At 39.6% G+C, this 72,089-nt stretch overlaps 3 protein-coding genes across 4 annotated transcripts; 2 read left to right on the forward strand and 1 right to left on the reverse strand.

Moving 5' to 3' along the window:
- Positions 1-5,934: 5,934 nt before the first annotated feature.
- On the forward strand, positions 5,935-30,726 carry rheb (Ras homolog, mTORC1 binding). The gene is made up of 8 exons (XM_079806154.1): positions 5,935-6,210; positions 14,154-14,225; positions 17,081-17,148; positions 17,606-17,688; positions 19,245-19,301; positions 19,571-19,618; positions 24,090-24,171; positions 29,952-30,726. The coding sequence occupies exons 1-8, from the start codon at positions 6,159-6,161 to the stop codon at positions 30,042-30,044; spliced, it is 555 nt and encodes a 184-aa protein (XP_079662280.1). The 5' UTR covers positions 5,935-6,158; the 3' UTR covers positions 30,045-30,726.
- A 3,938-nt stretch (positions 30,727-34,664) lies between these two features.
- crygn2 (crystallin, gamma N2) lies at positions 34,665-38,051 on the forward strand (the record flags this gene model as incomplete). Its single annotated transcript, XM_079805862.1, has 4 exons — positions 34,665-34,685; positions 36,102-36,350; positions 37,686-37,831; positions 37,916-38,051. The coding sequence occupies 4 exons, from the start codon at positions 34,665-34,667 to the stop codon at positions 38,049-38,051; spliced, it is 552 nt and encodes a 183-aa protein (XP_079661988.1).
- A 159-nt stretch (positions 38,052-38,210) lies between these two features.
- nub1 (negative regulator of ubiquitin-like proteins 1) lies at positions 38,211-56,205 on the reverse strand. 2 transcript variants are annotated; one of them, XM_079805713.1, is made up of 15 exons: positions 56,141-56,205; positions 55,792-55,990; positions 54,539-54,709; positions 52,922-52,986; positions 51,773-51,837; positions 51,523-51,690; positions 48,208-48,296; positions 47,988-48,094; positions 45,835-46,021; positions 44,801-44,908; positions 42,829-42,981; positions 42,608-42,754; positions 41,522-41,602; positions 41,255-41,435; positions 38,211-39,690 (listed from the first exon to the last, which is right to left on the reverse strand). In XM_079805713.1, the coding sequence occupies exons 2-15, from the start codon at positions 55,906-55,908 to the stop codon at positions 39,530-39,532; spliced, it is 1,800 nt and encodes a 599-aa protein (XP_079661839.1). In that variant the 5' UTR covers positions 55,909-55,990; positions 56,141-56,205; the 3' UTR covers positions 38,211-39,529. The 2 variants fall into 2 exon arrangements, with proteins under 2 accessions (XP_079661839.1, XP_079661840.1); XM_079805714.1 differs by having other exon boundaries at positions 55,792-56,177.
- Positions 56,206-72,089: the final 15,884 nt, after the last annotated feature.

The following is a 72,089-nucleotide window of genomic DNA, read 5'->3' on the forward strand; positions in this document are numbered from 1 at the left end:
CCAGATCTGCAACACTATTCGAGGGTGCAAGTGCCACTCTCTGACCTGTGGTCCCCCTCTGGAAAGTAGGTCTGCTCCAACATTCAGACGGCCCGGGACATGCACTGCCCAGAGCGACGCTAAATGCCCATATCAAGAGTGTCTGTGTCAGTTGTAACAGAGGAAGCAAGTGAGTACCTCCCTGTCTGTTTATATAGATCAATACTGTCTATTGTTGTCCGTTCTGACCAACACATGTTTGCCCTGCAAGTGCTGAGCAAAGTGTTTCAGTGCCAGATGAACCGCCTGCAACTCCAGATAATTTTTATGACGCTCTTTTTGCACTGCTGACCATTCTCCTCTCACAGAGTTCCCCTGGCACAGAGCTCCCCATCTAAGCAGTGACACATCTGTCCACTATATGTGACATAGCTCTCCCCAGGGGAATCCCCTCTGTCAACAGACCCGGGGATCCCCAGGGGATCAGAGCTCGAACGCATGACGGCGTTATCGTCACTTGCCTGTTTAAAAGACCAGCAGTCTCAACACTGTCCGAAAACTCACTCGCATGCCCCGCCGAAACCGACTTAGGCAGCCGTGAAATTTTTTTACCCTCCGTACTGGCAGCATAGCTGTGTTCTGTACTGAATCTATTTCCGAGATATGAAATCCACTGACACGGAACCAGGGAACTCTTTTTGAGATTTATTAAAAACCCCAGAGCTTGTAGATGGGAGACAAGTACCTGTGTCTGTAACACCGCTTGTTCCCTGGTGTCTGCGGCCAGGAGTAGGTCGTCCAAATAAGCGAACATGCCCTGGAGCCAACGCTGCCTCCGCACATTTCGTGAATATGCGGGGCGCGAGGGACAACCCGAACGGCAGGACCTGGAATCCTGCAATCCCACTATTTTGCATTGGTGCTAGATACGCAGCAAGCGAATGCTCCATCGGGGGAGCCGACACTAACCCTGCTTCCCCCGCTCCTTCGAATTCTGTGAACTTATTTGCCCCCGGCACCGGAGTAGGAGGAGACATGGGTTTCGGCCATGAAGCTCCGCCATACAATCCGGGTAAAGCGGCAGACGTGTTCTGACCACTGTTTGCACTGGAGACAAATAGAACCCCCCGAAGCGCGAGCTTTTCTGAATCGGGGGAGAGACTGGCCATTCTACGGACAGCTTTCCTGCCACTCTCTGACACAGCTCAATGAAAGAATCCCCCATTACCTCACTCCCATCCGACGCCTCGATGGGCGAGGAGAAAGTGATGATCTGCTCCGCTTGAAAACTTTTGTCTGAGAATTCCTCGCCCGCTTCAAGCGAGACAGTCGTCATCCTCAAACCCCTGATTAACTTCCAAAGCAACTAGAGAACCAATGCCGAATGCACCCAGACCATCATTAGCCTCCATGCGCTCAGCCCAGGATCCTGTGGCCTCCTCAAAAATGGCTATAGCCGCATCCGGATCAGCCCCAGAGGACAGAAGTGGACCATCTCTAGCCATTGCCCCACTGAGCACACGCTCAACAAACGCTACGCGCCGCTCGTGTGTCGAGGGACGGAGCTGCCGGCAGTGCACACATGCCCCGGGGTTGTAGAGAGCCAGCTTGGCATGAACAATCCCCAGACACAACGGACAGTGCTCGTGAGTATCTCTTTCTGACAGCATATACCCACATGTCATTGGACAGGGGCGAGCACCTTTGCTGTGCTTAGACATTCTCTCTCTTTAATTTTTTTTCTCTGAGAAAAGTTTTAGCTTCTGTTAGCAATGCTAAACTTGTGCTTAAAAACTTTCTCTTTTCTGCCTTTCCACAAGATTCACCACCGTGGGCTACCTTTTTGCGATAAAACTGGTGTGATGGCGTTCTAGCAGCACGGTGAAGAGCTGAAGAACAAAGGGAATGACGCATACGACTGCATTTATATGCTGTGGACGAGTGACCCCGCCCACGTCGTCATGCGTCATTGGCCTTTCAGGTGTGAATAAAGGTGTCTTCAGCAGATGGCGCTAGAGCGCGATATCCCATAGTCATGTGTTGTACCGAGTTGACCGACTGAATGGGAACGACTGCCTCATTCGTGAACGAATCAGCCGTTTGAACGAATCGACTCAATGATTCACTCATTAATACCTGCCGCCACCTACTGGCAGTTTAGTTTCATGTTAAACATTCTTTCCAACATTTCTTATTTGTATTAAAAAAATATTTAAAACAATCCAATAACATCATTTAATGCAGTTGTAATTTTTCAGTGTAAATTATTTAATTTGATTGGTAACAGCCCTATATTGTCGTATTCTAATTTAATGTAGGCTATTGATAAAATTTAAGAATATAAAAGGAACGGATACCCTATATTTAATAAGATTAGTGGGAAAATGTCCATTATAAAAGGTAAAAATATCATAAATATGCAGATTTAAATACGTCAAAGCTGTTCTCTGAACACTATAGTGAGAATATTGCTTCAGAATAATGATATTTAACTCTGCAGATCACCCGATAACCACAATTGTAAGACAGAATGTAAACTGGGCCACAGATGGTAAGTACAATTAAATTAACCCAAAACTAACTTAGTTAAAATGCCACAGCCCATAATGTTTTTATTTTATTTTGTTTTTTTAATTAGAATTTAGACATTAAGATAATAAATTGTTATGCAAGTACTTTTACTTAAAATACTTAAAATACATTTAAAATCAGGTACTTTTTACTTAAGTAGGGTTGTCATTGTGGTACTTCTACTTTTACTAAAGTAAATATATCTCGGGGTATTTGTACTTTTACTTAAGAACTGAGATTCAGTACTTCCTCCACCGCTGAATACAGGACGGGACGCGTCATTTTGCTTGTAAATACGGGACGGGTGGCAACCCTAATTGTGAAACTGCAGCTTCATGCTAACACAAGATAAATATGATCTCACATTTCTGTGTATTCAGTGCATGTATCCTGCTCATCATCATCTTCATCCTCCTCATCAGGCCATGGTATTAGTTTGTATTCTTAATGATGCTGAAAGTAGGCCTAGTATCTGCTCTAGGCTACTACATGCATCGCTTCACCTGTCTACTGATTAGGGGCGATTCCAGAATTACAATTATTAATATTATTATTTTGCTAAAATTTGTTATAATAAAAAAAAAAATCTTCCCTTTAACATATATTTAAAAGGGCATCTCTTATGCACCACTTATCATCTGCAATGCATCACTTAACCTCTAGATGGCTGTGTATATATATATATATATAATATTGGTGAAGTGAATTACACTGATGATCTCTTCATCTCCTGTTAGTGGGTGCGATATATTAGGCAGCAAGTGAACATTTTGTCCGCAGAGTTGATGTGTTAGAAGCAGGAAAAATGTGCAAGCGTAAGGATTTGAGCGAGTTTGACAAGGGCCAGATTGTGTTTGGTCAGAGCATCTCCAAAACTGCAGCTCTTGTGGGGTGTTCCCGGTCTGCAGTGGTCAGTCTCTATCAAAAGTGCTCCAAGGAAGGACCAGTGGAGAACCGGTGACAGGGTCATGGGCGGCACAGCCGCTGACCAATCAGGGTGCCCATGCTGACCCCTGTCCACCGCCCAAAGCACCAACAGTGGCACGTGAGCATCAGAACTGGACCACGGAGCAATGGAAGAAAAGGGGGACCAACACAATATTAGGTAATGTTGATCAGTGCATATCAGCTTCATTGTGTATGCCTAGTTGCTGGGTTTTGATTCAGACATAATTAGTTATTTTGCATTTGATTTGGATACGTATATTTAGACATGAAGTATCAGTTTTGCATTACAGTCAAATCTGGACACAGAGAAAGCATTTTGTTATTCATATCTACATAATAGCCTGATCAGTCACACAAATGTAATCAGAATCAATATTAACAGTGTGACCCGGATGATATTTCAAAATATATAATTGAGTGTTAAAAGAGATGAGTCTGAAAACTCTGAATCATATTACACAGAAATAATTAAACCTATACATAAATGTAACTAAAATCTTAACCATTAGCTTGCAATAGCATGCATGAATAACAGTAATCATTGCATTATAGTCTCTAATACACATGTTCACTTTGTCTAGAACAAAACTGGATGGAAACCTGGCTATAAAAAAGAATGCTATTGAATCATTTCCCCCATATTCCCTGTCTCAAATGGTGTGTGTGTGTGTGTGTGTGTGTGTGTGTGTGTGTGTGTGTGTGTGTGTGTGTGTGTGTGTGTGTGTGTGTGTGTGTGTGTGTGTGTGTGTGTGTGTGTGTGTGGACTGGTAATCATCACGTTATGGGGACAAAATGTCCCCACAAAGATAGCAATATCCGAAATCCTCATCCTTGTGGGGACATTTTTAGGTCCCCATGAGGAAAACATCTTATAAATCAGACTAAGTGATGTTTTTTGAAAATGTAAAATTGCAGAATGTCTCCTGTGAGGGTTAGGTTTAGGGGCAGGGGCAGTGTAGGGGGATAGAATATACGGTATGTACGGTATAAAAACCATTACGCCTATGGAAAGTCCCCATAAAACATGAAAACCCAACATGTGTGTGTGTGTGTGTGTGTGTGTGTGTGTGTGTGTGTGTGTGTGTGTGTGCGCGCGCGTGTGTGTGTGTGTGTGTGTGTGTGTGTGTGTGTGTGTGTGTGTGTGTGTGTGTGAAATGGTGATTGATTATCAGTCATTGCGTTTCTCTCAATTTTGGAATATAAATATATATATTGACTGACCAGCAGAGGGCAGCAGAGACTGGCATTTCACACAAAGTCAAAATATTGTAAATTATATTAATTTTATCAAAATCTTAAAAAAAAAAAAATAACATGGAGATTAATTTGATGCTGACCTTTTGAAATTACGAACAGGCTCATAACTTGGAAAAACTGAATTAAGTTTGTGTTGTCATTTTAAGACATCTTTGCATTAGTATATATACAGTATATCAGACTTCAGACAAAACTGCTCTGGTCATGGTCATTAATTAGGCTATTTAATTCACATGTAAGGGACGTATTTAATGACAAGAATTGAACTGTATGTCCATAAAGAGTTATAATGAGTCTCAGTGAAGTACAGTTATCCTATTTGAGGACGTCAACCTGAAGAACCACTAAAAACTAAATTCATCCATTGATAACACTGATCCTTACTGGTGTTTGTGCTGTTGTTTTCCCGCCAAAAATGCCGTCCATATACCTCCTGCGGGATGATGTCATCACGAAACTGGATTTTTCTAAAGGGAATGAAGGATGCAAAGTACATTAATTGCCAGTTAAAATGATATTGCCCTCTGTTAAAGCAACAATATGTAATTTTTCACCTCTAGATGCATTTCTACTAAATAAAACCGGAAATCAAAGGTAATGCGTGTATGATGTCATTGATAGGTGACCAGTGATTGGTTAAAATCACTTATTTCACTGAACTTAAACATTGTTGGAAACATTTGGGATAATGCAAGTACACAAGTCAACAAAATATATAACACTGTTCTAGTGGTTTTTGGATATTTTATTCTAAAAATCTTACATATTGTGCCTTTAAAAGAGAGCAAGAAATTGAAATAGTCATAAATCATGTTAGAAATGCAGATAAAAACTAACATCAACTCAAAGTAAAAAATTATTAAGCGCTATGTTCAGTTAATTTCGATATTGTAGTGATTTCCATCTTTTAAAAAAAAGTTTTATCATTTATCCTATATATTCAGATATTTAATGGCACGTAAAGTTCTTCTAATATCCTTTGAAAGTAGTTCTGCACTTCTTTTCAAGTATGAAAATTGTAAAACGCAAGTCTGTGGCGTCTCATCGTTGACATCTGTAGCCATCCAATCACATTCCCAGTTATGGAACCGTTCAGCCAATGGTTGTGCTATTAACAGCGACACGTCCCTCCTCTCAGGGCGGGCTCAACCAATCCAGCGCGCTCATCCTTGCATAATTAACACAGGCTTGCGGTGGGCAGTGACGCAGAGTCTGAGACTTTCCTCGTAATTTATCACACAAAAAAATCGCTTCATTCGCCGGAACGGAGTAATTACTTTATTCCCCTTCCAGCTCCACATCTCTGTAACGCAGTACCGGACCAAACCCATGTGATTTCGTTTGTTCCAGACAGGACAAGCCCTCTTACATGTGGATATTGATGTGGTAGGGAATAAATAAAGATGCCGCAGCCGAAATCGCGCAAGATCGCCGTCCTGGGCTACAGATCCGTCGGTAAGTGGCTCGTTGCGTCTTATGTATCATTTGCATCCGCTTTTGATGTTTCCCCGCATGCATGAGATTGGTGCGCGCTCGCGTGAGCTGAATGTCACCCCATGCGCGAGATGCATCCTCATGCATTAAAGCACGAGCTGAAGCAAGCATGCATTGTGACATTATAATAACATAATACAACACCGCCTCATGCATCCAATCCCAAACTTAATTCGCCTGGTCTTTACGACTAGCGCAGTGTGAATGATGCTCTGCAGATGCATACAGGCCTCAGTCCAGTGTCAAAGTGCTTTATATTCATTATGCTTCATGCATTTTCACTCTTCATATCATAAATAAATATATCAGGCATGCATTCATTTATAGTAGCTTCATATCATCTATATAGATGCACAGAATATGATCAGTGACCCTCATCCTTACATTTTAAAGGCTATATTTTCATGTAAAGAGCCGATTTATACATATTTATGTTGTATCTGTTCCATTTAACATGCTATGTCAATATTTTTCATAGATTTCCAGTAAATTATGTCTTAAAATGTTTGATTTACATCTCAGTTGCTATATATAAAAACCTCGTATTTATAATAAATGCATGGATAAGATACATGAGTTTGGTGTATTAATTCTCTATTCACTTTTCATTGAGCGTGTTAGAGTAATAATTCACCCCAAAATCACACTGAAAATTTTATATTTTTTCATTTTTCAGAGAAATTTTGACCTTCCTCAGCTCTGAGATCTCATTTGAATTGAGGTTCAGCTTAAAAAATGGGAGGTTTTGCATTGTTTTAATTGGGGGTTAAGAGTTGAATTGGAGGGGAAGGTTTTCAGTGAAAACAGTTTGATCATTTGGGAGTTATTATATGAGTTCAGAAGACATATTTTGTCCATTTTGAAGGAGCTTGACATTCCTGCTCATGACTCTGAATCTCTGCTTCCTCCCACTTGAGCTGGATGGTGATCTGATCGATGTTGTGTCAGTGGCCGTTTAGAGCACATGTCTTCTCTCTGCAATAAAACGTTTGCACAGAACATGTGTGTGTGTGTGTGCTGATGTGTGTGACGGTTCCTTGCAGATCACAGCTGAGAGAACATGCCAACATCACATCAGGACACACTTGAGCTGACTTCAGCCTTTGGGAGCTGTTCCTCTCACACTCTCATGACTGTGGCAGGCGTTCTCTGGACGCACTGCAGTCAAACTCAACTCGTTTGTCAGATCATTTTCAATAATATATAAATGAGTGATTCGACAAAAATATGAGACTAAAAAGTAAAGTTTGGTAATAAAATGTGGGTAATTGTTTTCTCAGGTAATAAGTTACGCAGGTTGTAGTAAAATTCTCTATTTCAATTGAAACAAATTCTATATATGGCCACTATAACATCATTTTTTTGGGGGGCGAAATAATATTTTGGGTTACCAGAATTTTGGTGCGACATTCAACAATTCATCCATCCACCCACCCATCCATCTACTCGTCCATCCATTCATTCATCCAGCCACCAGTTCATCCACCTATCCATCCACCAATCCTTTCATCCAAACACCCACCCATCTACACATCCATCCACTCATTCATCCATCCATCCACTCATTCATCCACCCATCCATCCATCCATCCACCAATCCTTTCATCCAAACACCCACCCATCTACACATCCATCCACTCATTCATCCATCCATCCACTCATTCATCCACCCATCCATCCATCCATCCACCAATCCTTTCATCCAAACACCCACCCATCTACACATCCATCCACTCATTCATCCATCCATCCACTCATTCATCCACCCATCCATCCATCCATCCACCAATCCTTTCATCCAAACACCCACCCATCTACACATCCATCCATCCATCCTCTCATTCATCCACCCATCCATACACCCATCTATTCATCCACCCATCCATCTGTCCATCCATCTAGTTATCCATCCATCCACCCACCCATCTACACATCCACCCATCCATCTACCATTCATCCACCAATCCTTTCATCCAAACACCCACCCACCCATCTACACATCCATACACTCTATCATCCATCCACCCATTCATCCACCCACCAATCCTTTCATCCATACACCCATCCATCCATGATTCCATTCATTATCCACCCATTCATCCATCCACCCACCCATTCATCCACCCATCCATCCATCTGTCCATCCACCCTTCCATCCATCTATGATTCCATTCATTATTCACCCACCCATCCATCCATCTACTCACCTATCCATTCATCCACCCAACCATCCATCCATGATTCCATTCATTATCCACCCATTCATCCACCCACCCATCCAGTCATCTGTCCATCCACCCTTCCATCCATCTATGATTCCATTCATTATCCATCCATCCATCCATCTACTCACCTTTAAATTCATCCACCCACCCATCCATTCATCCATCAACCTATCCATTCATCCACCCACCTACCTATCTGTCCACCCACCCATCCATCATCCATTCATCCACCTACCCATCCATCCATGATTCCATTCATTATCTATCCATTAGGGATGGGCGATATGGACTTAAAAATTTATCCCGATATTTTCTAGTATTTATTGCGATAACGATATCAATGACGATAAATGTAGTATCATTCCCCATGTTTTTGGATACAAGTGAAAGCTGCATGCGTTCTTGCGAGTTTCAGAAAAACAAACAATGATCTAAAGTAAAACGTACATGTCATCAAATAGGCTCCCATAATACATAAAAAAAAAAAAATAAATAAAAAAAAAAAAATATATATATATATATATATATATATAATAAAAAAAAATTATGTAAAATTCCACACCAGCCTTTTCAGAAATGGAAAAGTTGCAGATATAATTGTCTTCTGTAAAGGTGCAGGTAATGTTTAAATAGTGCAACTGTGCTAAAAAACATCACACAATACAAACAATAATAATTTTGAAATCAATGACAAGTTTTACATGTAAACCGATTCTGTATTTATTCATACATGGTGCAAACAGTGGTAAAAATAGCAGAAACAGCAAAAGTAATTATCCCAAAAATGTCTTCAGATTACAAAAAAGTTGAAAATAATGATTTAATGATAGAACTTCAGTAATTTGAGTTGATAAGATAATAATACCACGAATTCTTCTACTAATAAAAATAAACTGCACTAAGGAATAATGAGCTTCTGGGTTCATGAATATTAATCATGTTGTCAGCGCTCATTCTAACTGATTTGCTGAAATCAAAACAGGCACCGTGTAATAGGTGCGCGCCAGCCAATGAGATTCCCGTTTGTGCATTCGTTTCTTCCTGTTCACGAAAGGCTGAATAATTCCAAATAAACGCCATTATTTTACAGGAAAATACAACAAAGGATATTGTTTACATGTAGCACGTCAATTCTGTGTGGTATTAGACTCTCTCACTCTCTCTTTGAGTGTGTGTGAAACACTGAGCGCTCTCAGTCGCGCGCCTCACACTAGTGTTTAATGTGCGTCAAATACACTGCGCATTCATTGAGATTAACTGAAATACTATGCTTTACCGATCGATTGAGACAGAGCGAATCTCTTAAGCGCTCAGTCCAAGTGCTCAGCGAGTGAAAATACATCTGTATGTACAGGTTCAGATTGCCCTCAGGTAGCCCCTCGTTTAGCTATGAACTCTTCCGAAGCTTCCGCCATAGTTGTTTTCGCTCTGCACGTGAGATGCGGATTCAGTGCCGCTTAGGGCACCGAGTGCTGCGGGGGGCACCACAAGACAATTCTCTCTCCAACCCCCGTTCAGCTATACAAATTGACGAACGCAGCCACCGCGGCCATATACGCATATACGCTACAAGTATACGCTTTAAGCATCAAGAGACGGCCAGCGGTGGCACTGTGCGGACGGGTCGCGCTATCAACTAGGCTTTATCGTTATTATCGCGGGAAGTCAAATTCTTATCGTGGGGAGAATTTTTACCGGTATATCGCAAACGATAAGATATCGCCCATCCCTACTATCCATTCATCCACCCACCCATCCATTCATCCACCAACCTATCCATTCATCCACCCACCCACCCACCCATCCATCCATCTGTCCATCCACCCTTCCATCCATCTATGTTTCCATTCATTATCCACCCACCCATCCATCTACTCACCTATCCATTCATCCACCCACCTACCTATCTGTCCACCCACCCATCCATCATCCATTCATCCACCTACCCATCCATCCATGATTCCATTCATTATCCACCCATCCATCCATCTACTCACCTATCAATTCATCCACCCACCCATCCATTCATCCACCAACCTATCCATTCATCCACCCACCTACCTATCCATCCACCCACCCATCCATCATCCATTCATCCACCTATCCATCCATCCATGATTCCATTCATTATCCACCCACCCATCCATCTACTCACCTATCCATTCATCCACCCACCCATCTATTCATCCACCCACCAACCTATCCATTCGTCCACCCACCTACCTATCCATCCACCCACCCATCATCCATTCATCCACCCACCCATCCATCCATCTATCCATTCATCCACCCATCTGTCCATCCATTCATCCACCCATCCATCCATCTGTCCATCCATTCATCCACCCATTATCCATCCATCCATCAATCATCAATTCATCCACCCACCCATCGCCACAACTTCTGATTTTTGTCCCCCTAAAATGTTTTGTAGACCTTAATTGGACCTGTATTGAAAATGTTTCATGAAAGCATGGCTGGAGAAATAAATGTATGTTTCATGTTTGATGATTTAATGAAGCTGTCAGCTCTCATAAGGTTAATTTCAGGCCTCAATATGACGGAGGCATGTGAACTTTAGATAACATGACGTATGTTTTGACTTCCAGTCTCCACTCGATTCAGCCGTCAGTTCTGCATTGGGGACATTTCTGGTTTTCAGCTCACCATATGGCAAAGCCGTAACCTTCACCAGGCAATACTTATGAAAACCTGAGTTTGAGTTTAGTGATGCACTCAAGTCTTTGCAGTTTGATTAAACATCCATACACACCAACATTTTTGTAATTTCCAAAAGCTTTTCAAGTAGAAAGTCTCTTAATCTGTCTGGTGTTGGAAGTGTACAGTATTCCTGCTCATTGCAGACGTCAGCGCTCTGTGTCGGAGTAGAAGGATCTCTGTGTCCACTTCACTGGTCATGACTAAACGCCGGCCGCCCACATCTGGGCTTTGTTTGCGGGGTCACGCGCCGGCCGATCGGAACTGTATGTTCCCGATGCGTTTGCTCCTGTTTCAGGGTCTATTTATAGAGCTGATGAGGAAGGAGGCTTGAAATCAGATGCGCTTCCATTAGAATGGAGGGAATCAGGGCGGCTGCTCTCGAATGGAATCGACAATGGAATAGATGATGCCTTAGACTGTTTAAAAGTTCATTCATATTCCTGATCTTATTGTAAATGATACATCAGTGATGTTATTCTAACAAAAAATAAATGTAATAAAAGCAAAAAAATTGGGTTAGAATAGAAGTTTCCGCCTAAAGGGGCCTTGCGCCATTGTAAATGCTCAGTGTGATAAACTCCCCACTTATAAGATCATCTGAGTGATGTAAATTACACCATATTGCCAAATCATTGAATTCAGGTGTTCAATCACTTCATGGCCACAGGTGTGTAACTCAAGCTCTAGGCCTGCAGACGCTTCTACACACATCAGTGAGAGAATGGGCCGCTCTCAGGAGTGTGTGTGTGTGTGTGTGTGTGTGTGTGTGTGTGTGTGTGTGTGTGTGTGTGTGTGTGTGTGTGTGTGTGTGTGTGTGTGTGTGTGTGTGTGTGAGAGTGTGTTCGCTTCTACACACATCAGTGAGAGAATGGGCCGCTCTCAGGAGTGTGTGTGTGTGTGTGTGTGTGTGTGTTCGCTTCTACACACATCAGTGAGAGAATGGGCCGCTCTCAGGAGTGTGTGTGTGTGTGTGTGTGTGTTTTCGCTTCTACACACATCAGTGAGAGAATGGGCCGCTCTCAGGAGCTCAGAGAACTCAAGCATGGGGCCGTGATCGGTGGACACCTGTGCAATAAGTCCAAATATTATACTAAATATTCCACGCTCCACTGTTAGTGGTGTTATAACAAAGAGGAAACAATTGGGAACAATAGCAAGAAGTGGTAAAATCACAGAGCGGGGTCAGCGCATGCTGAGGGTCACAGAAGTCGCCAACTTTCTGCGGAGTCAATAGCTACAGACCTCCAAACTCCTGTGTCCTTCAGATGAGCTCAAGATCAGTGTGTAGAGCTTCGGGGAATGGGTTTCCATGGCCGAGCAGCTCATCCAAGCCTTACATCACTAAGAGCATTGCAAAGCGTGGGATGCAGTGGGGTAAAGCGTGCCGCCACTGGACTCTAGAACAGTGAGACGTGTTCTCTGAGTGACCAATCACGCTTCTCTGTCTGACAATCCCATGGACGAGTCTGGGTTTGGCGGTTGCCAGGAGAACAGGACTTGCCTGACTGCATCGTGCCAAGTGTAAAGTTTGGTGGAGGAGGGATTATGGGGTGGGGTTGTTTTTCAGGGGTTCCCTTAGTTCCAGTGAAAGGAACTCCCAAGACATTTTGGACAATTTCATGCTCCCAACTTTGTGGGAACAGTTTTGGGACGGCCCCTTCCTGTCCCAGCATGCACCAGTGCACAAAGCGTCTCCATAAAGACATGATGAGGAGTTTGGTGTGGAGGAACTTGAGTCCTGACCTCCACCCGATAGAACAGCTTTGGGATGAATTAGAGCGGAGACTGAGAGCCAGGCCTTCTCGTCCAACATCAGTGCCTGACCTCACTAATGCACTTCTAGAAGAATCCCCATAAACACACTCCTAAACCTGGAGGAAAGCCTGAAGAGCTGAAGCTGTTAGAGGTGGTGGGCCGACTCCATATTAAACCCCACAGATTAAGAATTGAATGGCATAAAAGTTAATGTGCATGTAAAGGCAGGCGTCCCAAAACTTTTGGCAATATAGTGTATTAATGATGCAATTTCACACGCCGTTAATTGCATGCATTAACATTGACAGCCCTACTTTTAAATTACCACCATTCACTCGTAAATACATTGACAGGAGAAGTCATAAATCCCAATATGGCGGCTGTAGCCCCGCCTTATATTTAAAAGAGCCAATCACCTTTAGAATTAGAGGCTGTTGCTACAATTGTTACGTTTTACATTTGTTATTGAACTGTAACATTGACAAACGTGTTACATTTTCCCTATTAGCGTGTGGAATGACTTCAGGAACACCCGCTTTTCACAATCCAGTTTATTCCTGCTGGATCAAATCATTGAAGATTCTCCTGCATCTCTAGTCAGAACATGTTTGGCCGCTCCATTTGAATGATCAAACACGCTTCTGTCCTTCAAAGACTTACATTCCGGAATGTCCCGATGTTCCTGTGGGCTTTTCCCTGTGAATGAGAGCTCGCATTTACGAATGCTGGATGCAGAGAGGAACTCGCCGTTGTTATGGCAACCGGCTGCAGGGCAAATCTGCCCACACACTCATTCTGCGTGTGTGTGTGTGTGTGTGTGTGTGTGTGTGTGTGTGTGTGTGTGTGTGTGTGTGTGTGTGTGTGTGTGTGTGTGTGTGTGTGTGTGTATGTCCTGCATTACTACCACTATGGCAGTTTCATCACAAACGCTCTTTTGAATGGGAATGTGTTTAATTGTGATGCATTCACAGAGCGAATCACATGAAACCTGTTATAATAATGATTTCTGCATTATTGTGTCAATCTCTTCAGCATGAGTCTAACAAATGCGCTTTACTATACATGTGTTCTGTGAGCTGTAGGCTGGTCATGCATTACATAACAAACTCTGCATGTTACTTGTGTAAAGTTCATGTTCATTCTCTCATGATTTGAAGGTAAAGATCATATTTCACGCTCACTGACTCTGTTTCTGTGTTTCAGGGAAATCCTCCTTGACAATACAGTTTGTGGAAGGCCAGTTTGTCGACTCCTACGACCCCACTATTGAAAACAGTAAGTCAAGCAAATCACAATTGACTGCATAATAAAAAATAATAATAATAATAATAATAATAATAATGTATGGTTGGGTATTTAAAATGAATTCTGTGAAGTGATAAATGACCATAGATGGGGCATAACATGACCACAGACCGGTGAAGTGAATAACACTGATGATCTCTTCATCTCCTGTTAGTGGGTGGGATATATTAGGCAGCAAGTGAACATTTTGTCCTCAAAGTTGTTGTGTTAGAAGCAGGAAAAATGGGCAAGCGTAAGGATTTGAGGGCCAAATTGTAATGGCTAGACGACTGGGTCAAAGCATCTCCGAAACTGCAGCTCTTGTGGGGTGTTCCCGGTCTGCAGTGGTCAGTCTCTAAGGGCGTTTCCACACCTGAAAGTCCGGACCGAAGTTCACGTTTTGATACATTTGATACATTCGGTTAGTTTCGGTTTGGTTTCACATTGCAATTATGCGAGCGCACTAAAGAACTGTACATGACACACTTGCTCATCATCATCTCTGTGGGCGGCATCTGGACATTGATTGGTTTGTAAACGGACGTGCGTCTGACGTCAGCGTCTTTGACAAGAGTGAATGAACGGACGCATATCGTTGCCACTATTGAACTTTGCATTGCTTGACTATTTTCTTTTCGTTATGACATTTCAAGCTTTATTTACACATATTTCTCATGTTTGTGAGACGAGTATCTGCTGAGCTTCGGTTTATTTGATGTGTAAAGCATGTGATCGATCCCGTGATTATGGTCTGCTATAAACTATTTGCTTCTTATTTATTAAATCCAGGCAATTATCTGATTAAACTTTGATTAAAATTAAGATACAATTTATACAAAACGAAATTCACATTAAAGAAAGGCTTTCTAAGCAAAATCATACAAAATTTCTTTCAAAATCATTTCTGACCTTCTGTCTTCTGACATATTGCGCATCTTTTCATAATCAATGTAGCCTAGATTGAATTTAAAAATAACATTATAATATTTAAACATAAACAGGAACTTCCTGTAAATGGTCTGAAAGTCCGAACCATACAGAAAATGCTTTCACACTAGAAACCAACCGAACCTTTGTTCAGTTTGATCCGGACTCAGACTGCCTCTTTTCGTCTGATCAAATTTCGTCTGTTTGGTCCGGCCCGTGGTCAGGGGAGGTTTCACACCTGCAATTTTGATTCGGACCAAACTGAAAAGTCCGAAAATCCGGACCAAACAAGGTAGGTGTGAAAACGCCCTAAAACTATGATTTATCTTTTATAGCTTGTTGCATCTGGTCTAGTTTGGACATGGTGTTTGTCTGTTTGCTTGTTGGTAAACTCAATGTATTGACCGTATGTTGAACTCCTGTAATCTGTGCGTGTGCGTGTGTGTGTGTGTGTGTGTGTGTGTGTGTGTGTGTGTGTGTGTGTGTGTGTGTGTAAATAAACGCTGGTTTTCTTCTCCTCATCTGGCTGTATGACAGAGCTGTTGGCAGGATGATGTAAACTCTGGAGGAAAGCCGTGTGTGTGTGTGTGTGTGTGTGTGTGTGTGTGTGTGTGTGTGTGTGTGTGTGTGTCATGTTTTGTTGTGCGGTTCGTGAATGGCAGGCGGTATAGATGCAAATGCATGCGACTCCAGCAGCGTCAGCGTTTTTGCTGCTGATTTCAGACGCAGTGGAGATCCAGTCAGCACAGACCAGCATGCACGGCTTCTGCTCTCGGTCACTCTGACTTTGGAAAGCTGCTTTAAGTAGACCAGATGTTGTCTTATTCGATTATGATGTGATGTTTTTAAGGGGCAGTTCATAACGCAGCTGTCCGTCACAGGGGCGGGGCTTGAGTTGTGTGGGTGTGGCTTTCACAGATATGACTCCACCCACACAGTATTCTTTGCTTGTGTTTTTTAAGGGTCTGTAACACATAATTTTCATCAGACTGTATTTAATAGCTTGATTTGCCTTTGCGGGAGGAAAATAAAATAGTCTTTGGTTCTGTTTAAATTAAAAATTTGTCACTGAAAATTAGTTTTACGTTGAATGATCAGAAATACTCGTTGAGATGTTGTTTTTAAATCTATCCTAAATTTTCTAATTAACAACTATTATTATTTTTAGCTATTTCTATATATAAATACAGCATAAATATTTCTGAACTTTGGCCAATAATCATGAACTTAGGGCTAATCACCTGAAGTACATGTTCCCTTTATTTTATAAATATTTTACGTAATTTATAAAATAAAAGATTATTTTAGTTTTTATGTGTACGTTTCCTTTTTCTATAATTAATTTTTTTTCTTAATAGTTTTTAATGGAGACCAGTTACTGGGCATAATATACACACCTTCCTTTATATCAATTTGAACCTACAATCATAATTGATTTAAAAGAAAAGTCTTATATATATATATTAGTACACATGAACTGGCCATTATATACATACATTATGTAATATCTAAAGTAACACATGCCAACATTTAAAAGTGTTTATAAGTTATTCATATTTTTATAATAATCATAAATGTTTCTTGAGCAGCAAATCCTCATATGAGAATGATTTGTGAAGGGTCATGTGACACTGAAGACTGGAGTAATGATGACAAATTCAGCTTTTATCACAGGAATAAATTAAACTTTACTATATATTCACTATATATTGATTTTGATATATTGATATAACACAATATATTATGTATTGATCAAATAAAGGCAGCATTGGTGAGGAGGAGAGACATTTTTCAAATCTTGCTGACCCTAAACCGAAGTTTATGTTTGTTTTTATGATTTGTGTGTTATTAATGTTGGTGTATTGATCATATCTGCTGATGTCTGCAAACTCTCTCTCATCTGCTGTTTCTCTCCGCAGCATTTACGAAAATGATCACAGTCAACGGGCAGGAGTATCACCTGCAGCTAGTCGACACAGCTGGACAGGTCAGAGCACCTTTACTCACACACACGTCTTTACAGCCTAACGTTAAATTACAGATGATGCCTTGACAACTCACTGAGATTAAATACGTTTAGGTTGAAGTAATACAACGGAAATAACAATGAAGCTAAGTAGAATTATGATAAATTACTAATATTATTAAAACGTAAACAAATTCAAATAAATTGAAAATATTAAAATAAAAGCCAATTTAAAATATTAATAAATACTATAATAGTGAACAAATAATGCTAAAATAACAATGCATATATGGCAAAAAAAATCTTTTTTTTTTCTTCACAAACTTGTAATGAAGAAAACGCGTATGAATAATTTTAAATTATTGAAATACATTTGTTTCAAGAAGTTGTAAAAAAAAAAAAAAAAAAAAAACGTCATAAATCATCATTTATTTTTTTAAAGCATCTCTGAAGTGTGTTTTGAATCTCCCTCTTTCAGGACGAATACTCAATCTTCCCTCAGACCTACTCCATAGACATCAACGGTTACATTCTGGTGTATTCAGTCACGTCAAATAAAAGGTAAGAGCAATGATGATCATTCCTGATGGTTTTAAACTCTTAGATAAGTCCATACACACCATTCTCATCTCCGTGCGTGCCGTAACTCTGTCTGACACACACACCGTTAGCCTAGCTTAGCACAAAGACTGGAGGTAAATGGCTCCAGAGTCCAGCTAGCCTACTGCTCAATAATTGTCAAAATAACGCCAACATTTTCCTATTTACATGTTGTGATGTGTATAGTTACATTGTGTACTAAGACAGACAGAAAATTAAAAGTTGTGATTTTTCTAGTGTAGATGAACATCAGTCTGTTTCGACTTTACATGATCACGCCCATAAACATGACGCGGAACAAAGCGAACTGTGATTGGTTGCGTTACATGTCAGTCAAACGTCCTCTTTGGCGGTCCTTGACCAATGAAAGCGGTGACGGAGTCCAGACATTCTGCCGTGAGGTCGTCTATGAAAGCCTTTAGACTTCTGGAAAGGGGCGGACTCAAGAAAGGGGCGGACTCAAGAAAGGGGCGGACTCAAGAAAGGGGCGGGCTCAAGAAAGGGGCGGCCCTGCGGGGCATAGGTAACGTCCCCTACAGGAGCCCGTCTTGGACCCACTTGTAAGGTCCAGGAGACATTGCGAACCTTCGCTCTTCCATCTCATAAAGGGGTACCCCCAATTTAGAGAATCAGGCAGTTAAGGATCCAGTTATCATAATTTTTTATTCTCTTTAAAACGGTTTTAATTATCCTTGTTTCTATTTTGAATTCTTATACATGGTATGTTTATTTCTTATGCATATGTTATCACAATTTTAATTCATTTTCTATGTAAAGCACTTTACCATTGTGTATGAAATGTGCAATATAAATAAACTTGCCTTGCCTTATGGATGTTTTTGCAGAGAAAATCAATAATATTATAACAAATAATTATCAAAGTCTACAGTTCAATTAAATAAATATGTGCGCCGCATGTTTCAGAGTGAAGAGAGGCTTATCTACAAAAATAAAAGTCTGATGGTTTAACATTTGAAATACAAAAAATTAAGACAGCCATAGATATTAGTATTTTCACATTTAAATGCATTTTTACAGTGAAATATTGCAATATTAATATTTTTTACTTTAATATTTAGATTTTGATGATACATTTTTAAAATAGTTTTTATTTGGTAGCAATAATACTAATAACTTATTTTTTAAAATATGTTTCCCCAAATGGTGATCTTTGCGTTTTTAAAATCTGAATATGTAAATGAATATGTTTCCATACGTCCTTCATTATAAAGCGTCTGAATTCATTCGTCTGGAGGCATAAAGCCCAAGGACATGATGTGACTAATAACTTTGTCAAGAGTCGTTCCATGAATTTATGAATGTTTTTATGAATAATGTTTTAGGAGGATGATGGGGTTTATGCCACAATCTAGTTCTGAGCAGGTGTTTTATTGCTTTATGAATAATGCAATAAACCACTAGATATGTTCTGTGATTAATCACCTCTGCCTGTATTATTCTCATTAAGTCACTTAATCCATTCCCAATCCTGATCGGGCTCTCCCTCTTCTTTGCAGTTTTGAAGTAGTAAAAGTTATCCATGAAAAATTGTTGGATATGGTGGGAAAAGTACAGTAAGTATGTTTATTTTATTCATTTATGAATTCAGATGTGCCAAATTCAGTTCATTAGTGAGATGGGAGTTGTGTTGATAATTAAAGCTAGTATATTAAAGTCAACATGAATCATTTAACTTTCATAATGTGAGGAATCATTCATATTAAAGAATATTAATGTGGTTATGACTGTAATGATGAATTATCAGCAGAATAAACAACATTTGCATGTTAAACACTGTGTGTCATAAATTATCTACATTAATGTCACAATGTCCTTTTCCTAGAGTACCCATAATGCTGGTGGGCAATAAGAAAGACCTTCACATGGAACGGTACGTCACATGAGGCTATTTTTGCATCAGGAGCATTTGATTAATGAAAGCATGTGATGTTCTCTTCCTGATACGTCACATGATGATGATGAGGATGTGCTTCAGCACTTTCACATGTTCCTGCAGATTATCTGGCCTAAATTAAAGGCAAATTAATCTTTCTGCAAAAAACTATAATAACTCTGAAGTCAGACGTTGTCAGAAGAGAGAGCATAGTTTCTAAAGGAGTACTTATTATAGTTCTTTAAAGGGGTCATGAACTGAGAAAGCGTATAAGACATACAGTATATTTGACATATAAGAGGTCATTGTTATATAAAAAGGTCCTGTAAGTTTCAGAACTCAAAACTTGTTAATAGAGCTGAGATCGGTCTCAAAAAATCAAGCCCGACCCGACCCAAGCCCGTGCATGTGGTGTCCGAGCCCGGCCCGACACATTAACTGTAATTATGAGTCCACTCATGAACCCTCACCAGTAAAACAACGCTCGCTCAAATCCCGCTCACACATGACATTTATATGTACTGTAGCCTACTATACTTGTTATAGCCATTAAACAATGTATTTTGTTTCATATTTATGTTTAAATATAATGTTATTTTTAAATTTCATCTGATTATGAAAAGAGCAAAGATGCGAGTGGGTCAGAAATGATTTTGATCACTTCATTAAGTTTTGTAGAAAGCCTTTCTTTAAAGTGAATTCGTTTTGTATAAATTGTATCTTAATGCTATAGCAGACAATAATCGTGAGCGATCACGCTTATTCTTGAACATGTCTCATAAATAAACCCAAACTCAGCAGCTACTGCCTCACACACATGAGAAATATGTGTATAGAAAGCTTGAAATGTCCACTTTTAAACGAAACAATTCGAAACGGAAAGAAACGCGAGGCGCTCCTGACTGGCGTCTCAGAGCGGTTCTGTTCTGCTCCATCACTGCGTGTGCTGCGAGTTTAACACGCATCTTTAGGCTAATCCTGACTGGTGCAACTTATTAAATATATATTATTTCTGATTATGGCATAGCTTTCTGCCCACCCAATTAGGCTAATAAAGTAATGATTAAAAAAACACAAATGCCTGATCAAGGGCACGACCGGGTCGGCTCAGGTCAAGTTCGGGCTCGGGCAGAGAATCTAAACTCTAGTCTAAAAACAGTTTATGTTGAAGCCAATCTGCCATAATGACAGGATGTGAAATGTGTGTAGCTAAACACCGCCTCCGCCAGTTTAACCCCGCCCACTGAATCACGCATGCCAGTGTAGTAGCGAACAGACTCTTACGATATGGACTCGACAATAATGACACAACATGCATGTAACCGTGTTGATTCTAAAACCTGATCTGAGACCAGTGATTTCTGATATGATTCATGTACAGTCAGATGTGTCAGTAAATCAAACCAGTGACTAAACGCTCAACTTGGCGTTGTTTCTCTCAGTAAAATTAAAATAATCTGTTATTTAAACGGATTAAATTATATTTAGAAAGTAGGGATGCCACAATTCTCAATATAATATTGAACCGTTCGGTACGGCATTCATGGTTCAATACGCGCTTGTGAATCGGTTCTGCATTTAATTAATTATTATTCTATAATTTGCCTCCATCCCAATATACTGAACAACGCGACATACATTCACATCACTGGTTAGTCGTAGAGTTATACTCACGGAACACTATAGTTATTCACAATCACCAAAGTTCATTATTTGCATGCGTTTTACAGCCTTGCCGGTTAAACATTTCATTTTATTTTAAAATGCGCTTTTCCGAGCACGCGCACTAAACACCTGTCAAACACGTGATTACTGGACTAAGTAGTCTTACTGCGCTAATACTGTCAAATACACACAAGGTTAACATAAATGCAGTCGGTTATGTCTAAAGTGAAAGTAAACAGTGTGTGTGTATATTAGATGCGTGCAGGTCTTAAATTGACAGCAGCACAGCCTATAGTGAACACGCGGTCCTTAAAGGGCAGTTCACCTCTAAAATGATGTCATTATTTACTCACTCTAATATTGTTCCAAACCTGTTTTCATTTCTCAATGACAGAATTTTCATTTTTGAGTGAACTTTCCCTTTAATGTTAAAGGGTTAGTTCACCCAAAAATGAAAATTCTGTCATTAATTACTTACACTCATGTCGTTCGACACCCGTCAGACCTCCGTTCATCTTCAGACACAAATTAAGATATTTTAGTGTAAATCTGATGGCTCTGAAAGGCCTCCATTGGCTCAATGCACTTTACACTCTCAAGACCCTTAAAAGGTACTAAAGACGTCATTACAAAGTCCATCTCACTACAGTGGTTCTACAATAACTTTATTGAGTGACAAGAATAGTTTTTGTGCGCAAAAAAAACCTAAATAACGACTTGTATAGTGATGACGATTTCAAAACACGGCATCATGAAGCTTCGAAGCGTTATGAATCAGCGAGTCATGATTCGGATCGCATGTGTCAAACCGCCAAACTGCTGACTTTGGCGATCCAAACTGCTGAATCGACTCACTGATTCATAACGCTTCGAAGCTTCATGATGCCGTGTTTTGAAATCGTCAAGTTTAAGTAAGGTTTTTCAATTCTTTTAAGTAAAATATAGAAAGAGTCTTGCAATAAAAAAAGAGTATTTTTTTCTCCTTAACCTCTTGCTGTTCCTGTCGCCTAAGAGTAGAATAGCATAAAACTGATGTGAGAAGCCATCAGAACCGAACTGAACCGAAAACCGTGGTTAAAAACCGAGGTATGTATTGAACCGTGGACTAACTGTATTGTTGCATCCCTAATAGAAAGCGGTAAAAGAACGCTCCCTTTAGAATCGCTGGAGCTGTCAATCAAACAGCACAGGTTTATCAGTGACTGAGTTCTGACTGAGACTCATGTCAAAACTCCAGTTATAATCCACAAATCTCTTATTTACATTGTGTTTGCACTGTTAGTTATGATGAAAGCATTCGCTAGTGTGCAGAAATCCAGTTGCAATGACGAGATCACTGCATTCATACGCTCAACATGTGTCATCGGCTACAATGATCATCACTGCAACCTTTCATGCCACAATCTCAATATAATACTATAATTAACACTTATCATGATTAGTTAACCTTTATTTAACCAGCCAATCACAGCAGTGGGCGTTTACACTGAAGTCTCAGACACGCCCCTTACAACAGAGGCTAAAATCATGGCAGGAAAAATGCCTTCTATTTCTAAATAATTATGACCATTTTTGATGTAAAAATCATACTATATATACATTATAATTGCATCTCATGAAACATTATAAAACAATGCAGTTCATGACCCCTTTATAAGAATACACTTAATCAGATCTCAATCATAACTTGACTCTTTCTCCATTTCTCCAGTTTTTCCAGTATTTTTATTGTTTTAAACAAATGTAAAAAGGACATTAGTTCACTAGTACTAGAATTAAACTGTTGTGAACTTGAAGTAGAGACCAGGAGACGTTGGGATCAAAACAGAAGTGATTCTTTTAATGAGAACTCTCTGTGCTGCAGGTCGTCCGAAAACAGTCTGATTTAACAGTATACCTGATAGGTTATATACATTCCAAAGGGGGAGGGGTTATACAGCAGAGGAGGAGACACTCTGAACAATCAATGCAAATGTTGTATAGGTAAAAAGGACACACCCTACATAACTGTGTCTCTCGTCCAGATTCAATCAGCATAACAGTGCCATTCAAATCATAGATGCTAATCCAATCACTCAGGCAGTATTGCTCTTGTCATGGTAAATAGTCAGGAAGTTCATAAAGACAAAATACTTAATGTCTCAAGCACTTACACAGCCTGACGTAATCTCCTTAGAATTTCCTCAAGTTTACTTCAAAATGTAAAACACAAATATAGATAATGTTTTCAGTTATATTCTATTACATTGGAACCTAGATATAACAATGTATAAATGTGTAATCTTACAAAACTCTTCCACTGAACAGTATTTCAGACAATAGTTGACTGTGAGTAGAGAGGAAAGGGTTTTCAGGATGTGATGTAATCCGTGTAAATTCCCCCTCGTTGAAGCTGGATGTGAGGCGGTGGAATAAACCCGCTGTCAACATCCTTTACTAGCGTTTCCTTCATAATGTGAGCGCAATCTGAGCCTCGGGAGGGATGATGGGTCCGTTATTCCTGCAGTGAAGCCTCATGCTACACACACATTAGAGGAAGGCCAATGAAACGCAGAGGCTGATGAAGCAGCTTCCCTGTGTATCTCGTGTTTCGTTTCGTGATCTGCGGTGTATCGATCCTCTGAGCTTTCTGGCTCCGTCAGGGGTCCGGCTTAACTCTCTCCCTCATTCCCTCATGTTCACGCCTCATTATTTAACCTTTATTTGAACCAGAAGAGAATCCTCTCTAGGAAAAATGAGTGTAGATGTGTGTGGGCTTGTGCACTTGAATGTATTTGAATCTGTAAATGTGTGTCTCTCTCAGTGTCATCAGTTGTGAAGAGGGCAAAGCTTTGGCGGAATCGTGGAACGCAGCGTTCATGGAGTCCTCAGCCAAAGAGAATCAGGTAATGATGCGTTTCCTGTCCGACCTCCTTCCTCTTCCTCTAGTGCGATCTGAGGAAGCGCTGCATCTGCTGATGACTTCAGTGTGTTACTCTCAGAAAAGCATCATTGATCGCCACACACACTCTCTGATGGTCGATAACGTTTGATCCAACGGTCGGTCTGTATGCATTCAGTGTTTACTAAATGACTCGCTCCATCTCTGAATCGACTGTCCTCCTCAGCTGACATCATCAGTCCCTGTTATTATTATTCAGTCTCCTGTCATTTGTCAGCAGGGGCACAATTTTGGCCCCTATGAAAGAATGAGAGGTCGGGCCCCTACCGCACCCATTACGCACCAAACATACAAGCCAACCTAGCTATCCAAAATCTTTGGGCCCTATTGAAGCTCATGGCGTAGGTGCACTTAGGGCGTGTCCAAATCCCCTCTTGCTAGTTTAACGATGGAAAAAATTGTCCCCTGAATTGGCGCATGGTCCAAAAGGGTCGTCCCTCGTCTCTTAATGAGTCATGGGTGTGTTTTGGGCGTAACGTGCAATAAACCAATCAGAGTCTCATCTCCCTTTCCCTTTAAAAGCCAATTGCGCTTGCGCCATACCGGATTCATAGGCCCCATTTACACTGCTCGGTTCAAGTGACCCAATTCCGATTGTTTTCCCTCTCATGTGGCACAGATCGGATTTGACATGTGAACGTGTAAGCAGGAAAAAACAGCATGAATTCTGATATCCTCAGATCGAATTCAGGCCTCGCTCATATGTGGTAATAAATCCGATATGATTTGCATTTGCGTCTGCCATGTAAGCGGTCGAATCGGATATATTGCCCAGTAAATGCGAGTCGTACGTCATTGAAAAAGGGACTGAGGCGAATGACGACAAATCAGGTGGACACCAACTGCGATCAAGGGCTCTCCTCTTTTTTTCCCTGCTTTACGAGAGCAATGTTTTGCTGACCTTTAAAGATAAAACATTGAATAATCACTTCATCTGCATCCATTGCGTCCATTGCATATTGCGCCGTTTTACTTCCTTTTCCAGGTCAGAACGTCTTGGGCTGTTTCGCCAGTCTTTAGTGTAAATGCAAATATCAGATACGGGTTGCTTTTAAAAGATTATGTATGCGGGTCATCAAAAAAATCGGATATACCGTAAAACTTCAAATAATAGCCCGGGCTTCTATTTACCCAAATCGCCCAAACTGCACCAGCTTGTATTTGAAACAGGCGTCTATAAGAGACAGGCCTTTAATTTACTGTTGAGATGTTCGAGCATGACAGTAGGAGGTTACCATTACTCTATTCATCACTATCATCATCCCCGTGATCCTCAATTACAAATTAATTGGCGAATTCCTCCTCCTCGTCGCTCTCCTCCACTTCTCTCTCTCCGGACTACGCTAACTGCCTTGCATGCACTAACTGTTAACAGCTCCCGCCCAGATCCGCGGCTCTCCCTCTCTGAAACAATGGATAAGGTGATCCTCGCTTCCATCAGAAGCTACTGTCAGGTCACATACCTAAGATAACATCCCGAAGTTAATGAAATATATTATCTCCTCTTTCTCCCTCGCACACACAAACACACGCACGCGTGTGCGTGCAAGCATACCTTAAAGGAATTTTTCAGCCACTCCGTATCCAGCTTTACCCACGCTTGAAATTTGACAACTGTCAGCTTAAATGTCGAATCATACTTTTTTTCTTTTTGTCTCCATGGTGGTATTGAGAGAATTAAGAAAAACTGAAGACTGAAAGTTCGTTAACCTCTTTGTTATGTTGCCACAGTGATGAGTTGTTCATGAGCGGTTGCGTCTGTACGCGTGAAATCTAATCAAAACATAGAACAGACGATCTGACGGGTTTGAGAAGATCAAATACAGCCGATACTAAAAAACAGACCCGGCGTCTATTTGAGACCGGCCTTTATTTACCCAAACCTGTCGTCACACCAGGCGTTTAAAAGAGACGGGTGTCTATTTGGGACTCGGCTATTATTTGAAGTTTTACGGTAGTCACCAAATTGGAATTGTGCATCAAGCCCTGCAGGTGTAAATGCCGCCATATTTACATGCCGGAATTTGCGAGCGGAAAGACTGAATGCGTGTATATTATCCTTGTCCTACCAGACTCTCGTACATTTCATTGGTTCAGAGTCTGGCCGCTCTCCATTGACAAGCGTTAACTTCCTTGAAGGCGGGAACTCTGTTGAAGTTTAAAACTATTGGATCTGCCATAACCAATCGCTAACGTTTGGTCGGGACCCATGTCATCCCAAACTAGCGCAAGACATCAACGTCATCGTTCTCAGCCACTCGCTCTGTTCGCTGATTGGACCGGTTAAAATTAGACCGGAGAAAACCAGAGAATATACCGCAATCCCAGACGGAGAACTGAAGGAAAATGAAAATTGAGCGGAAGTACGTAGGATGGCGGAGCCAGGCTAGTATGATAGGGCCCTTAGTCTACAATTTAATAATACTGACCTATTTTTGCCAGAAATGCTAAATAAACCGTAATTTTGTTTAATTTGTAACTTTGGTAGATTATATAATTTCTATTGCATTACTTACTAGTACTGTTACTACTAATAAAACGATCTCTGGGGGGCCCAAAAATGCGTGGGTCCTAACTAGGGCTGTGCGATATTGAAGAAATATGTGATATCCTTGTTAAATAATGCGATATTCGATATGCGATACGATATTGCTTTAAGTGTGTAAAATCTATTTCTTTCCCCAACTGATATCTTTCACTTAAAGCGCAACCGACTGTGTTTACAAGACAGCCATTTTGACACAACTGTGTGTGTTTTTTACAGTATGAGTGTGTAATAAGACATGAAAAAATGAACGGCTTGTGCGCACGTTTCGGTGTGTGTCAGACAGCGCAAGACTGCAAGTTGTTTTTCGCAAGTTATTGCGTTTAATAACTGTTTTTAACATCAAGCAAGTCACATAAGTAACAGTCGTGTGCTCAGTCTATTCTCTGATATATGCATCAACCTAAAACGTACACTTTTCACAATGTTGAAGTAGCCTATTAAAATCATTCAGATATTGCGTGCCCTTGCGATATGCATATTGCGATATGTACTTTTCCGATATTTCGATCATTTCTATAAATTGCGCAGCCCTAGTCCTAACTTCCCCCCCCTTAACGCCTCCCTGTATGTCAGATCTCAAGATGCTCTTCCAGTAGTTTTGCACCTGAAAAAACGCAATCAAAAAATATTTAGACCTATTTGTTTAAATAAAAATCCATTTGCATGAACAAATTCACAAACAAACTAATAAACTTATTGCAATGCGTATTTGTCAGTCGTACATAAAAGAAACCGGTTAGATTTCTGCAATCGTTCTAATAAACTGAATGTGTATTAAACACCCAATAACCGGAGTAATATATTATCATCAATAAATCCAATTGATGAATAAAAAAGGCTCTGAATATTGCTGATTCCACAGCTAGCCATATATTAATCATGTTCATACTTAGGAACTTAAAATTGAAATGTTTTCACAATCAACACATTTGAATAAATGCATGTCAAATTGTGATTTTATTTAAATCAATTCAAATGGATGCAAAAAGTTGATAATAAAATATGCCCTTTTTTTTTAGAGTGCAGAAGTCTGACCTGTTTAATTTATGCATGACTGACAAATATACATCACATTATGTTTATTTGTTTGTTTGCATAAAATTTATGCAATTAAAATACATGAACCTTAAATTTAAGCCTAAATATGTTTTTGAGTGCTCTCACGTCCATCGCACTCCACCATTGCTGGATCATCAGCAGATGTGTAGCGAGACGGGACTGATATCACAGTTCCTGAGTTCAGATCCCTGTTGGTTTTCCTTCAGTTCCGGAGCAGACAGACCCTGTCCATGATGGCGTCTCGCGTCTCTCAGCAGAATCAGCTTTATTTATAGAGGTGTTGATGAAGAGATGCAGCTCATTTTGTTCATTCTATAATCTGATTTTTGAACACTGAAACCCATAGAGTTTGATTTACAGTATTTATTTATTTAATATTAGGGGCCAGGCACTGAAAGTGTGTAGGCACTGATTGTATCCGTTGACGTTCTTATTATTATTATTCTTCCACACTTGAGTCTTTAGCAGCCCATAGAACCGTATGGTAAAAAGTTGTGTAATTTGGCACACTGATCGAGGACAGTCCAAACATTCACCACAGCAAATTTAGTGTCTCTAACTCGATCACTCTAGCGCCACCACCTGTCCAAAGTTTGACTTGCGTTTGTGCTAATAACTTTTGAACCGTAAGGGCTAGAAACAGGTTAGGGGCAAAATCAAACATTCACATGCTTATAACTTTGTGCATGGCAGATAATTATTGCTTGCAGCTATATTTATTATTATTATTATTATTATTATTATTATTATTATTATTATTATTATTATTATTATTATTAGGAATGTTCCAATATCACTTTTTCCCGATATCAATACTTTAATTTTTGGTACTTGCTGATACTGATTACCTGTATTTTCATTGCATTTGTAATTTTCATGTAAAATATTAGTTAGTGTTATTTCAGTATCATTGAGATACTATAATAGTTATTAATATTTTGAATTCGTTTTTTTATATTTATATTGTTCGTTTTAAAGTTTTAGTCATTTTGTTGTGTCTTTGTAATTTTTAGCATTTTTTTTAATATGTTGAAAGTTTTAAACTTTCATTTCAGTTTTAGTTATTTTAGTAAATCAAGTTTAAAATGCAAAATATTGCTTTGGCAACTTATAATATCAGTTCATGTTTATTTTATTTCAAGTAATGACATTTTTTTTGTATGGTTTTAGTTTTAGTTAACTATAATAACTCTGGGTAGAGAAATTCAAAAATGAATTATATTAGCTTCATTTGTTTAGTAAATGGATGTTTCCTTATCATTAATAATCATTTTCATGATTAATTATGCATGTGTTGTACAAGTTTCTGATACTTTCATTGCTCACTCAATTATTTTTTCTCAGCAAATTATGCCAAACTGGGACTGAGAAATTAAAACTATGCACACTTTATAATATTAATAATGGAGGCATTAGTAATGAAAATGCATCAATTATGTCATTCAATCAATCAATTTAGGATGCCCAATCAATAATGCATGAATTTTTAGTCCAAAATACAAAAAAAACCTAACCCTTTCAGTGGTAAAATCATAAATTCTCTCCAGTTACATTTATATAATCTGCATATTAATAAATCAAAGTAAATTGCATTGTTTAGTCAAAGATTGGTTTGTTAAGGGAGCAAGTATTATCTTATATGTTACGTTTCAGTCAAATAATCAGAGATGTCGTTGATTGCTAATGTTTTATTATATTTATACATTTATATTGTCTTTGATGCTATTATTTTTCTTAAATGTGCTGCTGTTTTATGAATTTTAAATGAATTTGTTGGACTATTGGTTAACATGAACCAATCTCCCACACGGCTGAAGTACAAGAGAGGTGGAGCAGGATCCTCCTGAATGAAGATCTTGATGTGTGTGTGTGTGTGTGTGTGTGTGTGTGTGTGTGTGTGTGTGTGTGTGTGTGTGTGTGTGTGTGTGTGTGTGTGTGTGTGTGTGTGTGTGTGTGTGTGTGTGTGTGTGTGTGTGTGTGTGTGTGTGTGTGTGTGTGTGTGTGTGTGTGTGTGTGTGTGTGTGTGTGTGTGTGTGTGTGTGTGTGTGTGTGTGTGTGTGTGTGTGTGTGTGTGTGTGTGTGTGTGTGTGTGTGTGTGTGTGTGTGTGTGTGTGTAGACGGCGGTGGAGGTGTTCAAGAGGATAATCCTGGAGGCAGAGAAGATGGATGGTGGCGCTCCACAGGGCCGGACGCCCTGCTCTATGATGTAGATAACCCCGCCCCCCTCCCTCCCTGGCCCCGCCCCCTCTCCCACAGTCTGCCCCGCCCACCGGAGAACCAGCACAAACTTTTCTAGCAAAGCATGTTTGTTTCAGGCTGGCGTTTGGGGTTCACTGAGCAGCTGTGCTTTTGTGTTTTGGTCTAGTTTACGGTTAAGACTCGGTTAGCTGTAGGATTAACGGATTTGAACAGGGTTAAAGACTCTTAATATGAAATGTTTGCTAGAAAAGTCTGTTTCTAGAGCCCTCCTGCCCCGGCCCGCACCACAGCACTGGACACTGGGATATCCCTCTACTTGAAGTGGCTAACTGCCTGTTTCCTGCATAGACATTTTCTTTTAAACCTTTTTTTATACTTCATTTGAATTTTTTAGTTGGGATATTTTGTTCTTTTTATTTATTCAGAACTATCTGTGACATAACACACACACACGCACACACACACACACACACACACACTCCCTCTGCTTCATGTCTCCGTCTTCAGCCTTATGTTTGCATTCAGCTCTTCTCTACCTCTCATCTTCCTCTCTGTCCTCAACCCTTTGGAATTTGTATATCGTGTTTCTTAAACGGTAATTATGGCCAATAAAGTTGGCAGCATTCATTCAGTAGTGAATGTTGTTGGACTTTTTTTGATTGTAATCATTAAACGCAGCATTTTGTTTCACTATCTCTGGAGTCGCTTGCTGTGATTTACACAATAACACACACAAATGAGTATGCAGTTTCAAATGAGTGTTTTTATTTTCTTAATCATTCATTTTTCAATACACAGGTACTTCCCTTGTCAAAAAATCATAAAGGTTTCCAGTAAGAAACTTGTACATTTAGAATTTCTATCCTATTTTGGAACCGTTCCTATAGGATTCTGTTAGTCTTGTCCTATAAGATTCTTATCTGATTCCGATAGGATTCTGTGGGAATTGTCTTCACTCAAAAAAATGCTGGGTTATATAAAATAAATAAAATAACCCAAGTTTATTCTCGAGTCTTCGTGTTTGAGTCATTCGTTCATCAAGTCCCAGCCCCATAGGCAAGGCTATGTAGTCACCGGAAACAGAAAAGATGAGTTAATCTCTCGAGTCTTCGTAACTGTGATAAGACAACTTTTTCCAAAATTTTTGAAAGAAATGGCAATTTTGAGATAATTATTCAAACGCTTTACATCATCATTGGGCTTTTTAAGCAACGGCTGGACAACTACATGCTTTTAAAAATGCTGGGACAATACCAGAGACTAAGCTAGAATTAATTATAACTTGTATGCTAGATCGAATAGTCTCAAAAGTGTCAGAGGGATCAACATCGTGGGGTGATGTTGTAGAATTTGTCTGCATCACTAAGTTCCTCAGGTCAGAAAGAGACACTGGCTGAAAACTATTAAAAGTAGCAACTGAACTGTCAAGCAGAGTAATAGAGTGGAAAGGGATGAGGGATGATCGGACACCCTCAAAAAATCTCTCACAGATATCAAGAGATGGTTCAACTTCATTAGAGATGCGAGGATTAATAATTGAATTTATAGTACTGAGCAAGATTTTAGGGGAATGAGAATATTTACTAATAATATTAGAGAAGTATTTAGCTCTTGCTTTTTTTAACTCCTTTCTGAAAATTCACCAAGGAGTTTTTAACCCTCTATGGTACGCAATATGATATCAATGAGGAAAAAATTATTTGTGGTGTTTTTCCTGCTTAAAAATTAATACTATAACAATATCAATAAAAATGTTCAAAAACATTTTGTTTATTTTTTTGTTGCCTCAAGGCAACATTGTACCACAATGGACAAATTGAAACATTTGGCATTTTCATGTAGAAAAAATAAATATTATTATTGAAAACATCAATTTCTTTAACCGATACATGAACAAACACATTTATCCAGTTTTTAATGTAATACAAATTTCATATTTAATAAAAAGTAACATTTTAAATTCAGCTGTTGCTCTCAGGCAACATTGTACCATCATGGAACACAACTTGATATGAAAACTTGATATGATGGTTTGATAATACTTATCATATCTCTCCCTGCCGGATTGTCACTATGACCTCATCAAGGTACAACACCTCATCCTCACACTCATCAACTGCAGTTGTGTTTTTGTGCCTTTTTTGTGCTTTAGAAAATGTGCAGATAATAATATGTGCAGTTATAGTATGTGAATTACTATTCTTACAAGTGCATTACAAAATCAGGCAAAAATGCAAATATATTTCGAGAATTCTAGCTCATTTCCTTAGAAATATACTATATTTGTATCCAACCCAGTGTGTCTGGTATGGACTTATGCGATTCCATTATGGTACAATATTGCCTTGAGGCAACACACAGTTTTTTGTTATTTACTCTAAAACATTTGATGATATATAATATAAAGCTTGATAAGGTGACTAATTTTTGTGGGTGATTAACTGGACGCAAATTAGTGAAAAATGCACTTTTCATTGGAGAAAATATGGAGCCATGTGACCATGTGCTGAAACAGGACACAAAATAGACCCCTGTGGGTCATGTGACCACTTTTTTGCACTTCAGTATTTGAGTTCTTCCCTGATAAAGGTTTGAACAATAAATTGGTGTGTCATTTGATTAAAAAAAAACTAAAAAAGACTATGTTGCCACCATATCACTTATGCCACCTATGGCAACACCATACAATAGAGGGTTATAGATTTAAAATGAAACCACAAGATGATCGTTTCTCCATCTCCTCTCTGCTTTCCGACAAATCCGTCTAAGTGAACGAGTGGACTCATCCATCCATGGTAGTGGTTTAAATTTTGGGCATTTGTATTTGTTTTTTTTAAACAATGTTGTCCACCTAAATTGGTGTCCTTTACGGTTTAAAGATAATTTGGTGAGGTAAATGAAGGTGTAAATGCAGTATTTGTTCAGTAAATCAGAGTAATAAAGGGAATAAACAGTGAAATGATGTGTAATATGTAAGAATTTTCATCATATTAATCGATTATTATTCAGACTATGTTTTCTTGAATATTGTTTTACCTGATAATTAGTTAACAGGTATTTTTTCTGTCACAATGTCACTTTCTATTTATCTTTTTATTGGACTGTCAAAATGACAGAATTCAATAGCAAGTTCTTGACACATGTTCACATTTTGTAAGTATAAATTGAAACAAAAAAATAATTTTGATAAAAAGAAACCCCTTGAAGTAGCAAGCCACTTCCTGAATGACATCATCCTCTAGGAAGTGACATCACTTTGGAGGGAAAACGGCAGAAGGATCAGTAAGTATTATCAAATGATTTGATGAATTCTGGGATGTATTATGCTGTCGGTTGTTTTGTTAAATATGAAAATGATCTTCCAAATTCTTCCATCGTCCTCACGTAATCGAGCAATCGCCAACTCAGCTCTTTATCATCCTGCTCATTTTCATGACACATAATCAAATTATAAATTAAAATGACTGAGATTGACACCAGATAATCTGATATACACCAATCAGGCATAACATTATGACCACTGACAGCTGAATAACACTGATGATCTCTTCATCACCTGTTAGTGGGTGGGATATATTAGGCAGCAAGTGAACATTTTGTCCTCAGAGTTGATGTGTTAGAAGCAGGAGAAATGGCCAAGCGTAAGGATTTGGGCGGCCGAGGCTCATTGATGCCCGTGGGGAGCGAAGGCTGGATCAAACAGACGAGCTACTGGAGCTCAAACTGCTCAAGAAGTTAATGCTGGTTCGGATAGAAAGCTGTGTGCTGAAAAAACAAGTCGCCTCACAACTTACAGGACTTAAAGGATCTGCTGCTAACATCTTGGTGTCCCGACGGGTCAGGGCTGTTTTGGGGGACCAACACAATATTAGGAAGGTGTTAATGCTTAAATGAAGTATCTTAAGCAAGTCCAGGAGGAATGATCCAGATAGTGTATTTCTGATGACGTGTTTCAATCCACCGATTCATAATGTATAACAAGATGAATGTGATTCAGAACAAGATTAATATTGCGATACTAATAAAGCCTGGACAGGATGATCTGATTAAAGTCTAATTACAGTGCAGTAATGAATGTGAAACGGCAGGAGGGCTGTGTCATAAACCCTGTTGGCCAGTGAATCAATCACGACAGACGCAGTTTCTGGATCTTTCTAACGTATTTACTCAAAGGACAAACACTGACAGCTCAATAAAAGCTTTTAATGCATCAGGACTGTTGTTGAGTCAAGCTAAAAGTGAAGTTTCCATCTTAAACTCTCCAGATATTCACAGCGTCTCTCCTCAAACCCTCAGATATGAGTCCAGATGAAGTGTAATATCATCTGGATTATATGAATGCATATACACTGAACACAGGCCTCGCATTTGCAAAATGGCCCCACAAAGTTGAGCGAAGCAGAATCTATTGTGCGTGGACTGAAGGCCCGGAGTCAAAGCCCAGCATCAGCAGAGAGCGCCGGGAAAGCGTCCCATCAGCAGAAGCCTAAAGCCCTCCATTGTGTGACCTTTGCAGGGCGGATCCCGCGACCTCGAGCCGCACGCGACCGGCTGTATATATTGAGCTGTCCAACTTTTCCAGTGTCACACTTTCTTACGTGTGGGTGAGTTAGGACAGTCTCCAGTGGAAAATGTCGCAGTATTCTGGAAAGGTAAGGCTCTGATTGGTCACGAGTCGAGAACCACCATCTCTCTCACAGAAAGCAGCCTTTAGTGCTTATGGATCTGCATAAAATCCCTTCTGAAGTTTTATCATTGCCTGTGTTTATATTTAGGCCGGTGTTTGTCCTCATTTTAGGCCCCTGCACATTTGGAGCCGTCATTTATATACTATTTTAGTTTTTGTTAATATTTTAAATTAGATTTTAGTTTAATTTTAGTTAAGGTTTTTTTAGTTGGGTTTTTTGTAATTTTTATGATTTTTTTATGTCTATATAGTGACTAAATTGGTTTTAGTTTTTGTTAATATTATAAATTAGATTTTATTTTAGTTCAAACTTTAGTCATTTTGTGCCGTGTGTAGTTATTTTTATAATTTTGTATGTCTATATAGTTTTGGTTAATATTTTTAATTAGAATTTATATTTTCCAATTTAGTTTTAGTTAAAAAAAAAAAAAGGAAATTCTGTTGGTTTTTTTTTGGCTTTTTATTCTTATCTACATTGTTTTTTTTTTAAAGTTTTTGTTAATATTTTAAATTAGATTTCAGTTTAATTTTAGTTAAGGTTTTAGTCATTTTGTTGGGTTTGTGTTATTTTTATGATTTTTTTATGTCTATATAGTGACTAAATTGGTTTTAGTTTTTGTTAATATTATAAATTAGATTTTATTTTTATTTTTTATGTTTTATGTTTTTTAATTTTAGTTAAAACGTTAGTAATTTTGTTGTGTGTGTTGTTATTTTTATATATTTTTTATGTCTATATAGTTTTGGTTAATATTTTTAATTAGATTTTATATTTTCCATTTTAGTTTTAGTTTTTTAAAAAAGAAGTCTTGTTGTGTTTTTTGGCTTTTTTCTTCTTACCTACATAGTTTTTATTAAGTTTGAGTTTTTGTTAATATTTTAAATTAGATTTTGTAAATATATTTTGTATTTTACTTTAAAATTTTAGTAATTTAGTTGTTTTTGTCGTTTTTTTATGTTTGTTTTTGTTAATATTTTGAGTTAGATTTTAGTTTATGTTTCATTTTTAATTTTAGTTTAAATGTGAGTAATTTTGTTGTGTTCTTGTCATTTTTATTAGTGTTTTAATGTCTATATAGTTTTATTTTTTGTTTATTTAGTTATTTTAGTAATTCTACTTTGAAAACGAGAAGCGATGCTTTAGCAAATAGTTGAAATAAAATAATTTTAATGGGGTTTTTTTAGCAAATTTTCAGTAATGAAAATGTTCTTCTAGTTTTTAGCTATAACCTTGGCTTGGAGAGTTTCTGGCATTATTTTGACCTTTAGTGACACCAGTTTCTCAGATGTTTGACAGAAAGATTGAATCTTCATAAATCATCTTCAGAGGTCATGATGTTGTTTTGAAGCACACACACTCTGAAGCTCTTCTGGTCCTCAGATCGTGTTTTACGAGGGCCGCTGCTTCACCGGCAGGAGGCTGGATGTCTTCGGCGACTGCGATAACTTCCAGGACCGTGGCTTCATGAACAGGGTGAACTCCATCCGTGTGGAGAGCGGCGCCTGGATCTGCTACGACCATCCCGACTTCAAGGGCCAGCAGTACATCCTGGAGCGCGGAGAATATCCCGAGTTCCAGCGCTGGAACTCCCACAACGACCACATGGGCTCCTGCAAACCCATCAGGATGGTGAGACATTCCCTGCCGCCCACAGAAGAGCCCTAAAGAACCTTTCAGAGATCAGTTATAGGGTTCTTTGGGGAACCATCAATGCAATAAATGACCTCACTTCAGTTGTTAAGACCAGTGTTGGGGGAACGCATTACAAGTAACTTGAGTTACGTAATAATATTACTTTTTCCAAGTAACTACACTCTAAAAAAAAAAAGGTTCTATATTGCACCAAAAATGGTTCTTGGCTCGTAATCATAGGGGAACCTTTTTTAGTGCTATATAGCACCAATTTTGGTGCTTCAGTGGTTCTTCAGCGGTTCTTCAGAGGTTCTTCACCGGTTCTTCAGCGGTTCTTCAGAGGTTCTTCACCGGTTCTTTGACTAAGGTGCTATATAGCACCTCTGAAGAACCGCTGAAGAACCACTGAAGCACCAAAATTGGTGCTATATAGCACTAAAAAAGGTTCCCCTATGATTACGAGACTTTTTTTTTAGAGTGTAGTAAAGTAACGCATTACTTTTCAAATTTACAACAAGTTACTTTTTCACATTAATTTGACTGACAGCTCAAGTGCAGAGGCGTGTGTGTGAACATGAGGGTTATTGTAGTTCTAGACTAAATGTGAGCATTTATTTATCTCACTTGCACAATAAAGAGTCAGTCCTCCTCAAAATAATTAAAATCAGTCAAATGCAAAATTACCATGCAAACCTCCAATAATTAAATGTTAACTATTTTTATGCATTTAATCAACCTTTATATTTAATTGACCAATGTCTTGCTGCTGACCTTTGATGATGAAAATTACTATATTTTTTGTTTTTATTGGTAAAACTTTTTTCTCCTGCGTCCTATTCTCCATTATCCAGAGCTGCGCCCTCTAGTGTTCATGCGGGAATCTGCATTTTTACCTCAGCCTTATTATTTCAATTTTGGTATGAAGAGGTCTTTACAAAAATATAACTTTTTGATATACAAAAACAAGCCCAGCCCAGGTGAGAAAAAGTAACGCAAAAGTAACGTAACGCATTACTTTTCTTAAAAAGTAACTCAATTAGTTACTTTTCAAGGGAGTAACGCAATACAGCAATGCACTACTTTTCAAAGTAACTTTCCCCAACACTAGTTAAGAGCACTGCAAAATGCTTTAGAAATGCATCATTCCATGCATACAGGAAATTAATCTGCACCCTAAATATAACACACTAGCTTAATGCTATAAACATGACGTGATTCATTGCATTATGGGCATCTTTTTGACTGCATATTTCAGCAAATGTAGAATGTTATTATGAGCGTTCTGTGCATGGCGTGCATGAGATGTAACGTGTGCTTGTGACTGTCCGTCAGCACGGCGAGCACTACAGGATGGAGATGTTCGAGGGCTGCAACTACACCGGTCAGTGCATGGAGTTCTGCGACGACTGCCCCTTCCTCCAGAGCCGCGGATTCAACACCAACTGCGTCAACTCTGTCCGAGTGTTCGGCGACGGAGCGTGAGTTCAATTCCCTCGAGTTTCTCAGGACAGGCATTTGTAGTTTGGTGTTTAATCTGGTCTTCTGTCGCACTGCTCTTCCAGGTGGGTGATGTACGAAGAGCCTAACTTCCGTGGTCGCATGTACATCGTGGAAAGAGGAAACTACTGCAGCCATAACGAGTGGCAGGCGCAGAATCCCAACATCCAGTCCATCCGCAGGATCGTCAACTACTTCTAAACCCTCCAGACGCAGCTCCTCCATCTTCAGCCCTTCCTTCTCTCTCTGAACATGTACAATAAACACTGAAAACCTGAACCAAGACGGTATTTTAACACACAGCAGTCTCTGTGTCTGTCCCTGACTCACCACATCATCCATCAACGGACAGATTTTACATTTATAGGGTATATAATTGTATTTAATACACATTAAATTGATCAAATGAGACATTAATAATGTTGCAAAAGATTCTATTTCAAATAAATGCTGCTCTTTTGAACTTTCTATTCATCAAATAATCCTGAAAAATGCAAAATTGCACCGTTTACACAAAAATATGAACATTGATAATAATCATAAATGTTTTTTGAGCTCAAATCATCATATTAGAATGATTTGTGAAGGGTCATGTGACACTGAAGACTGGAGTAATGATGCTAAAAATTCAGCTTTGAATCAAAAGAATCAATTACACTTTACTATATATTCACATAGAGAACCGTTATATTAAATTGTAATAATATTTCACAATTTTTACTGTATTTTTGATCAAATAAATGAGCAAAAGAGACTTTTAAAAAAGTTAAAACCCCCATTTAGCTTCCCTGGCTCATTTTAAATGGTACTGAAAAATACATTTATAGTATAAATATTTAATTTTGTCTTAATTAGGGCTCATAAAAATATCGTTAACACTTTACAATAAGTTTGTATTAGTTAACATGAACTAACCATGAACAACTCCTCTGTTCAGCATTAGTTTATCTTTGATAACGTTAGTTCATAAAAATAAAGCTGTTTATGTTAATCCACAGTGCATTAACTAATGTTCGCAAGATTTTAATAATGTATTCGTAAATGTTGAAATTAACATTAACAAAGGTAAATAAATGGGTTATAAGTGCAGTTCATTATTAGTTCATGTTACCTAAACTAATGTTAACTAATGAACCTTATTGTAAAGTGTTACCAAAATATCATATAAATCACAAAAAAAGTGTGTGTGAAAGTGCCACAGTATCAGTAGATCATCGCTGTGACTGTAGTTAATAAGGGACTAGATATGGTTATAAAATCCACATCATTTGAGTAGAATTGAATGAAACACTAATTTGACACTTATTTAAAAATAATGAGATGGATATTGCAGACAGTGTAAATGTTCACAACGAGTGAATCTTTATTAATATCTTCTCAAGAAGAACCGTATGAACCTGAACAGAAGAATCAGAACGGAGTAAAACAATATAAACACTCATTCATCAGGAGAGTGTCTGGAATCATCACACACACACACACACACTGGGTGTTTAAATAAAGCTCTTTCTTTTATACATGTCCTCAATCATGTAGAAACTCAAATGATTTTACTGAAATTAACTTCTTATTGTGTAAATCAAAGGGTCAACTTTTAGATTCAACCGTATTTGAAAACAAAAACTTTGAACTGAGAAGCTGAACTGAGAAACTGAAGTGTGTATGTGGTGAGCCTGGCCTCAGCCGGAGGACGTGGTCTGTTTGTCCAGACGGGATCTGATGTGCATCATGAGCTCCTGCTCCTCGTCCAGTGTGACGTCCAGATAGTCTTCCTCGTGTCTGGGGATGTCCTCCAGAACCTCGTTCACCAGCTCCTCGTCCAGAGGACTGGACACTGAAACTGGACACAAACACAGCGTCTCATTACTGATAATGACTCATTTTATTAATTATAAATAATGGCAATTTTACATATAAATATGCATATTTATAATATTAAATGTATTCATTGTCACTGATAAAAAGCATTATAATTTTGATATCTTTATATATTTTAAATCTATTAGTGCATGTATACTCACCTAAAGGATTATTAGGAACACACACTAATACTGTGTTTGACCCTTTCACCTTCAGAACTGCCTTAATTCTACGTGGCATTGATTCAACAAGGTGCTGAAAGCATTCTTTAGAAATGTTGGCCCATATTGATAGGAGAGCATCTTGCAGTTGATGGAGATTTGTGGGATGCACATCCAGGGCACGAAGCTCCCGTTCCACCACATCCCAAAGATGCTCTATTGGGTTGAGATCTGGAGACTGTGGGGGCCATTTTAGTCCAGTGAACTCATTGTCATGTTCAAGAAACCAGTTTGAAATGATTGGAGCTTTGTGACGGTGCATTATCCTGCTGGAAGTAGCCATCAGAGGATGGGGACATGGTGCTCATAAAGGGATGGACATGGTCAGAAACAATGCTCAGGTAGGCCGTGGCATTTAAACCATGCCCAATTGGCACTAAGGGGCCTAAAGTGTGCCAAGAAAACATCCCCCACACCATTACACCACCACCACCAGCCTGCACAGTGGCAACAAGGCATGATGGATCCATGTTCTCATTCTGTTTACGCCAAATTCTGACTCTACCATCCGAATGTCTCAACAGAAATCCAGACTCATCAAACCAGGCAACATTTTTCCAGTCTTCAACTGTCCAATTTTGGTGAGCTCGAGCAAATTGTCGCCTCTTTTTCCTATTTGTAGTGGAGATGAGTGGTACCCGGTGGGGTCTTCTGCTGTTGTAGCCCATCCGCCTCAAGGTTGTGTGTGTTGTGGCTTCACAAATGCTTTGCTGCATACCTCGGTTGTAACGAGTGGTTATTTGAGTCAAAGTTGCTCTTCTATCAGCTTGAATCAGTCGGCCCATGACCTCTGACCTCTAGCATCAACAAGGCATTTTCTCCCACAGGACTGCCGCATACTGGATGTTTTTCCCTTTTCACACCATTCTTTGTAAACCCTAGAAATGGTTGTGCGTGAAAATCCCAGTAACTGAGCAGATTGTGAAATACTCAGACTGGCCCGTCTGGCTCAAAATTGCTTAAATCTCCTTTCTTTCCCATTCTGACATTCAGTGTGGAGTTCAGGAGATTGTCTTGACCAGGACCACACCCCTAAATGCACTGAAGCAACTGCCATGTGATTGGTTGATTAGATAATTGCATTAATGAGAAATTGAACAGGTGTTCCTAATAATCCTTTAGGTGAGTGTATATATATATATATATATATAAATATATGTTTGTTTGAGTTAAATACGCATGTTTATTCATTTCTATTATTTAAGTTCACACATATTTATTTATGTTCATAATATGCATAATTTTTTATTTATTTTTTTAAAAAATTTTACCCTGTGTTGATCATGTATTGTGTGTGTGTAACGCTGATGCTGCCGGTCTCACCGGTGGAGTCGGAGGAGGTGCTGGGCTCCTCTGAGGAGGAGGATGGAGGAGAGGGCGACAGGAGCTCTGGAGGAACGGCACCCTGATGATCCAGCAGCATCTGTGTGGCCAGCTCCAGATCATCTCCCATGAGCCTCAGCGCAGAGTCTGCCACGTCCACCTGAAAGCCGTAGGACACCAGCTGCACACACACACACACACACACACACACATGCGTCAGGTTCATGATCTCACAGCTGAAGTCTGCATGTAAATCACAGAACCCACCTGATCCAGTTTGACCTGTCTGTCTGAACTCTGAGTCTGAGTCTGAGTCTGAGTCTGAGCCTCAGCGCCGTCCAACAGAATCTGCAGAACAACAGCTCAGCATTAACCCAGATCACCAGATCATCAGATCATCAAATCATCAGATCATCATCAGCTCATCAGATCATCAAATCACCAGATCATCAGATCATCAAATCATCAAATCATCAAATCATCAGACCACGCTCCAACATTAACACTGAGATCTTAAACACTAACAGTTTAGAACATACTTAATCCCTTTGCCTTCTTGATTTATATAAATGTTTGTGTGTGTGTGTGTGTGTGTGTGTGTGTGTGTTCTCACGCCGTATGCCTTGTCCACGTCTCCTCTGGCCTGATGCAGGGCTCTGGCCGCGTCTCTCTTACTGAAGCCCAGCTCCACCAGTGTGTGTGTGTGTGTGTGTGTGTGTGTGTGTGTGTGTGTGTGCTCACGCCGTATGCCTTGTCCACGTCTCCTCTGGCCTGATGCAGGGCTCTGGCCGCGTCTCTCTTACTGAAGCCCAGCTCCACCAGTGTGTGTGTGTGTGTGTGTGTGTGTGTGTGTGTGTGTGTGTGCTCACGCCGTATGCCTTGTCCACGTCTCCTCTGGCCTGATGCAGGGCTCTGGCCGCGTCTCTCTTACTGAAGCCCAGCTCCACCAGTGTGTGTGTGTGTGTGTGTGTGTGTGTGTGTGTGTGTGTGTGTGTGTGTGTGTGTGTGTGTGAGTGTGTGTGTGTGTGTGCTCACGCCGTATGCCTTGTCCACGTCTCCTCTGGCCTGATGCAGGGCTCTGGCCGCGTCTCTCTTACTGAAGCCCAGCTCCACCAGTGTGTGTGTGTGTGTGTGTGTGTGTGTGTGTGTGTGTGTGTGTGTGTGTGTGTGTGTGTGTGTGTGTGTGTGTGTGTTCTCACGCTGTATGCCTTGTCCACGTCTCCTCTGGCCTGATGCAGGGCTCTGGCCGCGTCTCTCTTACTGAAGCCCAGCTCCACCAGTGTGTGTGTGTGTGTGTGTGTGTGTGTGTGTGTGTGTGTGTGTGTGTGAGTGTGTGTGTGTGTGTGTGCTCACGCCGTATGCCTTGTCCACGTCTCCTCTGGCTTGATGCAGGGCTCTGGCCGCGTCTCTCTTACTGAAGCCCAGCTCCACCAGTGTGTTGATGTCCTGCAGGCGCCGCCTCCTCTTCTCACGCTCTCTCTCCTTCGTCTCCTTCCTCTCCTGAGGGCACATCAGCACACGTTTACCTCAGAGTCACACGAGTGAAAGTCATCAACGTGTGTGTAGACCAGCACCTTCTTCCTCTGCGTGATGTGCAGCACGGCCTCGGATAAATCTCCTCGACAGGCTCTCAAACCCAGACGAGCGTCCTGCTCTGAGAAACCCAAACCCATCAGCTGCGTAATCTTCTCCGGGTCCAGAAACAACTGACCGAACAGACGCTCAACCTGACCGACACAGACACACAATCAGGAGTTACACTCTAGAAGAATCAAACGAGTCATGGTCTAGAAGAATCAAACGAGTCATGGTCTAGAAGAATCAAACGAGTCATAGTCTAGAAGAATCAAACTAGTCAGGGTCTAGAAGAATCAAACTAGTCAGGGTCTAGAAGAATCAAACTAGTCAGGGTCTAGAAGAATCAAACGAGTCAGGGTCTAGAAGAATCAAACGAGTCATACTCTAGAAGAAACAAACGAGTCAGGGTCTAGAAGAATCAAACGAGTCATGGTCTAGAAGAATCAAACGAGTCATGGTCTAGAAGAATCAAACGAGTCATGGTCTAGAAGAATCAAACGAGTCATGGTCTAGAAGAATCAAACGAGTCATGGTCTAGAAGAATCAAACGAGTCAGGGTCTAGAAGAATCAAACGAGTCATACTCTAGAAGAAACAAACGAGTCATGGTCTAGAAGAATCAAACGAGTCATGGTCTAGAAGAATCAAACGAGTCATGGTCTAGAAGAATCAAACGAGTCATGGTCTAGAAGAATCAAACGAGTCATGGTCTAGAAGAATCAAACGAGTCATGGTCTAGAAGAATCAAACGAGTCATGGTCTAGAAGAATCAAACGAGTCATGGTCTAGAAGAATCAAACGAGTCAGGGTCTAGAAGAATCAAACGAGTCATACTCTAGAAGAAACAAACGAGTCATGGTCTAGAAGAATCAAACGAGTCATGGTCTAGAAGAATCAAACGAGTCATGGTCTAGAAGAATCAAACGAGTCATGGTCTAGAAGAATCAAACGAGTCAGGGTCTAGAAGAATCAAACGAGTCATACTCTAGAAGAAACAAACGAGTCATGGTCTAGAAGAATCAAACGAGTCATGGTCTAGAAGAATCAAACGAGTCATGGTCTAGAAGAATCAAACGAGTCATGGTCTAGAAGAATCAAACGAGTCAGGGTCTAGAAGAATCAAACGAGTCATGGTCTTGAAGAATCAAATGAGTCATGGTCTAGACTAGAAGAATCAAATGAGTTGTATTCTAATAATCAAAAGTGTCATATTTTGTAAGTATCAAATAGATTATATTCTATAAGAATCAAACATACCACATTCTATATGAATCAAATAGGCACGTTCTACACTTTTAAAGTATTGTTATATTAAGGATTGTTTATTGTTTATTGTATTGTTGTTACTGTACCTTCATGATTTCTATACAATTAAATGGATTTAAATTATCCTTAAAATAATGTTACATAATACTTATGTTGCAATGCCAAATACATTTAAAAAAGGGCTTAATTTTCTTTTGAAAAAATCTATTTTTTATTTTTACTGAATGGATTTTTGAAATTATTTATGGCCTATGTATGTATTATTTTATTTTTTATCTTATATATTGATTTTGGAGTGAAATATGACTTGTACATCTTCTGATGCTCACAAAAACTTGATTTGAATCCAGAATATTTTCAATTAACGTTGATTCTAATAAAAAATATTTTTTTTCACAGTTTAACACAGAAAAAAAATGGAAATTTCAATCAAAAACTTAAACCCACATAATAAGGAAATATCTTTTGTCGCCATCTAGAGCATTAATGTGAAAATACACGTGAGGGAGTTTGATCTGTGTTTTTGAACAAGTGTTTTGAGCAAATGATTCAAAGATTCACTCAGAATCCTCTGGTCAGGAAGAGTCACCAAATGAATCACTAAACAATCAAAAGATTCGGATGACTGGGATGAATCACAATCTGCACTACTAGGTTCTTTTAGAGGTAAATAGACACAACGATTCAAACTCCGAGCATGTACTTCTTTGAGCTTGTGAGAGGCTTGGTTCTTGTTTCCGTCGTGGTAGGCCAGCACGCTCTGAAGGAGATACAGCCTCAGAAACAGCACGTCTTCTCCTCCGGTGTGGCCCTGAAACACACGACACATGCAGTGAACACACACACACACACACACACGCGTGTGCAGGGTTCCCACTCTTTTTCAGCGATCATTTTCCAGGACTTTTCCAGGATATCTAAAATTTTACTACAGTGAGAATAAAAGACAAGGATCACTCCTAAAGTAATATATTGCTCTCTAAGTCTTTAAAAGGCACACAGTTTATTGCCATGACTTAACTATAAAATCAGTTTTTAATATGAGCTCTTAATCATACATTATGACTAAGGAAGCTTGTTTCCGCCACAGAATTTAAAAAAAAGGTAATTGCGACATATCTTGCTATTCTGATTTTTTTTTTTTTGCAATTGTGATTTTCTCGCAAAAAAAATCTGTCTTTTTTCCCTCAAACTTTTGGACTTTATGTCAATTCTGAGAAAAGTAATAAATGCAAGATATAAACTCGATATTGCGAGAAAAAAAGTAAGAATTTCGCAATTCTGACTATATCTCAAAATAATTCTGAGTGAGACCCCACCCCTATGGGCGTTGGTTATGGGGTTGAAAACATGCGGAACCGGCTCCTTTAGTCTTTAGCCTCTGGCCAAAAATCCTCCGATGACACAAAATGACGATATTTGCGTCATCGGAGGATTTTTTCCAGAAATAAAATGCATAATTATCTCGTCTCAGGGGGATATGAGGGGGAAAGTACCATAACTCAAATATACTACCGGGTTTCTACTGATACAAAACCTAATGCTAAATCACTGAAGTTACCCTTTAACTTTTTTAAAAATAATTTTCCAGGACAAAAACTATTTTTTCCAGGACATTTTACATTTTCTCTAACTGTCCATGTGCTTTCCAGGACTGGAAAATGTATCATACATTTTCCAGGTTTTCCAGGACAAGTGGGAGCCCTGGTGTGAGGTGAAGAGCAGCGTCTCACAGACCTTGATGAGCTGCAGGCGGCTCTGCTGCTCTCCGTAGCACCTCTGGAAGCACTCCTCTGCCCGGGACAGCCTCTGCCTGGCGTCATTCAGACAGTCCAGCTGCTCCAGGGCCTGGAAACACCACACGATGTCCAGCTGCAGGACGGCATAGTTATCCACCGTCTTCAGCAGCGCGGAGTTACACTTACTGCAGAAACAAACACCCGCCATCAGAGATGCATGACAGAAGCGTATTTACATTACTCAAGAGCTAAACGTCCTATAGAATTACCTTATACTTTAAAAATACATATCGAAAATCTATTTGTTTCACAGAATGTCTAGCATCAAACAGCGCTGATGTCATGGTAATATTTGCATACTGAACTATTATTGCTCTTTTAAAATGTTTATATAAGTGATCATAGGACAGCACCATATTAAAATATTAAAAGTGTTAAATGTCTTACAAAATGCTCTAAACATCAGAATCTAACAGTCATGTGAACTATAACTTGTATTTTTTAATGCATTTATTTACATAAGAATCAAATGAGTCATGTTCCATATGAATCAAATTAGTCATTTTCCATATGAATCAAATGAGCCATGTTCCATATGAACAAAATAAGCCATGTTCCATATGAATAAAATAAGCCATGTTCCATATGAACAAAATAAGCCATGTTCCATATGAATAAAATAAGCCATGTTTCATATGAATAAAATAAGCCATGTTTCATATGAATCAAATGAGCCATGTTCCATATGAATCAAATGAGCCATGTTCCATATGAATAAAATAAGCCATGTTTCATTTGAATAAAATAAGCCATGTTCCATATGAATAAAATAAGCCATGTTTCATTTGAATAAAATAAGCCATGTTCCATATGAATAAAATAAGCCATGTTTCATTTGAATAAAATAAGCCATGTTTCATTTGAATAAAATAAGCCATGTTTCATTTGAATAAAATAAGCCATGTTTCATTTGAATAAAATAGGCCATGTTTCATTTGAATAAAATAGGCCATGTTTCATTTGAATAAAATAAGCCATGTTCCATATGAATAAAATAAGCCATGTTTCATATGAATCAAATGAGCCATGTTCCATATGAATCAAATGAGCCATGTTCCATATGAATAAAATAAGCCATGTTTCATTTGAATAAAATAAGCCATGTTCCATATGAATAAAATAAGCCATGTTTCATATGAATAAAATAAGCCATGTTTCATATGAATCAAATGAGCCATGTTCCATATGAATCAAATGAGCCATGTTCCATATGAATAAAATAAGCCATGTTTCATTTGAATAAAATAAGCCATGTTCCATATGAATAAAATAAGCCATGTTCCATATGAATAAAATAAGCCATGTTTCATATGAATCAAATGAGTCATGTTCCATATGAATAAAATAAGCCATGTTTCATATGAATAAAATAAGCCATGTTTCATATGAATCAAATGAGCCATGTTCCATATGAATAAAATGAGCCATGTTCCATATGAATAAAATAAGCCATGTTTCATATGAATCAAATGAGCCATGTTTCATTTGAATAAAATAAGCCATGTTCCATATGAATCAAATGAGTCATGTTCTATATGAGTCATGTTCATATGAATCAAATGCTTTTAAGGTTTAATTTATCTTTATTTCAGTTTAAGTTTTTATTTATTTCCAGTTAATAATTTAAATGCTTCAACTTCAACTTATTTCAGTTTATTGCCAAGGCAACATTTATAATTGTTGTTTAGTTTAATATTTATATTTTATTTCAGCTTTACTTCAATCAACAGAAATGTTTTAATAGTTTTAGTGAACGATAATAACCCTTCTTTATAATTATAAAATTACAGCTTGAAAATCTCCCACTTGACTCAGTGCAAATCTAAAGACGCTGATGTCAGAGCAATATTTTGCATACTTGTGTTATTATATGTTTTTTTTTTGCATGTATACAGGCATTAATGCACTGCAAAGATGAAGTTTTGCTCAATGTTGATGATCAGTGACTGCAGTGAAGCGTCATGATGTGTGTGTGTGTGTGTGTGTGTGTGTGTGTGTGTGTGTGTGTGTGTGTGTGTGTGTGTGTGTGTGTGTGTGTGTGTGTGTGTGTGTGTGTGTGTGTGTGTGTGTGTGTGTGTGATGGATCCGCACTTGAACTGTTCGTCAGCGAGCAGCAGGTGACACAGAGCAGCGCTGTGCTCCCTCTTCTTCATCAGAGATCGGCCCTTCTCATGGAAGCCCATCGCCAGGATCAGAGCCTGAGGCAGATCAACACACACCTGATATTAATGCACACACACACACTCCAGCTGAGCTTCTGAACGCTGATGTTTATCAGAGTGATCTTCAGGACATGCATTGGCAGGATCACCTTCCGCTCGTCGTTGGGGATCTGGAGTGGATTTCCTTTCTGATCTGCGATCTCCAGAAAGGGTGTGGTGGCCGGATCTTCACTCCCGTCTGATGAGGACACAAGAGCTGATGATTTAATACTGAACAAACAACTGCAAAATACATCATATAATGAGTATATATAGGCTGATATATAACAACTCACTCACACTCTCTCACACACTCTCACACACACTCTCTCACACTCTCTCACACACTCTCACACTCTCTCACACACTCTCACACTCTCTCACACACTCTCTCACACAAACTCTCACACAAACTCTCACACAAACTCTCACACACACTCTCACACACTCTCACACTCTCACACACACTCTCACACACTCTCACACACTCTCACACACTCTCACACTCTCACACACTCTCACACTCTCTCACACTCACTCTCTCACACTCTCTCACACTCTCTCACACTCTCTCACACACTCTCACACTCTCACACACACTCTCACACACTCTCACACTCTCACACACTCTCACACTCTCACACACACTCTCTCACACTCTCTCACACTCTCTCACACTCACTCTCTCACACTCTCTCACACTCTCTCACACTCACTCTCTCACACACTCTCACACACTCTCTCACACAAACTCTCACACAAACTCTCACACACACTCTCACACAAACTCTCACACTCTCACACACACTCTCACACACTCTCTCACACAAACTCTCACACACACTGTCACACACACTCTCACACAAACTCTCACACTCTCACACACACTCTCACACACTCTCTCACACAAACTCTCACACACACTGTCACACACACTCTCACACTCTCACACACACTCTCTCACACTCTCACACACACTCTCTCACACTCTCACACACTCTCTCACACAAACTCTCACACAAACTCTCACACACACTCTCACACAAACTCTCACACAAACTCTCACACACACTCTCACACAAACTCTCACACACTCTCTCACACAAACTCTCACACACACTGTCACACACACTCTCACACACTCTCACACTCTCACACACACTCTCTCACACTCTCACACACTCTCTCACACAAACTCTCACACAAACTCTCACACACTCTCACACACACTCTCACACACACTCTCACACACTCTCACACACTCTCACACTCTCACACACACTCTCACACACTCTCACACTCTCACACACACTCTCTCACACTCTCTCACACTCACTCTCTCACACTCACTCTCTCACACTCACTCTCTCACACTCTCTCACACAAACTCTCACACACACTCTCACACACACTCTCACACACACTCTCACACACACTCTCACACACTCTCACACACTCTCACACTCTCACACACACTCTCACACACTCTCTCACACAAACTCTCACACACACTCTCACACACACTCTCACACACTCTCACACACACTCTCTCACACTCTCTCACACACTCTCACACACTCTCACACACTCTCACACACTCTCACACACTCTCACACACTCTCTCACACAAACTCTCACACACACACACACACTCTCACACACTCTCACACACACTCTCTCACTCTCACACACTCACACACACTCTCACACACTCTCACACTCTCTCACACACACTCTCACACACTCTCACACACTCTCACACACTCTCACACACACTCTCTCACACTCTCACACACTCTCACACACTCACACTCTCACTCTCACACACTCTCTAACACACTCTCACACACTCTCACACACTCTCACACTCTCACACTCTCACACACTCTCACACTCTCACACACACTCTCTCACACTCTCTCACACTCACTCTCTCACACTCTCTCACACACTCTCACACTCTCACACACACTCTCACACTCTCACACACTCTCACACTCTCACACACACTCTCTCACACTCTCTCACACTCACTCTCTCACACTCTCTCACACACTCTCACACACTCTCACACACTCTCACACACTCTCACACACTCTCACACACAAACTCTCACACAAACTCTCACACACACTCTCACACACACACTCTCACACACACTCTCACACACACTCTCACACACACTCTCACACACTCTCTCACACAAACTCTCACACACACTGTCTCACACACTCTCACACTCTCACACTCTCACACTCTCACACTCTCACACACACTCTCTCACACTCTCACACACTCTCTCACACAAACTCTCACACAAACTCTCACACACTCTCACACACTCTCACACACTCTCACACTCTCACACACACTCTCACACACTCTCACACTCTCACACACACTCTCTCACACTCTCTCACACTCACTCTCTCACACTCTCTCACACTCTCTCACACACTCTCACACACTCTCTCACACAAACTCTCACACACACTCTCACACACACTCTCACACACACTCTCACACACACTCTCACACTCTCACACACACTCTCACACACTCTCTCACACAAACTCTCACACACACTCTCACACACACTCTCACACACACTCTCACACACACTCTCACACACTCTCACACACTCTCACACTCTCACACACACTCTCACACACTCTCACACACTCTCTCACACAAACTCTCACACACACTCTCACACACACTCTCACACACACTCTCACACACTCTCACACTCTCACACACACTCTCTCACACTCTCTCACACACTCTCACACACTCTCACACACTCTCACACACTCTCACACACTCTCTCACACAAACTCTCACACACACACTCTCACTCTCACACACTCACACACACTCTCACACTCTCTCACACACACTCTCACACACTCTCACACACTCTCACACACTCTCACACACTCTCACACACACTCTCTCACACTCTCACACACTCTCACACACTCTCACACACTCTCACACACTCACACTCTCACTCTCACACACTCTCTAACACACTCTCACACACTCTCACACTCTCACACTCTCACACACTCTCACACTCTCACACTCTCACACTCTCTCACACACACACACACACACACACACACACGCTCTCTCACACACACACACACACACGCTCTCACACACACACACACACACACATTCGTTTCTATGTAAGTTTGGACATTGAAACATTATGATTACGGAATTGCTCTTTTGTGTATTTTGGGACTCAGATTGGATTGACCGATTGAGGCCGGGACTATCTGGTGTAACACGTGTGTGTGTGTGTGTGTGTGTGTGTGTGTGTGTGTGTGTGTGTGTGTGTGTGTGTGTGTGTGTGTGTGTGTGTGTGTGTGTGTGTGTGTGTGTGTGTGTGTGTGTGTGTGTGAATGTTCGTTCACCTCTCTCCGACAGGATCTGGAACCCCTTCTGCGTCCTCTGCACTCCTTCATTCTGACTGCGCGTCTTCTCCTCTTCCTCCAGCATTTCGTTCTTCACCTCATCCGAGGTGACGTTCAGCACCATGATCTTACTGTTGTTCTTCACGTTCTGTTCATCCAGCCTCATCCCTTAAAGAAGCACGGCTCGTGTTACAGCATGCAGTGATTCATGGAGGTATGAATAAATGCTCAGATAGGCCTCAGTCTTTACCTAGAGACAGTTTCTTCCCAGACAGAATCAGATTGAAGTGTTTGTATTTAAACTCCTCACTTATCCTTAAAGAGCAGAATAAGACAATGATCAAACACAGGATGCAGAGGCAGAACCGTTTAAATGAGCCAATCACGTCAGAAATGATTCACAACAATTCAACATTTCATAATTACACTTCACAACATTGACACTGCTATGACTGAACTCAATAATGACACTAATGTCTAATGTAGAGCTGATAATAGAATTTAACTGAGTTGAACTAATTTCATAATTGATGGACTTTAGTTATGGAACTGAACTGAATTAACCCTGAACTGAATTGAGCTGTATAATGACACTGTTGTTTAATGTAGAGTTGCTAATAGAATTTAACTGAATTGGACGTGTTTGAACTGAACTGCCTATAGAATTGAACTGAACTGAGTTGAACTCATTTCATAATTGATGGACTTGACATCAATTGAATCAACCCTAAACTGAATCGAACTGAATAACTATTGTCTTCTGTAGAGTTGCTTATAGAATTTAACTGACTTGAGCTGAATAATAATGACACTATTGTCTTATGTAAAGTTGATAATAGAATTGAACTGAATTGAACTGAATTGAATGAACCCTGAACAGACTGTAACTGAATGACACTATTGTCTTCTATAGAGCTGATAATAGAATTGAACTGAGTTGAACTTATTTCATAATTTATGGACTTTACAGTTGTTGAACTGAACTGAATAATAATGACACTATTGTCTTCAGTAGAGCTGATAATAGAATTGAACCGAATTGAACATGTTTCATAATTGATGGACTTTACAGTTATTGAACTGAACTGAATCAACCCTGAACTGAACTGAATAATGACACTATTGTCTTCAGTCGAGCTGATAATAGAATTGAGCAAGTTTCATCATTTATGGACTTTACAGTTGTTGAACTGAACTGAACTGAATTGAATAATGACACTATTGTCTTCAGTAGAGCTGATAATAGAATTGAACTGAATTGAACAAGTTTCATCATTTATGGACTTGACAGTTGTTGAACTGAACTGAATCAACCCTGAACTGAACTGAATTGAATAATGACACTATTGTCTCCAGTAGAGCTGACAATAGAATTGAACAGAACTTGTTTTCGACTCACCGATTCTTCAGCTCTTGTGTGGTGATGTCCAGTTTGGTTTTTAAATGAACTTTCCTTTTCTTTTTCTGAAAGGAAACACAAACACAGAGTGAGCCCAGTGAGCAGTGATGGAGTAGGGCCAGTGATGGAGTAAGGGTGGAGCAGTGATGGAGTAAGGGTGGAGCAGTGATGGAGTAAGGGTGGAGTGATGGAGTAAGGGTGGAGCAGTGATGGAGTAAGGGTGGAGCAGTGATGGAGTAAGGGTGGAGCAGTGATGGAGTAAGGGTGGAGCAGTGATGGAGTAAGGGTGGAGCAGTGAGTGAGTAAGGGTGGAGCAGTGATGGAGTAAGGGTGGAGCAGCGATGGAGTAAGGGTGGAGCAGTGATGGAGTAAGGGTGGAGCAGTGAGTGAGTAAGGGTGGAGCAGTGATGGAGTAAGGGTGGAGCAGTGATGGAGTAAGGGTGGAGCAGTGATGGAGTAAGGGTGGAGCAGTGAGTGAGTAAGTGTGGAGCAGTGATGGAGTAAGGGTGGAGCAGTGATGGAGTAAGGGTGGAGCAAGGGTGGAGCAGTGATGGAGTAAGGGTGGAGCAGTGATGGAGTAAGGGTGGAGCAGTGAGTGAGTAAGGGTGGAGCAGTGAGTGAGTAAGGGTGGAGCAGTGATGCAGTAAGGGTGGAGCAGTGATGGAGTAAGGGTGGAGCAGTGATGGAGTAAGGGTGGAGCAGTGAGTGAGTAAGGGTGGAGCAGTGATGGAGTAAGGGTGGAGCAGTGATGGAGTAAGGGTGGAGCAGTGATGGAGTAAGGGTGGAGCAGTGAGTGAGTAAGGGTGGAGCAGTGATGGAGTAAGGGTGCAGCAGTGATGGAGTAAGGGTGGAGCAGTGAGTGAGTAAGGGTGGAGCAGTGAGTGAGTAAGGGTGGAGCAGTGAGTGAGTAAGGGTGGAGCAGTGATGGAGTAAGGGTGGAGCAGTGATGGAGTAAGGGTGGAGCAGTGATGGAGTAAGGGTGGAGCAGTGATGGAGTAAGGGTGGAGCAGTGATGGAGTAAGGGTGGAGCAGTGATGGAGTAAGGGTGGAGCAGTGATGGAGTAAGGGTGGAGCAGTGATGGAGTAAGGGTGGAGCAGTGATGGAGTAAGGGTGGAGCAGTGATGGAGTAAGGGTGGAGCAGTGATGGAGTAGGGGTGGAGCAGTGATGGAGTAAGGGTGGAGCAGTGATGGAGTAAGGGTGGAGCAGTGATGGAGTAAGGGTGGAGCAGTGATGGAGTAAGGGTGGAGCAGTGAGTGAGTAAGGGTGGAGCAGTGATGGAGTAAGGGTGCAGCAGTGATGGAGTAAGGGTGGAGCAGTGAGTGAGTAAGGGTGGAGCAGTGAGTGAGTAAGGGTGGAGCAGTGATGGAGTAAGGGTGGAGCAGTGAGTGAGTAAGGGTGGAGCAGTGAGTGAGTAAGGGTGGAGCAGTGATGGAGTAAGGGTGGAGCAGTGATGGAGTAAGGGTGGAGCAGTGATGGAGTAAGGGTGGAGCAGTGAGTGAGTAAGGGTGGAGCAGTGAGTGAGTAAGGGTGGAGCAGTGATGGAGTAAGGGTGGAGCAGTGATGGAGTAAGGGTGGAGCAGTGAGTGAGTAGGGCCAGTGAAGGCTTGCCCAGCACCTGTCCTTCCTCCGCTCTGGGCAGGTGCAGCTCCAGCGTGGCCACTGACGTCTCTCTGAACTCTTTATTGCCCTCATCTTTCCTGCTGGTGTCCGACCGGATGGCCTCCAGTGAGGACAGCACATCCTCCACAGTGAAGCCGGTGACCGGAGCGTATTTCAGAGCCAGCTCCTGGGCAGAGGAGGGGGACGCATTACAAGAGAGTTACGTAATAATATTACTTTTTCCAAGTAACTAGTAAAGTTACGCATTGCTTTTCAAATTTACAACAAAATATCTGAGTTACTTTTTCACATTAGTTTGACTGACAGCTCAAGTGCAGAGGCGTGTGTGTGAACATGATGTTTATTGTAGTTCTAGACTAAATGTGAACAATTATCTCACTTGCACAATAAAGATTCTGTTCTCCTCAAAATGATTAAAATCAGTCAAATGCAAAATCAGAGTAATATGCAAACCTCCAATAATTTCATGTTAAATAAAACTACTATTTATATGCATAATCTACCTTTATATTTAATTGACCAATGTCAATTCTGACCTTTGATGATGAAAATTACTCGATTTTTTGTTTTTTTTGGTAAAACTTTTTTCTCCTGCATCCTATTCTACCATTATCCAGAGTGTTCATGCGTCAATTTGTATTTTTACCTCAGACTGGTGCTTATTATTTCAATTTTGGTATGAAGAGGTCTTTACCGTTGCACAAAAATATAACTTTTTTGTTATAAACAAAAACAAGCCCAGCCCAGGTGAGAAAAAGTAACGCAAAAGTAACGTCAAGTCAAGTCAACTTTATTTATATAGCGCTTTTAACAATGTATATTGTTTCAAAGCAGCTTTACAGTGTTAAACAGGAAAATAATGCAGCATAATTTTATTCAGCTGTATAGCCATTCTGGAAAAAACGCTGATGTCATAAGTTCAAGTTCACAAGTGTGGGCTTTAGATCAATAATTCGATCAGTAATTTAGTTTAAATGGTTAATTAGATTTATTTCGATGTTTAGTTGAAAAATGTAGGGTCCCCAACTGAGCACGCCAAGCCAGAGGCAACAGTAACGCATTACTTTTCTTAAAAAGTAACTAAGTAACGCAATTAGTTACTTTTTAAGTGAGTAACGCAATATTGTAACGCATTATTTTTCAAAGTAACTTTCCCCAACACTGGTTATGAGTGAAGCTGTTAGCCGGAGGAGCAGGAGATGGAGCAGGTGATGGAGCAGGAGATCGACAGGTGCTTCATCATCTCACCTGTATCTTCTGGAGCTCCGCGTCGCCGCTGTCCGTCGTGAAGGGCTCGAGCCACAGGCGGATGTTGTCCTGCCGGAGGAGCGCGATCAGCCGAGCCTGAATGTGCTGCTCATCCATCGCGACGAACCTCCAGAGCTGATCGCGATCTAACGCGTCTCAGACTGAAACTGAAACCCAGCAGCTCTGGAATGGAAATCACCTAGAAATCCAGAATATTCGAGAACAATAACACCGACGATTAGACACATTTAGACGGTGTATATAGATGACATACTTCTGTGTGCATGTCTATGTGTTGTTAATGTGATTTAATGTATTGTTTGTTGTCGAGATGTTGAGAACGTCGCACCTTCTCTGCTGCGCTGCGCACACGTGATGCTGTTGTTGTTGTTTTCTTCCTGGTTCTCGGTCACTTCCGGTCGCACACGTCATGATTTTCGTCATCAGTTTTTTTTGTGCTTTTAGCACCTCCTGCTGGATGGGAGATTCACGTTTTTTATTATATTTTTTATTTATGTAATATGTGTATAATAATGATAATCATGTATTATTTTTTATTTATTTAAAGCTCTGTTTTATCTAAAGCCACTCGCAAAGGAGGACATGCAAACTTGACTAACTTGTAAATATGGTTAATTTTATTCGTCACAGCACCTGTTTGGAGAACATTGTCAAATAAACAATTCATATGTAATATTTGCCGTGAATATAAAGCTTTTTATTTAATGAATGGTTGTTATGTAGCCTACTCTATGACATTGTTTGTGTGTGTGTGTGTGTGTGTGTGTGTGTGTGTGTGTGTGTGTGTGTGTGTGTGTGTGTGTGTGTGTGTGTGTGTGTGTGTGTGTGTGTGTGTGTGTGTGTGTGTGTGTGTGTGTGTGTGTGTGTGTGTGTGTGTGTGTGTGTGTGTGTGTGTTAATCTTTTGGATTACTTTTGACCTAACTCGTTTATCACATTGATTTAAATAGGATAATCGTGAAAGAACATTTAGTCATTTTAGATTCTGGTTCTTATAGCTAAAACTTTTCTTTTGTAATCTTCATTTTTAAGACCCTGGTTCAATCCCATAGATATAGGGATGTCGGCGTGGTAACGTGTAGTTACAATACTGTGTATTTGAACTCTTGGTAGCTTCAGAAGATGTTTAAATGAACCAAATCTTCCAAATATCCCTGAAATTGGTTCAAAATGAGATTCTTATGTTTGAGAGCAAGTTGATGTGCCTCAACTTGACCATTTTCAGTGGATTTTTGGTATTCAGAGGGTTGTGTTTTATGCAATTCTTTTGATAGAGGGAAACAAGATACATTTCTAGTTTAAACATTATAGACATTCCTCTTTAAACGCATCAGCTGTGTGCAAAGTACCCACATTTGGTTTTTCGACCACTGAAAATGGGTAAGATTCAACAATTTGAGCTGCTTTGAGATCCCCATATCTCTGGGATTGAGCCATGTAGGGCTTTGAAAATGAAGATTTCAAAAGGAAAGTTTATTAAGAATGAGAATCTAGAAGGATATTAACATATCTTGGATACTTATAAAGTTTAAAGCAAGCAAACTTTGGAAAAATAATATTTATGGCACTCAGATGTTATGTTCAATGCAATTGAGTTGATAAAAAAAAGAGATATTTCAATTTTTAACATTTTTTGTTCTTCAGATATTCCTCTTTAAAAGAAAAAAAGTATCAGGTGTATGCAAAGTGATCCAAAATTTGTTTTTGGTCACTGGAAATGTGTACAATTGACCAATTTACTCATGGAGCCGCATTAAGATCAACAATTTGAGCTGCTTTGAGATCCCAATATCTCTGGGATGGAACCATATAGAGCCCTTAAAATGAAGAAACCAAAAGAAAAGTTTGTTAAGAACCAGGATATTAAGATATATTTAATACTTCTTGAGCTACAGACATGCAAACATGAGACAAAAGACACAATAAGTGTTTTTTTCCCATGTTTGAACAGTCAACGTTGGCATATAATGCAGGAGATATTGCTAAAGTCAACAGATTTCACTAATAGACCTACCAATCTCTGTGTAGAAATAAAATAAATATGCCACCTTCTTTCTAAAGTCATTTTTACGCCCCTGTAATTTGGCTCCAAATCTCATGTGAATTGTTATTTTGACCCCCCTCGTCAAAATCAAATCAAGTCCCACTAAAAGCTGTACATTATATTCTAAAGGCAATCAATGGGGAAATACATTCAGTGACCTTACAAGTGATCAATAAAACAAAAGCATCTGAAGACAATACAGGCAAACCCGACTGTGAAGATAATCACTGTTGCCAACAAATTTTCAGGGGAAGTTGCTAAAGGCAGATCGAGTTGTTGCTAAAAGTTGCTAAATGACGTTGTGACGTCATTGCGCTATGACGTCATTACGTCATCGCAAGGCAAAACTACGCCATTATGTAACGCGTAGATATTATTTGAAATGCTAATTTAGATTTGTTTGTAAAATAGATTAAAGCAATGTGTTAGTTAATATGTACGGATCGAGCCCCACACATGACGTGCAAGAAAAAATAAAAGTAAATTGTGCGCAAAATTTACAAATTTGTTCCCTCGATTTGCTAAACCGTCCACACGATTTACTCATTTGTTCCCTCGATTTATAAATCGTGTGCACGATTTAGCCTACTAGTTTTTTTCCTGCATGTCATATGCAGGGCTCCGTAAATATGCTACCTAAATGATCTTCCGGTTTTTACAGCGATTTCCACATTTCCACAGTGATCTTAAGGAATTATGAATGAACCGCTCAGCCTTTTGAGCTAGCTTGTACATGTGTAGTTTGGATTAGAGTCACTTTCCAGAAGTTGCTAAAAGTTGCCAAATAAATTAAAAAAATTGCTAAATTTGTTGCTAGGTGCTTTTAGAAAAAAAGTTGCTAAGGTAGTCTGAAAAGTTGCTAAATCTAGCAACAAATTTGCTAAGTTGGCAACACTGAAGATAATAGGACTATGTAAAGGTGCAAACATTTGACTCTCCGTCAATTTCCAATACAATGGAGCTCACCTTCGTTTTCATGTGATCCAGATGAAGGTTCAGCACATCTTAAGCGGATTCTTACATTTGTAATCCCACATTACTGATTGTGTTTGCATTATTTACACTGAAGCAAGAAGTGACACATTGAATTAAACATGAATTGTTGAAGTAAACAGACTGAAATAGGCTGGTATTTATTTCCTTGTAAAACACTCCAATAATCGTTGTTTTATTTACACGTTTTTACAGTACATCAAATATTGATTAGACAAATATCCTAGTGATTGTGCAAACTATGCAAAGGAAACAGAAATCAGCTCATTTCTGTCACACTACTGCTGTACAGTATAACAAACTAATGTATGAAAATTGCATTTTTTTGTCAAAAGCATGTTCTAAGAATGGGAGGGGGGGGTGCTATTTCATGCATTCTGACTAATTTACACTGTTAGAGAGTTGATTCATGATAAACCTTGCCTAAAGTTCAAAAAAGTATTTCTGTGCCAAATACACTCCTTCAGGACTCAAACGAGTTTCAGAACTTTTTTTCAGAGTATGACATCATAAAGTGCGTAATTCCTTGTATTGCCATTGGCCACTTCCCCCGGATGAGCATAAAAATGTGTGTTTTGTTGGCAATCGGCAAGTGCAAAATGTGAACAACACCAACGTATAGTGAATCAAAAGTTATCCAGGGATATGCCATGATGTATTGGGTGTGTGTGTGTGTGTGTGTGTGTGTGTGTGTGTGTGTGTGTGTGTGTGTGTGTGTGTGTGTGTGTGTGTGTGTGTGTGTGTGTGTGTGTGTGTGTGTGTGGGCATGTTTTTGTGAAATATCAGGACACAAATGTGTATAATGACATGGGTATTACAAAAAGAGGGTGAAATATGAGGACGTTCCCCATGTCCTCACTTTTCAAAATGCTTATAAATCACAGAATGAGGTTTTTTTTCACAGAAAGTGAACTGCACAGTCTCCTGTGATGGGTAGGTTTAGGGGCAGGGGCAGTGTGTGTGTGTGTGTGTGTGTGTGTGTGTGTGTGTGTGTGTGTGTGTGTGTGTGTGTGTGTGTGTGTGTGTGTGTGTGTGTGTGTGTGTGTGTGTGTGTGTGTGTGTGTGTGTGTGTGTGTGTGTGTGTGTGTGTGTGTGTGTGTGTGTGTGTGTGTGTGTATGTTCATGTCTCTTTAGCTCCGCCCACCTCCACGGACTCGGCTGTTTTCTGTAAGAATGGGTCCAGCTGATCTGTCTTTATAAATCTGATAAACTACAGACTCTTGTGAGATATGAAGGATCAACTCTACTCTACAGATACTCCAGATTAACACGAGACTGGCAGAAACTGTGTGTGTGTGTGTGTGTGTGTGTGTGTGTGTGTGTGTGTGTTATCACCCCTTTAAGAGAACCTTATTTCCAAATGTTCCTTCTGAATGTGTTCTAAAACTAGTAGCATTTAAAAATGTTAGACAAACGAAAATGTTAGAGTTCAGATCATTCTGGGAGCGTTCCCTGTTGGTTAGCTTCAGTCACGTGTCCTCCTGATTAAAGTGTAGCGTACAGGCCGAGTCTCCTGGCGGCCTCAGACTTGCGCAGGCATTTCCTCTGAGGGAAGGGGTAATATTTGCAGCCTGCAGGTGTGGAGCGATAACTCCCAGAGCTCAGCTGACGGGACAGAACCGCTGGAGCAGACAGTTTCCTGGAGCTCAGAGCACTGCTGTCCTTCAGGCGCCGGTGCGCGTCCTCAGAGAGCCGCTCTGACTCTGAGCTGGAGCTGGAGACTTCAGAACACACACTCCGGTCGGCCGTGTGTGTCCGCCGGTGAGCGTCCAGATGTGTGCGCCACGGACCGCCAGCGGAATCCACAGCAAACACACTGACCGGATGTTTGACCTGACACACGGGAATCACGTCCACTAGATTTTCCCCATTCACCTCTTCACTGTTGTGTGCTGTAGATGGACACAAGAAGAGCAGCTGTCATTGACTTCATATAAATGCAAATCATGATTTGTAAGACTTCCATAACAAGGAACGTACTCAGAACGTTATCTCAACGTTCAACAAACGTTCTTCCAGTTGCGTTAGTGGAACGTTTGTTGTAACGTCCTCAAAACATTATTCATACATCGTTCATTGAATATTTTATTTCTGAAATGTTTAAGTTGGATGTTCATCTAACGTTTTTTTATTTGCTACTTATATTTTTATTTTGAATGTTCTTCAAATCTCCTTTTACAACAACTACTTACACACAGAAACAATATCCTTTACATGGGATTATAGCATTCACGCATCCTTACATGTATGATCAATTCCACAGAAAAGGATATCCAAAGGTACAAGGAAAAGAAGAAATAAGAACATCTAATGCTTTTTAAATGAGAACATTCAAAAGTATAATATTCCCATAATGCTTGAAGATGATCAAATGGAACATTGGAAAGTTAACATTTTAAAAAATCAGTTTTTTAGAAATAACTGAAATAACACTTTTGTAACTTAACGGCAATGTTAGCAAAACGTTCTTATATTTGTTGACTGGGTATTTCAGGTCAAACATCAGTTTTCTGTATCAGTGTGTAAATAAAACCACTCTGACAAACATTAGAACAAAAGTCAGTCACAGTAAATAAAGACTGAACTGAGGCTGAACTCAGGCGAAAAAATCAGGGTTGGGCAAGTTATCACATGAAGTTTTTCATGCATTTTGAGTTTCACTTGTGTTTGTGTTTCATGAAAATGCTAAATATATTTTAAATGCAGTCAGTGTTTCAACATTTCTGTCTATGCAGATATTGAGTTATGATAATAACCAACCCTGAGAAATATTCAGTCCATGAAGTGAAGCGTGTGACAACTTGCCCCGGACAAGTTTATGTGACATAAAACCAAAACCTTTATATATTAGGGCTGTCAAATCGATGAATCGCGATTAATCACATCCAATATAAAAGTTTGTGTTTACATAATAAATGTGTGTACTGTGTGTAATTATTATGTATATTTGAATACACACACATACATGTATATATTTAAGAAATATTTGCATGTATATACTGTATATATATATATTTATATTGATATTATATATAAATATTCATATTTTATTTATAATTATATATGAAATAAATACATACATGCATGTGTGTGTGTGTGTGTGTGTGCATTTACATAATAATTATACACAGTACACACATTTATTATGTAAACACAAACTTTTATTTTGGATGTGATTAATCGCAATTAATCGATTTGACAGCACTAATACTGTATATATATATATATATATATATATACATATATATATATATATATATATATATATATATATACATATATATATATATATATATATATATATATATATATATACATATATATATATATATACATATATACATATATATATATATATACATATATACATATATATATATATATACATATATATATACATATATATATATATATATATATATATATATATATATATATATATATATATATATATATATATATATATATATATATATATATATATATATATATATATATATATATATATATACATACAACCCCAAATCAGAAAAAGTTGGGACAGTATGGAAAACGCAAAAAAAAAAAAAAAAGAAGTGATTTCTAAATTTACTTTGACTTGTATTTCATTGCAGACAATATGAACACAAAATATTTAATGTTTTGTCTGTTCAACTTCATGTCATTTGTAAATATGCATCCTTTCCTGTCATTCAGACCTGCAACACATTTCAAAAAAAGTTGGGACAGTAAAGCATTTACCATTTTGTAATGTAAAGCATAATGCCATTTTGCACATAAAAGACGTTTAGGGACTGAAGACACCAAGTGATGAAGTGTTTCAGGTGTAATTTTGTCCCATTCTTCCTGCAAACAAGTCTTAAGGTGGGCAACAGTACGGGGTCTTCCACACATTCTCTATTGGAGACAGGTCGGGACTGAGGCAGGCCAGTCAAGAACCCGAACCCTCTTCCTCCGCAGCCAGGACTTTGTAATGTGTGCAGAATGTGGTTTTGCATTGTCTTGTTGAAATATGCATGGACGTCCCTGGAAAAGATGTCTTCTTGAAGGCTCTTATGCTCCAAAACCTCTATGCACTTTTCAGCATTAATGGTGCCTTCACAGAAGTGCAAGTTACCTTTGCCAAGGGCACTGACACAACCCCATACCATGACAGACCCTGGCTTTTGGACTTGTTGCTGGTAACAGTCTGGATGATCCTTTTCTTCTTTGGTCCGGAGCACACGGCGTCCATTCCTCCCAAAAAATACCTGAAATACTGATTCATCTGACCACAGTACACGTTTCCACTGTGTGATGGTCCATCCCAGATGCCTCCGAGCCCAGAGAAGTCGACGGCGCTTCTGGACACTGTTAACATTGGGCTTCCTTTTGGCACAGTACAGTTTTAACTGGCATTTGTGGATGTAACTACGTATTGTGGTACTTGACAAAGGTTTGCCAAAGTAGTCCTGAGCCCATGTGGTGATATCGCTTCTAGATGAATGACGATTCTTGATGCAGTGCCGTCTGAGGGATCGGAGATCACGGTTGTTCAGCTTAGGCTTGCGCCCTTGTCCTTTACGCACTGAAATTCCTCCAGATTCCTTGAACCTTTTAATTATGTTATGCACTGTTGAATGTGAAATATCCAAATCTCTTCCTATCTTTCTTTGAGGAACATTGTTTTTAAACATTTCAATAATTTTCTCACGTATTTGTTGGCAAACTGGCGATCCTCAGCCCATCTTTGCTCCTAAAGGATTAGACCTTTCTTGGATGCTGCTTTTGTACCAAATCATAATTACAATCACCTGTTGACATCACCTGTTTCAAATCACATCATTATTTAACCATTTTACCTCATTACTAGCCCTAAATTGCTCCTGTCCCAACTTTTTTTGAAATGTGTTGCAGGTCTGAATGACAGGAAAGGATGCATATTTACAAATGACATGAAGTTGACCAGACAAAACATGAAATATTTTGTGTTCACATTGTCTGCAATAAAATACAAGTCAAAGTAAATTTAGAAATCACTTCTTTTTTTTTATTTGCGTTTTCCGTACTGTCCCAACTTTTTCTGATTTGGGGTTGTATATATATTGCAGAATTCCAGTCTAATAGAACAAAAACATTTTTTAAACGTTTTGCTAACGTTTCAATTACGTTATGAAAACTGATCTCTAAACTGTAAAAAATTAATCATGGGTCTTGTGATTTTCACAAAATAAATTGTGTATATTTTCTTAATAAAATTGTGGTTGAGATACATTTTCCTAATTTTTTAAAGGAAATGTAAACAATTTTGAGGCTTGAATTGAGGAAACGATTAAGCTGATAAAATTAAGGAAAAAAATGCTACCTATTTATTTGAAGAGAATTAGCTCAATTGAGCTGTTTTATTTAAAGACACTATTGTTAGTTCCCAGCATGCTTTGCATATGGCACATGTTGTGAGGTGTTAATGTTTAATGTTCAGTTATGTTTGACATTTGAAAGAGTTTCTTTATGTTGAAGTTTTGACCATTACCATTGGTCAGAAGAGTAGATATTATGGTTAGGTTGTGGATAATGTATTCTAATATTATAAAACATGTTGCTTTGTTTAATGAGCATTGAGAAATGACTTTGCTAATGCCAGTGCAGTAACACGTTTGTTTCTGCTTGTGCTGTGCTAGCAGCATACAGCCTACTCATTGTAGAAACAAATAATTTCCATTCACTCCAAAGTCAACGTAAATTAAAAAGAACATTTCACTAAAAATATTAAATTGTTTCATAGACTAAATCATTTAGGAGATTTTACATGATTTATTCAGGTAGATTCCATTAAAGAAACCAAGCCAAAAATATTATGTGTGAATATTGTTACCACCATTTTTTTTAAGTAAATAGCACATAACATTTACAGTGTAAACATTCAAAACATTTAAATGTTTTAAAAACGTTTTCTCTCGGTTATGCGATTCTAGTGTTTGAATGTTCTCTGAACGCTCTAAAAGTAGGCTAGTATCGTTTTAAAAAGTACTTACTTTAATAACAACTTTTTGAGAACATTATTAAAGCCCAGACAACACTGAACGCTCTATTAATGTTATGTTTGTTCAGAACTTTGAGAGAGCCTTGCCGCAACGTTAGATCTGAGAACGTTCTGCTAGCTGAGCAAACATTTCTGACCTGTCCTGAAGCACAGCACAGGAGTGTGTCGTCTCTGCTCGTCTCTGATGGAGTTGTATTGCTCTTTTAAGAGTGCGATGTCCATCCTCGCGCTGCTCTGCTCCTCAACTGTCCTCATCTGTCCAGACACATCTGCACACGTCAGAGTCAGAGAGGAGCAACAGCACGGCCACATCCTGATAGCATCCACTTTTATTGAAGTGTGATCATAAATGCAGCTTGATTTCATCTCTGAACGGAGCAGCTCATGTGTCTGTGTGCTTTATAGGCATCGCCTCAAGTGTTGTAACAGTGCAAACAAACGAGGACAATTCAAGGTTGTTCTGTTTGCAAAGACAATGCTAAGACGTTCATGTGCAATATTCATATATGCATATTAATATGTTGTGCAAAGTCGGTGTGAGAGAGAAAGAAATAAAGGTAAAATAAAGGCATTAGAAAAAGAAAAGTATCCAGTTAAACGTCCTCATTTCATTAATCATGCAGCTCCTCAGCATGTTTGCACAGTATTGTTGATGCAGAGGGTGAGGTGAGCATTCATAAACTCATTTTGCACATAATTATGTTAAAGTTGAGTGTATCGGACAAGTGATATTGCAGTTTGTTTTGGTGAATTGCTCGCAACATTGAAATAATGTATGGTTAGTAATTAACTGAGACGTGAACAGCATTGTTTTTTTTAATGAAAATGCCTTAAATTCTCTCAGAAGAAATGTGTTTCATTTAAACTAAAATGCATTTATTGGATCCAACTCACTTTACAGTACTATTTCAGTATTTCAAATTCAGCACACATTGGATGCATGCTTTATTTCACTCATACACTTTAATAAGATCATGTGCATGTTTAATCTTCTCTTTCTCCTGTTCACTTCCACTGTAACTTCCATGAATTGTCTCAGACATTAATTAGTTTCCTGTTTCTGAAATGTGCTGGGGAAAATAGAATTATTTATTAAATGAGCTGTTTTAAATGCATATTTCTAAAGAGCATGTGTAACCCGCACAAGGTTACTGGAGTGCAATTCCCTGTTCTGCCTGTGGGTGGCGCATACATCCTTTTTCTAAATAAAACAAACACACCTTTCCTCCAGTGAAGACGCTGTTAGAAAGCATCAAGGACTGGTATGGAACATCCTCTGAGGGATAAGAATTCAAAGACAAATCTCATACCAAATATTGAAATATTTTGTGTCCATTAGGTTGAAAGTTGTGAGAGAGAGAGAGTTAAGCCGCATGACTTTGCGAGCTCTTCAAGATACCTCCGGTAAGGATGTTAATACTAGTGCGAGTGTTATGTTGACTGTTCTAGCTCCATTATGGCACAAAATACCATTTTCTAAAACCAATCGGATTTGTGACCCTGATTCTTGCTGTTTTGATACCATAAAGACACAGATTCATATTGTTTTATGTTGTTTAAGATGTTCCTCAAAGATCGCTAATCGCGCTAGCCGCGTGTTAACCATTAACATTCAAATGTGAATTTGTTTATATTTGAGCTCTGCTATTAGCTCAGCTAAGCTATTCACCACTGTAGCAGATCTTTGATAGTATTCACACCGCTAAAGGTGCCTTTATACTCTGTTCTGTTGACTTAGAAACTATTTGATTGAGGGAGTAATTATCCTTTTGTTGTCATATGTAAAATAAGGGTGATTTGGTTCATTTAATTGTCAATATACATGTTTGAAATGTATATGAGGAACAGAAGTTAAAGGGTTAGTTCACCCAAAAATGAAAATTCTGTCATTAATTACTCACCCTCATGTCGTTGGACACCCGTAAGACCTCCGTTCATATTCGGAACACAAATGAAGATATTTTAGTGTAAAGCTGATGCTGAGAAAGGCTTCAGATAGGCCTCCATTGGCATTCAGTACATTTACACTTCCAAGACCCATAAAAGGCACTAAAAACGTCGTTACAAAGTCCATCTCACCACAGTGACTCTACAATAATTTTACGATGCGACGACAATAGTTTTTGTGCGCAAAAAAAATCAAAATAACACCTTTATCCAACTTGTTCTTGTCTTCCGTGTGTGTCTCCACGACGCATGCGCGAGAATATGACGTAGATCCGGCGTTCGGACACATGACCCAGAAGCGATTTGTTTACGAGCAGAGGAAGACGCGCGTGTCTAAGCTGTTGAATTCTACATTGATCGTGCTTTAGGTCTCGGCGTAGTTCTCAAAATGGGGCTTAAGTGTGTATTTCATGGATTCCCGAACGCTGACGCTACGTCATATTCTCGCGCATGCGTCGTGGAGGCACACGGAAGACAAGAACAAGTTGGATAAAGGTGTTATTTTGATTTTTTTTTTGCGCACAAAAACTATTGTCGTCGCATCGTAAAATTATTGTAGAGTCACTGTGGTGAGATGGACTTTGTAACGACGTTTTAAGTGCCTTTTATGGATCTTGGAAGTGTCAATGTACTGAATGCCAATGGAGGCCTGTCTGAAGCCTTTCTCAGCATCAGCTTTACACTAAAATATCTTCATTTGTGTTCCGAATATGAACGGAGGTCTTACGGGTGTCGAACGACATGAGGGTGAGTAATTAATGACAGAATTTTCATTTTTGGGTGAACTAACCCTTTGATCTTAACTGTTAAATATAATGAATATATTAAAATGTGATGTTTAAAATATTATTAAGAGGCATAAATAGATTTAAAAGGTAAAAAAAAAACATAAATATCCGGTTTCAGAAATCTCATGATTTTATTTCTATACTGTGAGATAGGGCTGAACGATATGGACAAAATTTCATATCTCGATTTTCATGCCAGATATCTCTATATTGATACAATACGATATGACTACGTGTTCGGTGAAAACCAGAATCTGAATTAAAATGTGTTTGATTTAAGCCTACATTTAAAAAATTTGTGTCAGAAAATGTATTGTTTTTAAGCCTTTGGCACGTACGATCACACAGGTGTAATCAGTCTAGGCTGGAGCGGATGATCAAGAGCATCACATGATCAAATGTTGAATTTAGCCAGAGACAGGCGCGCTCAGAGCTGTCATATATCACAACTTTTCAGTGTTTTCAACCACATACTGTTTATTTTAGGTTTCAAACATATAAATTCACATAAGTACTAAAAAAACAATACGTTTAGAGTTTGTAAAATACACACTGATGTCTATGGAAGAGGTAATAACAATCCTTTCCATTATAATTCGACACGTTTTATTCATATCAGATACACATTGTAAGTAACTTCAATGTTTACTCTATTCTATTCCCAGTTCACCAGCCACTTACTTTTAAGTATTTCGGGAGAAGTGGATGAATTCACGTGTTGTAAACATAGAGGTTGTAAATCCAACAGATCCGATTCTCTGAACTGCGTCTGCGGCACAAACTAATGCTGACTTCACGTGCTATCGGAAATTTGATGATTCCGACTTCTGAAATCGTGATTACGAGCGCATTGCATTCAAGTTTCAAAATGTGAGGGCGTTCATGTGCAATGTTTACCTAGGAAACTCGTATTTACGATAATTCCGAGAGCACGTGAAGGCAGCATTACACGGCGGCGCCCATCACGCATACAGCTCAACTAACGCGATCGTTATAAAGGTGTTTAAACAACAATATACTTCCACTTGCATGTATTTGACAATCGGAATATCAGATATTTCATGCCATAGCTAACACATTTGTGAATATTCTGAATAAAAAAGGAAAAAATGACAAAAGCAGATCATCATTCATTCAGCGCTGTTGCTGCTGCGGTGTGTCACGTGACAAGCAATGACGTGTCACCATGGAAACGCCGCCCCCCTCTCACAATATAGTTCCCAAGTCCCTGGTAGTGTGTGCACTGGCTTTAGCGGTGCATTCAAGGGCACTCGTAAAACTGATGTTTGTTGTGACTGCCAGAGTTGTATGCAGGGCGAGCGTGGAGAGGGGAAATCTATATCGTTGCTTTTTTCGATAGTAATATCTTGAAAGTTCATATCTAGATATAGATACGATAACGATATATCGTTCAGCCCTACTGTGAGATGGAAGTACATGATATATTGATTGATGTTTTGTGGTGTGATGTGTACCTATTCATTTACATAATGATTAGAGTATCTATATCCTTTACTATTGGTTATATTTGATTTAATCTGACATTCGAATGGAGAAGTTGATCGGATTTGAACAGAAATGAGGAAATAGTAACTAATGAATTCTGTACTGTATGTATAGATTGGTTTTTAGAGAGGGATAGATCATCTGAGTGTGACCTTGGTGACTGACCTCAGTCAGTGAACGGACCAAGAGCCTAGTGTGGCCAGCCGTGGCATCTTTGGGAACCATCATCATCCTGTGCCTCATTTGAAACACAGATAAGAACACACGGAAACCTACCCAGGTAGTGAAACGAACATACATACTCCAAGGAACACACACACACCACAAACTTTCATGAAGTCTTTCTTTATTTGAGATTGTTTATTTTGGTTTTGTTATTGTGCGCCTGTGCACCCAGGAAGCCGGATTAGGTAGGCAGGGATTGTAAATAACTTTCTTTAATTTTGTATAATACATTTCCAAAAAACGTACCTGTTTTGTGTTATCTGTTTTCTGCTGACCTTTTACTATTTCAGGCTTCGTAGTCGTACCTAGAGCTTTTGGTATTAGTCCAGCTTTAATTATAGCTAATTCAAGTAGTTATCGGTTTAAATTAACCTGAGACTTGGGTTACACATGACAATATTTAAACAACTGACATGGCTTGGGCTACAGGTTAAAGTTCATGAAGCTTTGCAAAACATTTTTTTTTTGGAGGTGCACTGTCCCTTTAATGGCTCGTTTCCACAGAGCGGTACGGTTCAGAACAGTTCCGTTCAGGGACCATAAAACCTGATCCGCCAACAGTACGCTTATGATAGGCCTGGTGTAGCGATCAACGTCATCCTCGACAAGCGACACAGTAAACAACAGTGGAGGACATGCAGCAGATCTTGTTCTTGCTTCTCGGGATGTGGCTGTTTGTCACAAAAAGAAGACACTTTGTTTGAGCGAAGGCTGCAAGGAAAAACACAGCAGAAAAAGTATGCGCAAGTGACGATTCTCTGTCCACCAATCAACGTTCTGTAGTGAGTCTAGCAGCACCTTTAGTACTGGACTACTGTGCCAGGCACCCAAAAAGAAGGGTGCCTAAAAAGTGGTACGGTACGGTTCGGAATTAGGGTACCATTCACAACTTCTGACAATGGAAACAACAAAAATTGTGTAGCTTACCGAAATGTACTGAACCATACCACTCTTACCCCTTTTCCACCAAGGCAGTGCTCCATTTTGATGACACCAGCCTCTGTGTATTTTTATGGAGACGGGCCTTTGGAGAGCTTCCAGGACTTGGAATGGGTGCCTGTCCACAATGGATCCATCATTGAGAGTGAGGAAAAAGACAGTAAGCCAGCCCCAGTCCAAGTTGTTTAAATTCTTGAGTCTGTTCCAGGGAGTAAATTCCTGAGTCGTTCCAGTGAGAGAAATTCCGAGTCCGTTCCAGTGAGATAAATTCCCAAATCCATTCCAGTGACTGAAATTCCCACGTCTGTTCTAGTGAGAGAAGGTCCTGAGTCCCGTTCCAGTGAGATAAATTCCCAATTCCATTCCAGTGACTGAAATTCCCAAGTCTGTTCCAGTGAGAGAAGTTCCTTAATCCGTTCCAGTGAGAGAAATTCCCAATTCCATTCCAGTGACTGGAATTCCCAAGTCTGTTCCAGTGAGAGAAGTTCCAGAGTCCGTTCCAGTGAGACAAATTCCCAATTCCATTCCAGTGACTGACATTCCCAAGTCTGTTCCAGTGAGAAAAATCCCTGAGTCTGTTCCAGTGAGATAAATTCCAAAATCCATTCCAGTGACTGACATTCCCAAGTCTGTTCCAGTGAGAGAAGTTCCAGAGTCTGTTCCAGTGAGAGAAATTCCCAAATCCATTCCAGTGACTGAAATTCCCAAGTCTGTTCCAGTGAGAGAAGTTCCAGAGTCCGTTCCAGTGAGACAAATTCCCAATTCCATTCCAGTGACTGACATTCCCAAGTCTGTTCCGGTGAGAGAAATCCCTGAGTCTGTTCCAGTGAGATAAATTCCCAAATCCATTCCAGTGACTGACATTCCCAAGTCTGTTCCAGTGAGATAAATTCCCAAATCCATTCCCAAGTCTGTTCCAGAAAGAAGTTGCAGTGAGAGACATCCCTGAGTACATTCCAGTGTCGGCTCCAGCCCCTGAGCTCTGTCAGCCAGGAGGCCGATCAAGCTCCTCACTGGTTCCCAAGTCAAGTCAAGTCAACTTTATGTATATAACGCTTTTTACAATGCCGATTGTTTCAAAGCAGCTTCACAGTGTTAAACAGGAAAGTAATGCAACAGAATTTTATTCGGCCGTACAGCCGCTCAGGAGAAAACAGTGATGTCATCAGCTTATTTCAATTATCATACGGTGACAATGTGGGCATTAGACCAGTAATTAGATCAAAATATATATATATATATATATATTTTTTTTTTTTTGTTATTTAGTTTATATGGTTAATTTAGTTTACTAATTTTAGTTTTTGATTTTTTAAGTTTTATTTGGATATTTAGTTGAAAATGTAGTGTCCCCAACTGAGCAAGCCAAGCCAGAGGCGACAGTGGCAAGGAAACCAAAACCCCATCAGGTGACCTAATGGAGAAAAATAAACCTTGGGAGAAACCAGGCTCAGTCGGGGTGCCAGTTCTCCTCTGGCCAATTAACAAACAGTGTATGATTATTATTCTGGAAACTTTACAGGTCAGAGGACATAATAGATAGGAATATTCGAAAGATCGGAGTCAACATGCCGGAGACGGGTTTATTGAGGATGCCGTATTGATTAAACAATTATTAAATTGAATTATTAAATTGCAATATTCGAAAGATCTGAGCTGCCAGGCCGGAGGTTTATTGAAGATGCCGTGTCGAAGAGGCAATTTCAGGCGGCATCTAATTGACACGGTCTCTGCAGACACTTCAGGGTCATGTGTTGGTCTTCTCTGGGCGCAGGTCCACCATCTGATCTGGATACGGCCCGGATCCGGCTGACT

The sequence above is a fragment of the Gobio gobio genome (assembly GCF_949357685.1).
Source record: "Gobio gobio genome assembly, chromosome: 23".
NCBI classification, from domain to species: domain Eukaryota; kingdom Metazoa; phylum Chordata; class Actinopteri; order Cypriniformes; family Gobionidae; genus Gobio; species Gobio gobio.

What these genes read in the sequence shown, in the direction of transcription:
- rheb (XM_079806154.1), top strand. Translation starts at nt 6,159, where the DNA reads ATGCCGCAGCCGAAATCGCGCAAGATCGCCGTCCTGGGCTACAGATCC. An exon ending in CCTGGGCTACAGATCCGTCG is followed by an intron (nt 6,211 to 14,153) that starts GTAAGTGGCTCG and finishes TCTGTGTTTCAG; the next exon opens with GGAAATCCTCCTTGACAATA. An exon ending in TCAGTCACGTCAAATAAAAG is followed by an intron (nt 17,689 to 19,244) that starts GTAAGAGCAATG and finishes TCTTCTTTGCAG; the next exon opens with TTTTGAAGTAGTAAAAGTTA.
- nub1 (XM_079805713.1), bottom strand. Translation starts at nt 55,908, where the DNA reads ATGGATGAGCAGCACATTCAGGCTCGGCTGATCGCGCTCCTCCGGCAG. An exon ending in CGGAGCTCCAGAAGATACAG is followed by an intron (nt 54,710 to 55,791) that starts GTGAGATGATGA and finishes TCCTCTGCCCAG; the next exon opens with GAGCTGGCTCTGAAATACGC. An exon ending in GACAGGTCAAACTGGATCAG is followed by an intron (nt 41,436 to 41,521) that starts GTGGGTTCTGTG and finishes GTGTGTGTGCAG; the next exon opens with CTGGTGTCCTACGGCTTTCA.